At 36.8% G+C, this 72,089-nt stretch overlaps 2 protein-coding genes across 10 annotated transcripts in view; one reads left to right on the top strand and one right to left on the bottom strand.

The window, feature by feature from the left end:
- LOC117406992 (Fanconi anemia group B protein-like) overlaps positions 1-5,406 on the top strand; it is a 10,628-nt gene extending 5,222 nt beyond the window's left edge. For all 3 annotated transcript variants that reach the window (XM_034011507.3, XM_034011506.3, XM_059029008.1), the window contains exons 6-9: positions 1,031-1,194; positions 2,477-2,937; positions 3,463-3,703; positions 4,793-5,406. In XM_034011507.3, the coding sequence (XP_033867398.3) occupies positions 1,031-1,194; positions 2,477-2,937; positions 3,463-3,703; positions 4,793-5,231 (1,305 nt within the window). In that variant the 3' untranslated portion in view covers positions 5,232-5,406. The remainder of the gene's footprint in view (positions 1-1,030; positions 1,195-2,476; positions 2,938-3,462; positions 3,704-4,792) is intronic.
- A 15,285-nt stretch (positions 5,407-20,691) lies between these two features.
- On the bottom strand, positions 20,692-60,134 carry LOC117407340 (glycine receptor subunit alpha-2). Of its 7 annotated transcripts, XM_059029005.1 has the most exons (11): positions 59,618-60,134; positions 55,239-55,375; positions 46,384-46,411; positions 46,229-46,296; positions 43,196-43,419; positions 36,817-36,899; positions 33,435-33,572; positions 32,946-33,160; positions 26,959-27,108; positions 26,133-26,246; positions 20,692-22,328 (listed from the first exon to the last, which is right to left on the bottom strand). In XM_059029005.1, the coding sequence occupies exons 2-11, from the start codon at positions 55,266-55,268 to the stop codon at positions 22,050-22,052; spliced, it is 1,329 nt and encodes a 442-aa protein (XP_058884988.1). In that variant the 5' UTR covers positions 55,269-55,375; positions 59,618-60,134; the 3' UTR covers positions 20,692-22,049. The 7 variants fall into 7 exon arrangements, with proteins under 7 accessions (XP_058884988.1, XP_058884986.1, XP_058884985.1 ...); XM_059029003.1 differs by lacking the exon at positions 46,229-46,296 and having other exon boundaries at positions 46,384-46,451; XM_059029002.1 differs by lacking the exon at positions 46,384-46,411.
- Positions 60,135-72,089: the final 11,955 nt, after the last annotated feature.

Here is a 72,089-nt window from a genome sequence, read left to right as displayed (position 1 = left end):
TAATTTATATGTTGCTTTGAGATCCTATAGAACAGGGGTCACCAACCATTTAGTGCAAAAGAGCCAAAGTGAAATTTAGAGCAAGTTGTTACAGCAAATGAAACCCTATAAGTGGTAAAACAGACTCCAGCAAAAGAAACGCCAACCTTTTTTGTTTGTATGAACTAGACTAAGAGCCGTATTTGGTCATTCGAAAAGCCCTGAACCATAGCTTGGCAACCCCTGTGATACACATTAGTTTGTTTCATTGGTAAAATGGTTATTGGTATTCTTGAATGGTATGGCTTCACAAAAATAATTAATAAAAAGGGGGGGGGTTGGGGTTTTGGGGGAGTTGCTGGGCTTTTGGCTGAACTGCAAGACCAGAGAACATGTTGCACTATTACCCAGTAACATGGTAACTGGGATTTTTATTTTGAAACTGACTTGTAATAGAGAGATGCAGCTTTTATATATATCAGAATACACGTCAGGATAACAAATGTCAATCATGAGATGAGTGTATAATATTTTATACAAAAGTGTGTGTAACAGATGGCAGGTGTTTTTCAATGTGTTTATCCAACCCCCGGAAATACATTCAGGCAAAGCAGTCGCAAACTGAATATCATTGCTTAGTTATGGTAGCTAACAAAAATCAGTTAGTATTGCTCTTGCTTGGTCATGTCCCCACCTCTAACAGCTTATTTCCTGTCATTAACCAACCAGTTATCCCCCATTTACTGACATGCTTTGACAAGACACTGAAGTGAAATGATGAAGGAAGTATACCTGTAACATTTCCTGAGAGAACGGTTTGGAACAGAAAACTCTTTAACCTAGTTTAATATGGGTATCATATTTTAAAATTAACATACATGTTTTTTTTCAAAACTGCACATTCCAGATTTATATTGCTAATGGTAGTTGAGACAGATGATATTCATGGTGTTTTGATAGCTACCATTACGTTAAGTGGGTTTATTTACACTATTTTAATTGGAAATGTATCATGGGAGGAAGTGACTCATTAACTCAATCTCTGTTTCAGGAAGGTTTGGTCTCTCTGTGGGAAGAGGAGACCTGCGCTGAGATCTCCAATGGCGAGGTTCTTTCTGTGGCCAAAGATCTCCCAGAGTTCGTGGAGAAGGTCTGGCAGCGAGTGGTGGATGACAGCTGGGTCGTAGGAGTGAAGCTGACAGAATCTGCTTGCTTGTAAGTACCCAGTTTGAGAATAGTATTGATAATTGGATGACACATATAATGTTAAAAGTAAAAAGACCAACTTTTGTATTAGTGTGGTGTGTGTGTGTTTTTTTGTTTTTTTTGTTTTTTTTTAATACAAAATTCTATTACTAAGCCCCTGCTGGAAATCAATTTTGTAACCTGCCAGTTTATTTTGGATTGTTCGAGATGCTACATCAAGGCAATCTTTTTATCAGGCTTACACAGGTGCACAGAAACATGCTCTACTGATTTGTTCAGGCTTTCTATATGGAGGACCAGTGCTATGCATCTGGACAATCATGCCAATAATAAACAAGCAACTGCAGCATACTAGACACAGAATCCTCTTCCATGGCACCTTATATGATTACAGAGTTAGGCTGTGGCATAGCATCACAGCAGCAACTGTTTTTGTAGTACGGAATACCAAAAATAATCTAAATATGTGTTTTGGCTTTAAACAACCATGTTTAAATAAAACTAAGCATAATCCACACTCTGAAACTGTTACGATTTCCCTATAATTATTATTTATTTCTTAGCAGAAATAAATTTTTGCAGAGGTAGATGCATCTAAATTCTCTAGCGACAGGGCAATTTCTGGGACCAATTAACCTGTTTAACATATTAAGATGCGTTTCTTTCCCAAGTCATTTCTAGCCTGTTCTTATTAAGAAGCTCAGTAATGAATCGCCAGTTGCAAAAATTTAAAACAAAGAAGAGTATCGGGCCAGGTTTAATAAGCTTTTACTCCAGTGCAAACTTTGCACAGCTATGTTCTATAAATTCAATAAAGCCTGTGTCTCAGCACTAGATATTAAAACTAGATTACACAGTGCTGCATCTTGGCATTACAATTATGGAAACATTTTAAGAGATTCCAAAACAGCAATTCAACTATAGGCCACAATAACTCCTCCGTAACGTCTGCCTGGTTCCTATGGTAACGGGCATTGTCATGGCCCTTGGGGATCCATTAAGGGCACTGGTAACTCATTGGCGCTCTGGTGATATTCTTGTAAAACTGCTTGGCAGATGTTGGCTGAGGAAGCCAAGAAGTATTGTCATAGAGCCGCTGATATAATAAATGAATTGAAAAATAGACAGAATGGCAAATTTATGCTGAATAAATTGGAAACAAAAAAAGAGAACGACTGAGGTGTTGTCTCTTCGCTGTTGCAACATTTTAATAAGGACATTATATCATCAACCTAAAGTAAAACTTTTGCTTACAAGTGGCCTGTCCATAAAGCATTTTTTTGTTTTACAGATCACTTGATGATGTGAGTTTATCGTTATTGATGGATCAAGACATCTGCACAGCCCCTGCAGTCATTCAGTCACAGAGTAATGTGCTCCAATTCAGCAAGTCCCCTTTCTCCGGGTCATTTCCCCAGTGTCAGACAGAACCGCTAGCTAAAAAGACGAGACTGGCATCAGAGAAGAGTGGGGGAGATTCAGGCACCAGCTATATTGAAGAGTCATTTTCAGAATTTCACAGGAGTCGGACACAAACTGTTACCACTGTGACAGACCTGTCACCACTGCTAGCTTTCAGTAACCTTAATTGCTCTGTGATGCTGCATGCCACAATAAACACATTTCACAAAGGCAGCCTGAGAGCAGGCTTGCCAGTAGTTTTCCAGTGCAGCAGAGTTTCTTTAAATCTGGAGGACATTTCTCTTGGGAAATACTACCCCAAACTCTTGAACAACAGCAAACTTGCTACAGGTAAAGTTAACATTTACATGGCACAACTCGGTGCATTTTAATTTCATCAAAAAAAAAAAAAAAAAAAAACACTTGCGGCAGCAAAGCGCAGATCAACACAATTCACAATGTTTGAAAGCTAACTTTCAAATGCAGACTCTGAAGCCATCCTGTTGTAATGTAATTGAAAACGGCTGTTTTTCTTGAGGAACTGTAGGGTTTTGATGAAGCATTTACTACAGTATGTCAATAACATTTGACTATTACAATACTTATTTTAAGTGTGTTTGATCAAATTTACACTACAGAATATTCTTAGTCCTTCAAAATAAATTTGGTTCCTTCATTCCTAATAAAGCATTTCTTCCCTGTGTTAAAGTTTAACCAGTGACCATCAAAGCCCCTAGACTCATTTTCAGCCACATTAGACTCTGCTGAAGGCTTTGGGCCAACGTTGACATAAAACCCTGCATTTGTATATTTTGAGCTCAAGACTATATTGTTTTATGATTCATTAATTTATTTATTTACATTTAAATCCTGCAGAAGATGCTTCTGAAGATGTATTCGCCCTGATAGCAGTGTCAAGAAAGTGGTCATTCCAAATACACTCTCACAACCATACACTGGGGGATCTTAATGAATGGCTGTTGGGGCAGATGCAGTGTCAAAGAGTTGGCGTGAACCCGGACTACTTATTGCTTAACAACCAAGGAGCTTCTGGTGTGATTCTGTTTAACTGGAAAATAAAATCAGCATTTGAGGGTACTTTACACATCCAATGCAGGTAATTTAAAAAATGTACTCTAAAAGAACAAAACACATTTAGGCACTAGTATTTGTTCTGTTACCCTGTTGGCATTTCTGTGTGTGTTTGATACTAAAGAGGTCAAATATTTGTAGTTTTATGGTGCAAGCTTTTAGCCTTCAAATCTATTTGAAAAACTAACACACTGCTTGCTTTGTTTGATAGTAGCACAATATGTCCTATTACTTGACAAGTGGAACCCACTGCTGCATTGTATTGCTTTGGGATTCCAAATCCTGTTCTCCTGCAATTTAACAAGAGTATCTATAAAATAAATCTGTGTTGCAAAGGCACACTGCACAGTGCCATTGGCACAGTTTGTATCTGGGTGTACTTGTGGTTTTTCGAAAAATGCAGAATTAAAAATAAAGTACAGAAATTAACTTGCATCCTACTCCTTATAGTGAAACAGTCGAAATTGGCTAACATTTCAATCATTAGTTAATCATATTACCATTTAGGGCATTTCCAGTCATTTAAGCATGTCGTAATGATGATTGCCTCAAGTACAGTGCAACTGTTTGTATTAAAAAAAAAACAACATAGTTTGTCTAGCCCCCAAAACTTTTTTTTATAATTGGTACATAAGGAGACTAAACTTCATGAAGCCACACCATAAATAGAAAGTGCACACATTAAAAAGCTTACGACCCTGGAGGTTTCAGTGTTGTTTGTTCTATTTATGCTGTTCGAGTCACTGGAGCTTTATCTTTTATGGTTCATTAATTCCTTCATGTATCTTCTCTGCTTTTCTGGGTTTCACATGTGAGGGTTAACTGTTGGTTAAAAGGCTTTTATTGGGCTGGTTTGATACATTACATTGGATTTGTAGCGTAATTACATTAATCACTCGTTCCTTGTCAATGCCTAGTCTGCTGCTAATTAATTAAGACGGTGTGCTTGTGTTTTTAATGTGTTTATTGTTAATTACTGTAGTGTATTCTTATGTTTGCACTTGTGTACTTAGGACAATGCTGGTAACATTATAATATATATTTTTTATATTTAAGGCTGCAAGTGGAGACGTAACAAGAAATAAAATACCTTAACTTTGTATTTATTTTTTAGCAACCAGGCCATTTTACTGAAGTGTTTGCACTCTCTGTCTGGGATTCTTCCTCCATCTTGTGAGATAAAATACCTGAAACTGGGGAGAAAAAAGGACCTGGCAGACAGCCTGGCAAGTGCTTTAGAAAAAGAGCTTCTGATGCTGAGAGACTCCATCTCCTCGTTGGTAAACAAAACCGACACAGATTTTACCATGCGGGTCCGGACAGAGAACTTGCGACCCACCTCTACAGCCTCCTCCTTGGACGCCAAGGCCCAGCTGCAGTATTACAGAGAGGAATTTGCGCTGGACCAGGAACTAAGCAGTCTGGGGATGAGTTCAGAAGTAGATGGAGGCGTCTGTAAACAGCTCATTAAAAACCTGTCTGCGGTTCAAATAGATGTGGACAGGGTGGCCTGGGAGCTCTGTAAATCATACTCCCTCTTCATGGACCCCTAAAACAATGATACAACAAAGTTATATCCACCTTTTTTTTTTTTTTTTTTTTTTTATATAGATCACGGACAAATGGATTAATGCAAGTACGTGATGGGAATATGGAAATATTTTTCACCTGTATGTGAATCTCCAATGCCAAACATGAAAAATAATATTAAAGATGGTATTTGTTTTACACAGTCTTTATCATGGACTGGTTTTTCCTATCCCCTATTTTGGTTCTCAGTAGAAGCACGCTTTCCTTGGAGTTTTGACTGGTAATCTGATGTATTTGGTTGTGATGTAGATATGCTGAATATCGACTTGGTTATCTACATAACAACCATCTGAATTTAGTCTGGGTCTATTAACTGGAACCACAAGATTTGGAAACTATCATTATTGGTGTTCAAATTGACCACAAATGCAGGACTAAAAACGTTTAGAAAATGAACACATTTTGAACAGATTTTCTTGTTTATCATATATAATGTTTCAGTTCAACCCACACATACAAAATACTAGTGCTGGGACAAATATACGAATATTTGAATAAATATTTTTTGACATGTATTCGGATAAAAAAATCGATATTCATATTTGCTACAAATAACAAAAATACCTTGCACTTGTTTACTGTTTCACCAGATTTGCGCGACAGCATCAGAAAATGGCAAATGAAAAAACTCCATGTAATTTGTGAGAAACACAGGATCAACACAGTTAAGCCTCTATTTAAAAGTTTTAGACAGTAAAAAGTAAACAAACCAGATTATGCACCCAGGCATAGTGATCTTTATGGAAAGCCACCTGGGACAAAAAAGCGTGCTGCTTAGAGCGAGTCAGAATCTCATGGGGACAGAAAAAGGCAAGCACGCCATTCTGAAATGCCTCTCTTAAACAGTACCTAGCTTCCTGAAAGTGTGTGTATATATATTATATATATATATATGTGTGTGTGTGTATATGTGTATATATATATATATATACACACACACAGTGCCTTGCATAAGTATTCACCCCCCTTGGACTTTTCCACATTTTGTAGTGTTACAACCTGGAATTAAAATGGATTTAATTAGGATTTTTGTCACTGATCTACACAAAATAGTCCATAATGTCGAAGTGGGGAAAAAAATCTACATATTTTTCAAAATTATTTACAAATAAAAAACTGAAAAGTCTTGATTGCATAAGTATTCAACCCCTTTCCTGTGACACCCCTAAATAAGCTCTGGTGCAACCAAATGCCTTCAGAGGTCACATAATTAATTGAATGGAGTCCACCTGTGTGCAATTAAAGTGTCACATGATCTCAGATTAAATGCACCTATTTCTGGAAGGCCCCAGAGTTTGTCAGAGAGCATATCTAAACAAACAGCATCATGAAGACCAAGGAGCTATCAAAACAAGTCCAGGATAAAGTTCTGGAGAAGCACCAATCAGGGTTGGGTTATAAAAAAATATCCCCAACTTTGAACATCCCCCGGAGCACTGTTAAAGCCATTATTAAAAAATGGAAAGAATATGGCACAACCGCGACTCTGCCTAGAGAAGGCCGTCCACCAAAACTCAGTGAGCAGGTAAGGATGGCATTAGTCAGAGAAGCAACCAAGAGGCCAATGGTACCTGAAGGAGTTGGAGAGATCCACAGCTGAGATGGGAGAAACCATCCATGGGACAACTATAACCCAGACGCTCCACAAAGCTGGGCTTTATGGAAGAGTGGCGAGAAGAAAGCCATTGCTGAAAAAAAACCCATATCAAATCCTGTTTGGATTTTGCCAGAAGACATGTGGGAGACACAGCAAACATGTGAAAAAAGGTTCTCTGGTCTGATGAGACCAAAAGTGAACTTTTTGGCCTTAGTGCAAAACGCTATGTGTGGCGCAAAGCCAACACTGCTCATCACCCTGAGAACACCATCCCCACGGTGAAGCATGCTGGTGGCAGCATCATGTTATGGGGATGCTTTTTATCGGCAGGGACTGGGAAACTGGTCAGGATTGAGGGCAAGATGGATGGAGCCAAATACAGGGAAATTCTAGAGGAAAACCTGTTTCAGTCTGCAAGAGACCTGGGACTGGGGCGGAGGTTCATCTTCCAGCAGGACAATGACCCTAAACAGACAGCCAAAGCTACACTGGAGTGGTTTAAAAACAAGAACCTGAATGTCTTAGAATGGCCCAGTCAAAGCCAAGACCTCAATCCGATTGAGAATCTGTGGCAAAACTTGAAAATTGCTGTTCACCAACGGTCCCCATCCAACTTGACAGAGCTTGAGCAAAGAAGAATGTGGAATGTATAAACGACAACCAAGTTTTTTGTCCCCTTCACTTTACGACACCATTTCCACGTTTGTTTTATTTGAAGTGTTTAAAGTTAAATTTTAGTTTTTGTTTGCTTGTTTAGCTTCAAAAAGGCACAAGTAAACCTCATGTTATGAAAACGTGTCTATGGGCACTGTTTACTGCAAAGAAATGGCAATGCGTTGTCAATTTGATGTACTATTTTTTTTTATTTGTTTGTTTTGTTTTTTATGGGTAAATATCTGGACTTTCTTCCTCTGCATCGGGATGCAGGACATTTGCTAAGAAATCGTGACTGTGTTGGCATGTATGGGTAATTTTCTATTTTAAAGTGTTGCATATCGTAAAGTCTAGCTGTAAAATAATATTAAAGGCACACATGGGCCATGTTCATTAACGATGTGCAGTTCGTGAACAATTGGCTTTGACAGAATCATTATGGTGAATCATGGAAATCGGATCAGAGTCTCCATTGAACTGGTTCTTTCTGATTCAGCCTATCAAACTCATGAAATGATTCAGTCCTTCCGATTCACTGTAACGAAGAAACCAGGCTATTTTAACTGTCATGATGGATCTACGTTCTCTAATTTAATGCATTATGCAGACTCTGTGAACCAAAATGGCGTCAGTTACATACTACAAGCCGTAGCGATCCTGTCATTGGCAGGGTGCTGCTTTACGTTGTCAATTAAATTATTATTATTATTATTATTATTATTATTATTATTATTATTATTATTATTAATAATAATAATAATTTCCTAGCAGATGCCCTTATCCAGGGCGACTTACAATTGTTACAAGATATGTAACAATTGTAAGACAAGGTTCTTATTATAAGATAAGAACCTTGCTCTAATTTAGTTTTATTTAGTCCAGTTTTATTGCTTACTGCTTGTATACCATAACTTTTGTTTTTACATTTTTTTCTTTTTATTGTAATCTAGTATGTCTGCCAAATAAATAATGAAATAAATCACTACTGAAGTTTGTTTTCTATGCGTTGTATAGCCTATAGTATCGCATACGAAAAACATTCATATCTGTAACAGTTAACGAATTATGATTGTATCTCTCTTTTAATAAAGGGTTCAATAACTAAATAATATTTTTAAAAAATGTGAAATACACAAATTTCACCTTTTTGAGCGAGGTATGTTTTTTATACATGACAATATGCAATACGATTACATATTTCACATTTGAGGGATTATATATATAATCACTGACAATTTGCAACCACGATTAATAATTTTATAATGACTGCAATTTACTGCCATAGCTGTAGCTAGGAATATTATAACAGGTGATTGCATAGTTGTTCCTAATAATTGTGTATTAATAGTTTACATGTTTCTCTTATGCCTGTGCTTCAATAGGTGATGATTATCACATGATTAGTTCCAAAGATTTTATTGGTTTGAAAAGTTGTGCGTGCAAAGAGTTAGTAGCTACTAGATTTGGTTAATTGTATGTTTACCAGATAGTTTTATATGGCTTACTAAAGCCTATAACAAATGAGTGAGACCATTTCAAGCTGCAAACAAAGTTCAATTTGGTGTCATTTCACTCCAGTCACATCCAGCAAAGCTAAATTGACATATGTCGTAATGAGCTATCATACAGAGGTGGGTCAACTACAAACCTACACTGTCACCTCAAAACAAAGCACCCAACAGTGTGGCCCACACCTGCAAGAACTGTGGAAGCTGGACCTAGCTCAGAGGTAACTGGAAATCCAGCTTCTTAACACATACAGAAAGTGCCAGAGGAGAGAATCAACCAGTGAGACCAACAAGCAGTGGTAGAACACTGCAAACAAGCCTTGTTCTGCCATGCGACCTACAGCTCCTACAAGGAAGAAGAAGCTTGACGAAGCCCTTGCAAAAATGATAGTAATGGACTATCAACCATTTTCAATTGTTGAAGACAAGGGCTTCAGAGCCTTTGAACAATTGCTAAATCAATCTCATGAATTACCTAACAAAAAGACTTTGAAAACATACGCTGAAATGCAAGACGGCTGGACATCGATGACAATGTCCAGCTACATATCAGTAACTTGCCATTACATTTCAGCAGATTTTCAAATGACTTCATGCATTTTGGATTGTTTTTCATTCACTTAAAGACACACAGCTGAAAACCTGAAGGATGAACTTCTCCGGGTTGCGACAGAATGGGATCTTCAGAGAAAGTAATCGCAGTTGTCAGTGACAATGTTGCTAATGTTACTGCAGCAAAAGGCTCACAGGATGGAAGCACCTGCCTTGCTTTGCCCACACTTTAAATCTTGTGGTGAGAGAAGCACTTAAGGAAATAAAGCCCACTGTGGATAAGGTAAAAGGCACAGTGGAATACATCCACTGAAGCACTGTAGCGTCTGAAAAACGAAGGTCTAACTAAGGTGGAATTCAACCTACCACATGCTGGCTAGGTTCCAATAACTTAAAGAGCTGATTATATTGACACTTGCACTGGTCAATGCCACCCTGCCAACCTTTAGTCCAGAAGAATGGGATGTTGTGACTGAGTCATGTGATGTTCTGAAACCATTTGACAAAGTCACAGTTGAAATTAGTTCAGAGAAGTCTATGTCGGCTTCAAAAGTAATTATTATAGCAAAAGGGCTTCAGAAGATCACCACTACAATGCGAAGAAATGCTACTTTTCACAAACCAGTAATAAGGATGCTAAGTGTCATGCAGACAAGTATGTCTCGAAGATTCCACAACATCGAGTTTCAGACATTACTTGCAGAAGCATGAGTTCTGGATCTTCGCTTTAAAACGCGTGCTTTTCCTAATGACAGGGCAGCAGAAGAGGCAGTGAAAAATATTGCTGCAGCCGCTGGAACACTGAAACAGAAACTACAAAAAGTCGGACAGCAATGTTTTGGAAGGATTTTGATGACCGTGTTTCAGATCTTGTTTCATCAAGTAATGCCACATCAAAATTGATTATGGAAGTCAGACGCTTCATAGATGAGCCTGTACTCCACAGAATAGCTGACCAATTGAAGTGGTGGCAAGATCGTCATATGGTTTACCAGAGGCTGTCACAGGTCATGAAGACAAAGCTCTGCATAGTGGCCACATCTGTACCAAGTGAACGAATTTTCTCAGACAGATCAGATTATCACTGAAAGGAGAAATCGCATTAGTCCTGACAAAGTAAGGAATATTGTTTTTCTAAATGCAAACCTTGCTTAAATCACAGTGGGGACATAATTATTCTTAAGTATCACAGGCTGTTAGTTTCTAGGATCTCAAACTCCTACTCAGCCTGTCAGCTGTCAGCTTTAATAGCTTGCCCTCACCCTGCATAACTGTACAGTGTGCATAGCTAAATGACAAATTTACAGTTACATTTTTATATAGTACATAAACATGAATGCCCTTTTATGTTTAATTGTTCATTTAAATACGGCGTTTCGGCTGTGCAGATGTTTGATATGATGTACTTGAATAAAACTTTTGAGTTCTATCGGATAGTTGTCTTTCATTTTAATATTAATGGTGTTTAAAATGTACCGTCATAATGACTGCCAGCGGCGGTTTTAGGTATGAGCATAACCGAGGCGTGTTAACGCGGTAATTTTTGTGGTGCATATGTAGAATAATATTGTCTGGCATTAGGTTCAAGTACTCAAACACTAAATTACTCTAAATTCCCACATCTACTTTAAATAAACAGTACTAACATACGTTCTTAACTACTTAATAAGTAGTTAAGAATGTCTTTATCGATCTTCCTAACTCAATAACTCTTGTTGCATTTCTTAATGTCTTTTTGAGTTTCATACTGTAGCGCTGGCCAATAATACATCTTGAACTCTTGACAGACAATCACAGTATGCACTGTAAATTGTTTTTCAGCACATTGGGGCACTTCATGCTTTACACTTGCAGAGCTGCCTAATAAAAATGTGTCTTTTGATCCATCTTCTGAATAATTTATGAAGCCTGCTGTGTCCTCTGAAATGTAGTCCTTAGAATGGCCTCGTTGTGTTTGATGACTGTGTGGTTGTTCAATGTGTGACCCTGTGGGAGCCCTCACAGTAAGTAAGTGTGTTCGGAAAGCTCTTGTATTGGGTACCCTCTGTATTGCTTGTTAATAGACATTTGCAAAGGCTTTGTCCTAGCAGATTACAGGCTTGCACTAAAAAATGCATTTTGTTGAGAAAGAACATTGAAATAATTCTGTGTCGCTTGCTTTTTCCTCTTTCCTTTCCGTAAGTATCTGCTGTTAAAGTGATACCTTGCCAGCTGCTATGGTGTCTCTCGTCTGTTACTTGTACTCCTTTCTCGTCTGATTTAAGTTTTAGGAACTTAAATCAGACTTAAAGGCAGCAGGATTTCAATTTTAATTAAATGATCCATTATTTATTGCAATACAGCTGTAAGTTATGAAGCAATTAAATTAACTGCTCTGCAGAAGTATTTTGTTTAATGCTAAATGTTAAATGTATATATTGATGCACAATGAAAATGCAACAGTCTAAGTTTTACATCAATAGCTCATTGGGCACATACATAATGTTATTTACATTTTAAATAGTGAGTAGATAGGTTTGTTGATTGTTTGAGTAGTATTGTTCCTTGGGATAACAAAATACTGAGCTCAAGTTATGTGATTTCATAAAAACACCAGGTGCTCAGTGTTTGGTATTTGAGTTGTGTTAGAATTGCCAAAGTCAGTTGATTAAGAATCTGTATAAATAGCCATTCGAAAAGACATGATTTTAATTAACTCAAGAACAGCGAATGATACAACCATGCCCCGCTTGAGTAATGAAGATCGCCTGGTTGCTATCGGCATGATTGAAGACGGTCTGTCTGTGAGAGAAATTTCATGGAGAATGAGATGTTCTGCTTCAACAATCAGCAGACTAGTCCAGAGAAACCAGGAAACCGGCTCTGTGAGGGACAGGCCACGTCCTGGAAGGCAGAGGGTAACCACACCAGCCCAGGACCGTCACATCCGACTGATCCATCTGCATAATCGTTTTCAGACTGCAGTGGCTACAGCACAAGAAATTCCAGGAAGAAATAAGCTGCGCATCAGCAGAATGACTGTAGCTTGCCGTCTGCATGAAAATGATTTGCATGCTCGGAGGCCATTCAGGGGTAACATATTGACAGCTGAGACAAAATGTCAGTCTTCTGTGGCCAGAGAACATCTGAGGTGATGGCAGAGAGAGTGGTGGAGTGTTTTATGTCATGGTGAGCGTTATGCTGACTGTTGCATTGTTCAAGCCAACCGGTGGAGCGGTGGAAGTGTGATAATGTGGGGAGGAATCTCCTTTAACACAAGAACGCCTTTGGTGCAGATTGAGGGCAACCTTACCGCTCAGCGATACATTGACAAAGTTCTTGAGGTAACAGTTTTTCTGTTCCTGCAAGCCAATCCGGAAGTGTCGATTTTCCAGCAGGACAATGCAAGACCACACAGTGCTAGGATTACAATTGTACAAGTTCAAGAAAACAATGTCGAGGTCTTGCCGTGGCCAGAGTGCAATAGAACATCTGTGGGACCAAATCGCCAGTACCATCCACAGGAGACAACTGCGACCAGCCAACCTTCACCAGCTGGCTGCAGCTGCACAGGAAGAGTGGCAGAACATCCCACAGCAGGCTAGAGTCCAGAGGCTGATCAGGTCTATGCGTCAACGCTGCCAGGATTGTGTTCATGCTCAGGGAGGTCATACCTGATACTAAATTTATAATGTTTTCATTTTGACAGTGTGTCACATTTCATACTGAAAATGTATCATGATTTTTTTAACTGTATTTTAGTTCACATTTTCTGTGATTTTGTTTGATATCTGTTTAAAATATTAAATTAAATCCATTAGACCTGAGTGTTGCATTTTGTTTGTGCATCAGTGTGTGTGTATATATATATTATATATATTTTCATATGTTCCTGATGAAAAGCTGATACAAAGCTGACTATTTGGAAATGGTCCAAAACCATTTGGACAACTATAAAATGACATACAATTTAGAAATATGATTTTTCAAGCCAGGCCTTATTGACACTCAATTTATCAAATTAATATAGCAAGTGTCACTGTTCTTATGTTTAAAGGATGCTAAATCAAAATCATTGTACCCATCAAAAAAAAGAAAAATTGAACTAAAAGATACATTTAACTTAAATTATTCTAACTGATGTTGTCCAATAATAACACCATTAACAGTATGGTTTTGGTACTGTAATGCTCTGGTGAATCACTTACTGTAAATGCTGCAAAATGATTGTTTGAAAATGTTCTCACAAAAGAAATATATTTTATTGCTTTAATTGCTTTAAGTCCATTAAATAAAAATATTTCTGTATGAAACAGCAGTAAAGTTAAAACTGCTTTGCCCTTGAATAACACTATGTAACACAATTTTTGTTCCTGGGTAGTAAGTGTTATTTCCTAATTGCTTATGCCTCAAAAGTATAGAAAATGGCTATTATTCCCCACAAACTTTGCTTTTGTGACCAGGACAGTGATATTTTGAAATTGAGAAAACGGGCGAATTTGTGTCTTTTTGTTCACATAAAGTAAAAAAAACAACAACATATGAATCCAAATTAACATGTATTTATACTAAAGTAATACAAAAATGACTACAAAAGATTTAGAAGTGAGTAGTTTTTCGAGATTTACGATTATACTGTAAATCACTGTCACGAATCAGCCCCCAAATGTAGTCTCCCATCATGTTCTCGTTATACTGTCCTTGGTAGTGGCGTTCAAAGTCCAGTATATCCTGGTGGAAGCGCTCGCCTTGCTCCTCCGAGTACGCTCCCATGTTCTCCTTGAATTTATCAAGATGAGCATCAAGGATATGGACTTTGAGGGACATCCTACAGCCCATTGTGCCGTAGTTCTTCACCAGAGTCTCAACCAACTCCACATAGTTTTCAGCCTTGTGATTGCCCAGGAGGCCCCGAACCACTGCGACAAAGCTTTTCAAAGGAATTCATTGCACTCCAGGATCTTTGGCTTTGACCTTTGCCTCAGACAGCTTAGGGAAGAAGTCTTGAAGGTACTTGAAGGCTGCCGACTCCTTATCTAGAGCTCTAACAAATTATTATTATTATTATTATTATTATTATTATTATTATTATTATTATTATTATTATTATTATTATTTATTTCTTAGCAGACGCCCTTATCCAGGGCGACTTACAATGGTTACAAGATATCACATTATTTTTACATACAATTACCCATTTATACAGTTGGGTTTTTACTGGAGCAATCTAGGTAAAGTACCTTGCTCAAGGGTACAGCAGCAGTGTCCCCACCGGGGACTGAACCCACGACCCTCCGGTCAAGAGTCCAGAGCCCTAACCACTACTCCACACTGCTGCCCAAATTGTTTCATAAGGCCCAATTTGATGTGCAGTGGTGGCATCAGCGCCTTCTGGGGTTCCACCAGTGGCTCCCACTTGACTTTGTTCCTCCCCACAGAGAACTCGGTCCACTGTGGCCAGTCCCGCCTGTGGTAGTGCGCCTTGGTGTCCCTGCTGTCCCAAAGCAAAGATAGCAGGGAAACTTGGTAAAACCGCCTTGGAGTCCCATTAGGAATGCCACCATTTTGAAGTCTCCTATGACCTTGATGCCATCTCAGAAAAATGCAGATATGTATCCACTTAGGCAACTGGAACTAAACTGAACTGGTGGGCTTAAGGCCCCTGTATTTATACTACTATTTATATTACTGGAAAGTTCTAGAAAGTTCTAGAAGTTACCCCAAGTTTACTCAGCACTGAATCTATCTGGAATGTTCTGGAAAATAGGTAAATTTCAAAATATCACTGTCCTGGTCACAAATGCCTACTTTTGAGGCATAAGCAATTAGGAAATAACACTTACTACCCAGGAACCAAAAAAAAAAAAAATGTGTTACACGGTGATTAGTGACTGTAATATGGATCTGTAATGTGAAGGGTGTTTAATGTGATGTTGTTTTGCAGAAAATGAACTATCTGCTGGACTATTAATAATGAAAGCAGCACATTAATAGTAAATGAAAAGCTGTCACTAATCCTAAATCAGCTAATTAACATTTAATGATGGTCTTTCACAGCTCTGTACTTTAGCTTTGTTTGGTTTTGTTCTGCCCATTATTGTATACAAACTTTTGCTTAATGTGCAGTTGGACTCTTACCTTGAGAGGAAGTACCATCCTTTGGGTTGGTACTTCCTAATGCAATACAGTAATCACAGTTGGTGTTCCTCAGAGCACTGTACTCATTGCTCTTCTGTTTCAGGTATTTCATTAACTACATGCCACAAGCACTCTCTCACAGAGTATGACGATTTAATTAGATACCCAGGAGACTACAGGGATCCCTTTGAACGTAGTTTGCTTAATTTAACTACGGTCTTGCTATACTCATCCAGGCAAACAAGCGTTCTTTAATCACTTCATCATCGTCTTCTATAAACCTAGACGTCTCGTTCAGATCGATTTTTAATTAACAGCTCCACCTCCACAAGTTATTCATTTACCTATTTAATAATTATTCTGCTTTGTTCCTGATTTCTGCTTTGGTCCTGATTTTGCATGATAGGTAGCCTTTAGCTGCTAAAAAACAAAACAAATCACTGCATTTGGATGCAGGGAAAGAAAATTCAATACAAGTTGCAAATCTTATTTTCCCCATTTGTGCTGTCTGTTTTGCAACCACGTCGGAGACGAACCCACTTGTTAATATCAATTGATCCAATCCACTTTAAGTAACAAGTTATCTTCATGTCTCAGAAAAAGAGTTTTAAGATGCAACTGCATTATGTAAAATCACAACTTGCAATATCTATGTTAATTATGGGATATCTCTTGGCAATACAGCGAGCAAACACTCTGAAATGGAGATTAAGATCCAAGCTTCACATGGCCCCAAGGGTCCCAGATCAAAACTACTATTACTTTGTAAGAGTGCCTGAGGCCCAGGCCATGTATATCATATTGCTGATTATTTCCCAGGATAGTTACACTCACAGCACTTCTATTTTAAATTCTGTATCTTTTTAGATTTAGATTGTGAAGCTGGTCCTTTTTGTGAGATCTATTTTTACTCTGGGTAAAACCTTTCGTGGCTGAAAATGCCACCACTTACACACGTTTTCCCATTCACAGTAAGAAATAATTTGAGAAAAATGCATCAATAAGTTAAATAAACATTACGTTCACTGAACTATTATTTGATAGCACCGCAAATATTTATAACTGTTCAGTTCTATTGTACGGTATACAATAGAACTGAAACATTTCTATTTAGTATACCACTATATCAAAAGACATACCTGTAGAAGGAGGCAATAACTGAAACTTTTAAATAGTAAGCAGCTTCAAATGTTCTTAGTTTAACAAAAATTCCATTTAGAGAAATAACAGTTTTTTAGTATCTGTTTTCCTTCCTGAGCTATAGAGTAAGTAGCTTTATTTTATTTTATTGTGTCCTTACCTTTGTATAATGTTTGCAATCGTTCTGAGGGGTCCCGCAGCCTTTCTGAGTGGACAAAACGATAACCTGCGTGTGACAGACTGTATTAGCTCTAGTCTGGATCCCACACCATACAGCCTACAAGAGAAGAGTAGGGAACTTGGTGCTGTCTCAGTTTACTGGTAATACAAGTACCAGGGGTGAGGTGTTTTGGGCTGGACTGGCAGTCATGCGTCAGAGACTTCTCCTATTCTATTCTAACAACGGAAAAGGTACAATACCTTTAAATATTGTGTCATATATTTTTTTTAATTTTCTATTTGCATGTAATAGTGGATTACATCAGCAGCAACGCTTCAGATATATCCAGGAGGCTAAATAATTAAATGACCTGAACAACTTTTTTGAGCATAGTTTGTCAGAAAAGTCCAAAATTATTTTGATAGCATCTCCTAGGGGGAAGAAAACACATGAAATATCTTGTGTGGGATGTGACTCATCTCTTCTTCATGTATTTCTGGAAAAGATAGAGCTGATTTTGAACAGATCCCTCTACGCTTACATTAGCATCCCCAAGCTTACTCCGGCTGTCGGGAAGTTAGACTGCAAAGCTTCTGTTGTCATTGTCAGTCAGCACAGAGAAAGCATAGGAACAACTTCTGCTATGTGAACAGAAAAAATAAATCCTGTTTGACAGCAGTTTCTGTTTTGAAGAGCAATGTGCAAGCACTGTTTTTTTTTTTTTTACTGCTTCGGAGGTTTCTTTTCAAATATTTTGCAGGTATATTCTAATAAAAAGCAATTGTTCCTATTAAATTGTGAGCAATATTGGTTTCCCCCTTAAATTAGCTATATTTAAGTCTTTACCTCACATTTGGACTACCTTATTATATATAATATATACAGACATGCTCAAATTTGTTGGTACCCCTCCACAAAAAATGAAGAATGCACAATTTTCTCTGAAATAACTTGCAACTGACAAAAGTAATTGGCATCCACCATTGTTTATTCCATATTTAATAGAAATCAGACTTTGCTTTTGATTTTTTATTCAACATAATATTGTAAATAATAAAACAAATGAAAATGGCATGGACAAAAATGATGGGACCGCTAACCTAATATTTTGTTGCACAACCTTTAGAGGCAATCACTGCAATCAAACGTTTTCTGTAGCTCTAAGTGAGACTTCTGCACCTGTTAACAGGTAGTTTGGCCCACTCTTCCTGAGCAAACTGCTCCAGCTGTCTCAGGTTTGATGGGTGCCTTCCCCAGACTGCAAGTTTCAGCTCTTTCCATAGATGTTCGATAGGATTCAGATCAGGACTCATAGAAGGCCACTTCAGAATAGTCCAATGTTTTGTTCTTATCCATTCTTGGGTGCTTTTAGCTGTGTGTTTTGGGTCATTATCCTGTTGGAGGACCCATGACCTGCGACTGAGGCAGAGCTTTCTGACACTGGGCAGTATGTTTCGCTCCAGAATGCCTTGATAGTCTTGAGATTTCATTGTGCCCTGCACAGATTCAAGGCACCCTGTGCCAGGCGCAGCAAAGCAGCCCCAAAACATAACCAAGCCTCCTCCATGTTTCACTGTAGGTATGGTGTTCTTTTCTTTGAAAGCTTCATTTTTTCATTTGTGAACATAGAGCTGATGTGACTTGCCAAAAAGCTCCAGTTTTGACTCATCTGTCCAAAGGACATTCTCCCAGAAGGATTGTGGCTTGTCAATATGCATTTTAGCAAATTCCAGTCTGGCTTTTTTATGTTTTTCTTTCAAAAGTGGAGTCCTCCTGGGTCTTCTTCCATGGAGCCCACTTTCGCTCAAAAAGCGATGGATGGTGCGATCAGAAACTGACGTACCTTCACCTTAGAGTTCAGCTTGTATCTCTTTGGCAGTTATCCTTGGTTCTTTATCTACCATTTGCACTATCCTTCTGTTCAATCTGGGGTCGATTTTCCTCTTGCGGCCGCGCCCAGGGAGGTTGGCTACAGTTCCATGGACCTTAAACTTCTTAATATTTGCAACTGTTGTCACAGGAACATCAAGTTGCTTGGAGATGGTCTTGTAGCCTTTACGTTTACCATGCTTGTCTGTTATTTTCTTTCTGATCTCCTCAGACAACTCTCTCCTTTGCTTTCTCTGGTCCATGTTCAGTGTGGTGCACACAATGATACCAAACAGCACAGTGACTACTTTTCTCCATTTAAATAGGCTGAATGACTGATTACAAGATTGGAGACATGTGTGATACTAATTAAAGAAACGAATTAGTTTGAAATATCACTATAATCCAGTTATTTATTATCTTTTCTAAGGGGTAACAACAAATGTGTCCAGGCCATTTTAGAATATCTTTGTAGAATAAGCAATAATTCATCTCTTTTTACAGCTTCTTTGCTTTATTCTATGACATACCAAAGGCATGCAAGTATACATGATAAAATAGCTTTCAATTTCATCACTTTTCAGGAGGAATGAAGCATTATTTCAATGAGCTGTAAGGGTACCAACAAATTTGAGCACGTCTGTATATTTCCATTCCTATTTTATTCTGTTTGCTATGATTGGCCATATTTACAATGAAAATAGAGTGCTAACTAAGGTTTTTAATTATTAGCTCAAGCAATGGTATTATCGGTACCCCTTCTGTTCTGTTGAAGATCTTTGATTCTTTGCTTGTATTTTATACTTCAGTTTGTCATATGCAGATATTTGAATTTATTTTTTAGTAAAAATGCTAAACTATAAACATGGCATTAAGTTGGTTGTGCTACAGTAACTAAATATTTCACATAGAGTTTTTCAACTTGAGAATTAATACATACAAATCACAAGCTTGCGAAACGAATCTTAACCATCAGGGAGCAACACAAGTTCACATTTCCTATTTTTTTTCCCTGGAGACAGAAACTACTCTTACACAAAATATTAACGGGTCACTCCAAGAAGTCAACAACACGCCATGGTCACACAAAGAATGAAGCAAATTCTGTCTTCTTAATCATGACAGCTATTTATTTTGGCTTTTCTGCTTGTGTCATCCCCAGCCTGCAGCATCCAAACAACAACCTTCCCTCCAGCATGCTCCCAGGTTTCTGTCTGACAGGGTCACTGTGAAAGCATTTCTTAGCTGCTGGCAAGCTAAAGTAGTGGAACTGTTTCAGCTTTCCTCCCTGCAAAAGGAGAGAATTGCTGCATGGAGCTAGCTGTGTACATTCTGCAAAACTTGATTGGAAGGTGAGTTGGATTGGACAAAATGTTCATTGAAAGTGAGACTGTAGGAGCTAGACTGTAGGAGCTACCGCGCAACATTTTAAATACTACAATCTAAGGATTTTGATCAGTATAATCAGGAGACTTCTTGATGGGTGTCATTGTAAAATCAATGGACAGAGTGGAGAGTAATCCGATTTTGTCAATCTACTGTAGAACCAGTAAAAAAAAATCTTCTAAATTTGATTATTATAGCATTTTGTAATTTTTTTCAAATGTTCCAAAAACATCCTGGTATCGCCCAATGGATTGTTAACTAACGCTTTAAAATAAATTTCTTACCTCATTTTACCTGTATTGATATTATTCTTTTCATCCTTTTTTACCATACCAGTGACAATATTGATACAGGTAATAAAACCCTGATTAACATGCCTTTAAAGGAAAATGAACACTCTTATGGTTTTGTAAACCTCAGAAATAATGTTGACACTGATGTACTAAAAGATTTATGTTTATTACAATGTAGTCAGTCATTGCTTAGTAAATATGACCTCCTCCTTCCAGTAAATGAAAAAGAAAACTGAAACATGAAATTACTGGGTAGCGCACATAGCTTTATTGAACTATAACAAAGATGAATTGTTCAATTGTTCAAAATAAATACTTTAGAGATATAATTATTATAACACTGTGAGTTGCTTCAATGCACAATCTGTGTCTTTTAATACTGTGTAAAGAACATCCTCCATAAAAATACTGTATGCAGTACAATCATTGTAACACATATTGCTGGCACTGAATGGGAATAATGAGATATGGAATCACAAAACAGTTTTCAAATCTCAGATTGATAGAGGATCTCTTTAAAATGATATCCACTGAAGAAGATATAAAACCATAGGTTTGTAAACATTTTGGACACCAGACCAACCTACAAAACCAATTGCAACTACACCAATGAAAAAGATATACACCATTAATGTTTTGTTTTTAATGTTCGTCTTAAACTATTTAAACCATTAAAAAAAACATTTTTTTTTTTTTTTTTTTTAGTAAATACTATGGTGCAGGAAAGCACAACAGGTAATGTACTATTTGGCACCTGGAGATACATATACAAGTACTGTTAGAACAAAGCAAAATAAATTAGAAAAAAGCAAGTGCATTGGTGTTTTAGATTTCTCAACAAAACCTCCATCACAATTTCACCAAATAAAAAAAAAAATCCACCAAAATAGTATACATTTATTTTTTGTTTCTTGTTATCATAAGAAAGAATTTCTGCACACAAAAAGACCCCCTCTGCCACCCCATATAACTACTTCTGGCAATGGAATGCTCAGTGAATTCGGAATACAAATTTAGCAAAGGCTGTATTAACTTGTAAAATTTGGTCCATTCTCAACTGTACTATACTGTACTGTAATCACTAAAAACGTTTTACTATGTTGTGTCACCACAACTCTTCTGCCGCATTCAAAACAACAACAAAAATAGATTTTTTTTTTAAACTTTTACTTTTTTTGTTTACTTTATTCTAAAAAATGGACTCAACAATATCAGTCTTTTACCTTTGTTGGAGTAAATGTTAGTAGTTTGTAAGAAATGTATTTTTTTTTTTTCTTGTTAGTTCTACAAACCCACTGGAAAATAACTGGTGGGGGTTACTGAACTCTCCCACTTTATGTTTTACTGTTACTTCCAATCCAAGTGGAATCTGTCTTACTGAAGGCGCTGTCACTCAAGAAACAGTAAGACATAACAGATATCAGTTAGTCATATGAAACGTTTTTTTTTTTTGGCAATACAAGACATCCACAAGTCCAGGGAGGCAGGCAGGTAGGCCGGCCGGCCTACTCCCTGTGGATATCCTCCTTCCGGATTATTTTGTAGGTAATCCAGTAAAAGATGTTAAAAATTAAGAAGGCTAGAGGAAAGGCAGCCCTGGATACTGTGTCGATCCTCTTGGCTCTGTCGACAAACTTCCTTTTAATTGTATCCGAGTCATCAGGGGGTGGGGGTGGGGGGTTTGGAGGTGCTGCTTTTAACGCAGTGCCATCCTTGACTTGCAGGCAGTGGCCCATTCCATACCCACTGAAGTTAAAACGACTCTCCCGGATGGCATCTTCATCCTAGCAAAAGGGAAAAGAATGAAAAAGAAACTCAAGCTTTTTTAAAGCTCAGTAAAAGTCATGCATTACAGTTGAAATGCATGAAGCATGTTACTCCCAAAGTCTCTTAAGTTTCATTAGTTTCTATAAGGGTAAACATGCCTGTTAACGTTACAAACTTAACAATACGCAAGCATTACTTGTGTTGAATGGTTTATTTTAGGTTTTGTAACCTTCTTTAATACAAATACATATACAATCTCCTTTAATACCAAGTGGTGCTATTGACACTTCGGAGTAAATGCCTTCGTGTGTGTCTTATTTCATATAATAACTTTGTAATGACTCAGGAATTACGCAGTTGGCTGTGTAATTACAATACAACCCCATGTTTAATTACAAAATTAACATTTTATGGAGTTAACATCTTGTGTAGTTGCACTGTTTTTACACACATAGTTGTGTGTTTACATTGTAAATAGTTTGTAACCACATATGTACTAACGGTGTCATTACGCTGTAATTACAAATGTTAGCAAAAAGAGAATGCATTTTAAAGCTGCAGTTTCAGTAAATCATGTTAAGTTTTACTCAAAAAACACGCTGGGTTTGTTTTATTAAACAATGACATTAGTTAGCTATGTGTGTAAGGTATAGAATGCATTTTAAAGCTGTAGTTTCCTTAAATCATGTTCAGTTTTACTCAAAAAATAAATAAATAAATAAATAAATAAATCACGGCATCCTTCCAAAGTTTCCATCAAGAAAGTTAGTGTTATTTTTTTGTAGAGACACATTCTCCCCACACTGAAACCTGCTAACCATTCCATCGCTTACCATTTTCCTATTCTGGCCATTTTATAAACACTGCTCCCTGTCTATACTTGATCTAGCACTGTGTGTTTGCTTTCGTGGTCATCTGTTATACCCTTCTCCCTCTACCCTCGGCAAGGTCCAACACAGGTAGCAATGTGATCAGAATACTGACATTTGTAGCATTACTATCATATACAGTACTTATTGTATTATTTACTAATGTGGATAAAGTACAAAAGTCTGAGCTATAGTTGCTTGATATACATATAAACACAGACACACTTTTTTCTTTGTTATATATACTAACAGTAGACTGTTCCCATGACAACGAGACAAGATTCTAAGCACTGTTTGTTGCATTTATCTACGTGTGTTTTAATTTTTTTCGCCATTCCAATAACAGCAACACATGGAAGCCCATTTTCTAAACCAGAAAAAAACAAACAAAAAAAAAAAAACAACGTTATTTCGACTTATGTTCGGTAAGAAACTTCAATGGAGCGTCCCGACTGGCTACTTCAATAAAAAGACACGTTCATACTCCCTAACAACGCTTCTTTGATTAATCTGCATTCAAAACAAAACAATAAACAAAGTGAATAGTAGAGAAATCATTTTAATACCCACATATCCACATTTTGGACAGAGATTGATTTATTTTATTTTACTTTATTTATTTATTTGCGCTTTGTGTTGCTTCAGAGCATTTCTGAAAATAGTACTGTATTCAATAAAATGCAAGTAGTCAAGCAACAAGTAGAACTGGATAAGTACTGGCAAAAACTGGCACCTTGGTATTTTGGGCCTCAGACTTACACATTATAATACTGTCTAATGTAAATGTGCTGGAGTGATCATAATTGTAGGGCAATGAGCAAGACCAGAGATGCTGGATTCCTCTTACTACTTCCTCACCAATAAAAAAAAATAAAACAGTTAATAGCACATTTTCATTGACCGAAAGCAACACAATACACTCACAAACTTCAATACAAGAAATATAATTCTGACTCAATCGATTTTCCAGACATTTCTAAAATGTCACCAGTAATGCAAATACACATAGTAAAATGATATACTGGCCGCCTATTGATTCCCATGTTTTTCGTTTTATAAATATTGTTTGTACTTTGTGACACTATCGTCATAAGCATCAAATGAGATATTGACTGCTTTTAGACATGCACTGTTTAACAAAAAACAAATTACTAAGTCATATAGACTGAGAAGGACTTGGATCAGCAGAACAATGGTATCAATGCTGGAAGAATCTTATTTAAAGTGGAGCCTAGTATTTGATACCGCATAGTTTGTAAACGTGGTTGCTTTTCTGCGAAGAAGAATCTGGACCTAACCAATACGTCATCAGCAAGCGCATAAAAGCTCTGTGTGTTATTCTTTCATGTCGCTTCTTTTTGTTTCGGCTGCTCAGTCAAGCGCTGGGTGGCCGAAATGGGAGTTGACTGCTTAGAGCCTGAAGGAAGGGCTGCCCTCAACCACGGATTCCCTGAGGTTTCACCCTAAAAAATTAAAACTATGTGAGTGGGGGTTTTTCCTTACCCGAGTGCTGAGCGGTTCGTATTTAGTTCTGCGGGGTGAGTGGTCGGGTTGGAGAGGCTGGGCTCTCTCCCCAGCACAGTCATGCTCTGGGGGACGGGCCGTGTCTCAGCTGCTGATTTTCATTAAATTCAACATTTGGGGGATAGGTGGCAGGAGCCACTGTGGAGTGTGTTAATTATTTATTATTATTCATTCATGGTTTGGCAGCCTCGTCTTTTCGGGGGGAGATGGTCACAGCCACTTCCTATCTGCAGCACTGGGATGCATGTAACTGTTCATGTTTTTCCAGCCGGCCTCACACAGGTAGTCGTCAGGTACCCACGAACCGGACGAGGCCTCCGGCCAAATTTATCTTTCGCTCGGACCCTGAGTGCCCACCACAGACATCGGGCCTGACTGCCCTTCACAGTTCATAAATCATCTGCAATTGCAATCTTCATCATTCATTCATTCATTGCCATTCATAGCAGACTCTCCTTGCTGGAATAGTGGTTCAGTATTATTTTTTTTCCAATATTATAAATTATAATATTTTTTTCTCTAAATCTACCTGTATTTGAGCTTTGAGGTGTTATGATGTGATATGAATAAAATTTGGAAGGTTATTCAGTTGTATCCGAGTCCTATTATCTAGACAAGCCAGATAAAGGCAGATTTAGAGAAAAATGAAAATAACTCTTGCTGGACCCAGAACCCCTTAGAATGATGGCAAACCACATACAATAATAAGGGAAATATAGAAAAGCAATTCAATTAAGCGTGAAGCTAATTACTCTTTAATACCTAGCTTTTTTGGTTAACTAATCTTAATCTAATTTTATTCTGGTTCAAATTGAGACGATGCACAAAGCACTTTTCATCAGCATTAAGTTCTGTATTCATAAGACCACATTTGAAATTAGTAAGAAACGCTTCTGATCAAAAATAAACAAAATAAATATATTTATGCAACACATGTGGCAATACATTTTGTGTAATAAATCACATTATTACATGCAATGGAGATGTGGGATAACATGTTGCCGTTGGCTACCATTGTGATTTCATAACCAATAACCTTTACCACACATGTGAGGAGGGCCTGAAATTATAAGGCCTCACTTGTATGATAAAAGTTGTTATCACATGCTGAAACATGCAATATAAGTATAACAGTTAACTACAGTTTAAAATGTATACTTATATCTGATTGTATTTGGTACTTTTTTTTTAAAAGCACTACAAGTGTTAAATGAAAGCACTAAGGAAATGGTTGGAATAATCCAATAGTGATGAGTGTACACAATGGAATAAAAAAACAATCTGCAGCTTCCATGATTGGGGACAGCATATTCTGTGTGACATGCATCCACAAGACACAGATCTATCCAATATCATAACCAGCAAGAAGCTGCTGTATGACATCAAAGTGGACCCAGAAACTGGCCTCTGTGCATTTCAGTGCTTTACCCTGGAGCTTGTTCTGTTGGTTTGATTCAAAGTCCCATAGGTCGATGATGCTTTGCTCTGCAATCCGTTCATGCAGCGTACTGATTCAATGCTTTCATTCCCAATACCCAATGCCTGTCCCCAGAATAGCAGAACAAAGAGCAGCGGAGAGAATGAGAACAGCGAAATGATAAAAAAAAAATCATGATGTAGTTAGAGTAAAACGACAGAGCATGCAAAATCAAACAGACACAGTTAAAAAGCAAAACAGATAATGGGAAATATATGGATAATAAATGGTTACGCTGTACTGTACATCACTTTACATCTGTGTACTGCTGAGTTTAAAGGACCAATGTGAAGAACAGTGATAATAATTTGGGGCTGTATTCATAAATTATGTGTTCTGGTAAGTACCTTTTTAAACTGATTTCAGAACCAGCTAAGCCATAATGTCACCCTGTTGCTTGCACCTTTCCGCAAAAAACGGTAACTACACCCAGCTTTCCTAGGAGGCTCGGGTGCTGTTTACACCTGTCAAAAAGTTATCTGAGCTAAAGTGACATTGACGGAAGTGGCATTGTGACCCGATTGTTCAGAACCCCTAATACTTGTAGTATATTACCAATAACTGGCAATTTAATTTCACTACATTTTGATATATTATGTTTGTAAAAAACAACCGCATAATAATAGAAATAATAAAGCTACTGTTTGATAATGTTTAGTCCAAAATGCACTATTTTACCTGAGAGATATCTAAGATATCTTGAACTATATCTATGTTGCGGAAATACACTAAGAAATCCCCTGACGTAGTTTAAACAGTAAAAGCCAATACACTTACCTTGTTCTGTCTTCTCTGCCTTTTTCTTAGACGGAGAAACTCTTTGTGCTGCCTAGAGACAAAGTTGACCCCTGCGTATTCCAGCAATGCAGCAAACACAAACAGAAGACACACTGCCATCCAAATATCAATTGCCTTCACATAGGAAACCTGGAAAATAAACACACATCTTTAGGTACTGATTCATCATGGGGTCTCCCCCCAGAGTTCGACTTTTAAATAGACAGGGAGACATTTACAAAGCCTTTTACTCCAAAGTGTCATTAGCACCATTTGAAGTTACAAAACTTGAATTAAACAACCTAGGTATTTAATTGAACACTTAGACATTCTTCAGTTGTTTAGAATTACTCATACAGGGGGGGTCCCAGAGTGGCTCATCCAGTTAAAGCGCTGCTGGTGGGAGTGCAGGATGAGTCACACAGCTTGGATGGCGCCAGTTCACATCCGGGCTGTGCAAAGAGGCCGAACTTTGCTGGGGACTCCAAAGGGGGTGTCACATTGGCTCTGACGGTCCTGGGATGGGGGATGGGAGTTAATTTCTGTCCTTGCCAGATAAATGTGTGTGGGTGTGGCTGTGCTCGCACAGACACAGGTGTAATTAGTTTATTTAATTTGATGACCTGTTTAATTGTTTTATGATTTAATTTGTGTCACCTGCCTGTAATTAGCAGGCAGGTATATAACAGGGCAGAAATGTTTGTTTCCGGGCAGTCTCCAGTCTGTGTGAAGAGAGGCTGTCATGGAGAAGAACCCGGTGTGGTTTAGAAAAAGGTAGCGTGCGTCCGTCAACCTTTTTGTTTGTGTTTGTAAAAACTGTGTGTTTTGCAACCGGTAAATGGCTTAGCTGTCTGGTTTTATGGTTTAGGGTTGTTTCTTTAAAAAGTTTAGTTAGCACTCCAGGTGGGAGTTAGGCTTTTGTTGGTTTTGTTTTGGTTTGTCTTATTTCTGTAATAATAAAATCGCACAAAAGTGCTTAAAACACCTCAATCTTGTATCTGGGTCTTCTACAAAAGGGATACCGAACCTTTCAAGAAGTGAAATCTTTCGCATAATTTCGATACTTACTAAATAGAGTATTGGTATACAGTATGAGCAACAATAGCAATACTACACTTTTTTCAGATGGGAGTGGTGCTTGTTCTTAAGCATGGCTTTCTTTTACTGATTGAAAATGTGGAAATACACTTTACACTATTAGCAGTACAAACTGTTATAACACTCTGGCTCATTTAATAAAGTGTTAGTTTAATGGTGTAAATTGACCCTCCAGGGGCTGGTGATGTGCCATTATCATATAAAGATGCTGAATCTCTTTCCATTTAGTTTTACACAAACCTGTTTGTTAAATAAAGCCACAAACATATTTAACCTAACCAAACATGTGGTCCAGTGGTTAAAGAAACGGGCTTGTGACCAGAAGGTCCCCGGTTCAAATCCCACCTCAACCACTGACTCATTGTGTAACCTCCTTGTGCTCCGTCTTTCAGGTGAGATGTAATTGTAAGTGACTCTGCAGCTGATGCATAGTCCACACACCCTAGTCTCTGTAAGTCGCCTTGGATAAAGGCGTCTGCTAAATAAACAAATAATAATATACTTAAAGGAGTGCCAACAAAGGTTTTTTTTATTCCTTTTATTGCCTCTTGCTAGCTCTTTTATTGTTATCAAATAATCCAGAGCAAATTTGTTTTCAGTTTGAATTAAAATAGTGACTATCTCTGCACTTTGGAGAATAATGGGTATATCAGTATGGGAGTCATGAGGTTATAACGACAAAAAGCACTGACACTGGCAAGACTATTGCCCAAATGTTGGAACTGCTAACAGACTAGCATCAGCCAATGTAAATGCAAAGTATGGCCGGTGGGCCAGGAACATAAGTATGCAATTTCCTATTGATGTTTTGACAGTGCATTTGTGCCTACAGTGGTATCTGTGACAACGCTGATTATCTTACTGCTGGATTAACTCCTTCATCAGCAACCAGTTTGACATATGTACCTATCCAGAACTAATTAACAATAATAGAATAAAGTCATAAGCACACCTTTTTAAAAATAAATAAATAAATAAAATACAAGAAAGTTTCTGGTGGGTACTCTGACTTGAGACTTAATTTAAGCCACTCTCTGTGCTGTAATGTTTCATTAACTTAAGAAGACACAGACACTGATGGATATTGTCTTGTAGTTTGTACACATTAATGTGGTCAAACCTTTGGGCGTTAAAAAGCTGTAACACTGCCAAATTCTTCACTGAGCTAGGTGACTTAGCTTTGCACTGAGTAAGATGTCAAGAGTGTCTGAAACATCTGTTATGCACAGATGTACTTAATCCTGTTCATTGTCTATCTGTCAGTTTATGATTGAAACCTTGTTTCACAGACCACGATTTGCACTACTCTTAGACTACCTTACATTCTATAAGGTAGTTCAAGATTCATGATACTCTGAACCTCTGAAACCAGTCGGGAGGGTTTTTAGTTCTGTAAGAACAGATTAATGATGGTATGCGGTGGAAGCAATGTCCATTTGAGGAAAGTTATAAAGAGACCATTGTGGTGCGTCAGAGGATGTGGATCCACATAATTCAACACAACGAGGAGCCTTCTTTCTGAACACAAAGATTACATTGACTGAAATCTGCATCATAAAAAAAGAAGTGCAACTAAACAAAAGCAGCAGGCAAGATAGAGAACAGTGCAGCTTATCGGAATCTCCTGCCTGTATCTCTTTAAAAGCAAACACATCACACGCTTGCACAGTTGCGTTATTCCCATTCATAGGTTGTCATGGCAGCCTTTCAGTAAGATAAAAGGCACTTCTGCTACTTTGAAAAATAAGTCAGCAGTGGAAACCATTGAAGCATTGCTTTATAAACATTCTTCAGTGCTAGCCAGGATATAAAAAAGGTGGGTTTAGTCAGCTTTTTACTCTAACAGTCAAGTAGAAGATATCGGGTCTTGACATTACGTAAGATATACAGTGTGAAACTGTAATGCACTCTGGTAATTCACTGTGTGTATTCATGGACAAATCACTAAACCTGATCCTAGATATCTGAGATAATGAAATAAGAGGGCCCATAGAAACTGCACCTGCACACCAAATTGAATGCAGATCCATACATTTGTATACCTCTATTTGAAACGTTACCAAGTTTAATTTAGTAATATTACATATACTTTTATTGACTGTTTTATTGTTATAGATGAGTTCTATACATTTTAATGCAAACAAATGAAATTCAGCACAGCATACATTTCTAAAAGATACATGTCTTTATAAGGTATATAGCAATTCTATTTTTCAGCATTGGGTGCTAAATAAAATTTATATTTCACTGTATTTGTTTTTGAATAAATAACATATTGAGGCATGTGAGATGAGTATAGATTCTTTTAGAATCTTTTATTTTACATGTCTACTGTTCGCATTTCAGTTTCTAGGTTTTATTCAAATTTTGCATATAAAAAATGCTCACTCATATAACACATTGGTATACTGAATGTACATTTTTTCAATATGTAATGGTCACATGCATATGAAGCATGTAGGGAAATGATTTAGGCCAATTAAGTAACCGTGTGTGTGTGTGGATTGTACGCGTGCCTGTGAATTGAGGACATGCTGGTAGATTGTAGGACGAGAGCACTGACCCATGTTAGTAAGCAAATCAAAAATGTGTGTGGCAGAGGCCCTGCTGGTGTAAATGGTGTATGGGAGAATGTAAGGTTGGCAGGGATGGGGTTAAATCTGTCCCTGCCAGCAATCACAGGTGTGGCCATTCTCCAATTAGGTTCAAAATCTTGTGTTTGTTGTTGAGTTTGTGCTGTGATTTTTGTATTGTTTAGCAATGTGGTAGTGAAGGCTAAGGCCCTGTCTACACATAGTTATTTTGTTTACATCTTTTATTTTGGCCCTTGTGCCGTGTTTATTTTGTTCCTGTGGTTTGTGTTATGTTGTTAAATAAACATGCGCATACGTCTTGTTCTAATTCCTGCCATCAGCCAGCCTGGGCTGTGATGCTACCCTGTCACAGTGCTATTAAAGGATTTATCCTGTCTCAGAATTTTTTAGATGTAATATATTGATGTCTTTTTTTGGCAGAGAATGAAACAACAGGGCACCCAATACCAAAAAAAAAACATACATTAGTAAACACAGCACAATATCATCAGCCAACATCCTTCAGAAAGAGCTCTTTGTTTACTTTAGAAAAAAATAAACCTCTGAATCTGCTTTCTCCTGCGTATTCATTGCCAGTCCTGCAACTATTCTGCTGTAAGCTTTATTTATTTTTTGTATCTGCTTAATTTGCATTTCACTGAATAGATTTCTGTGTGGTGGTGATAGCTATCACCCAAGTGTTTCCTCATCGGTGACCATGACACAATGCAGATTTGTTGAACTAGCACGGTTATCTGGAAACCTTTCCCCCACAGGCACATAATGTACTCTTATATAACAGTGCCAACACAACCAGGGTTCACAGAAAACTAGAGGAAAGTCAACAGCAGAAGGTCTTAGCCAAAGCTACATTTTTTCTATATTATTTAGACCATACAGTACGTTTTGAGTATAAAAAAATCAAACATGCATTTCTGCTGTATTGCCACAATATGTAATATGTTGTTATGTTGTATTGCTATTTTACATTTCTATGATTAGCATAATTTAGAAGGTTATTTATTAGAATACATGTAAGAAACAAGTAGAATTTCCATTTATAGTACCGTTTTAAAGAGTAAGAACCATAACAATATTATTGTATTACTGTGTTGTATTCCCACACTTCTGCTGTTCTTAGCATAGCTATGAAAAGAAGCAGATCTCTCTCACTACAGTATACAGTATGTCCAAATACAACCGCAGGGTTGTTACGTGGCTATTATATTGTATTAAGTTTAATTATTGTCGGTACGCACCCAGACTTTAAAGAGTTAAGATAAAATGTTCTACCAGCTTTTATCTCAGTAATGTGTTTTTTTATTTATTTTAGTAAATGACAGTACATTTAACTTGTTTTTTATTTTTAGTTATGTTTTGTTGTCTCATACATAAGTATACATGCTCAATAAAGAGCATCTAAACAACTTTCTCAGTTGGATCATAAATGCTGATGATATATCTCGCTCTATATGCATTGAAATGCATTGAAAAGTATTTGTCTGCACAACAGAAAAAAAATCATAGACACTACAATTATTTTTTTAAATATATAGTTGACATTAGAATAACTACTCATAGGACATTTATTTATGTATTTACCAGTAATATTATCACAGAAAAAATTAGTGTATTATATCATCAAGATCTGGTAAAAATGTTAATCTGATCAGTTGCTAAATCACCCAAATCGTATTTGTATTGTCAATTGGATTTTTCCAAGCTTTGTAAATTTTACCTGTAAAATTAAAATGTCATGATGTTGGGTTTTTTTTTTTGTTTCTTTCTTTTAAGTTGAAAACAAACTTTACACTTTGAAATAATAACCTGTAAAGCAGCACCAAACCACAGGGTTCTGATAGCATAAAAAAATTTATCATGATTTTACTCTAAATTAATCGATAGCTAGTCTCACTAGATAATATCGTTTGTGTATCAGATATAATAAGCAGAGGAGAACAAAAGGCTGTGGACCCAGGCTGTCAAATTTATGGTCCCTAAGGATGTTGCTGCCAATGCTGTTTGATGCTTGAAGCCACTCTAATGAAAACTCTCTGCAGAGACATCACATTATAAGGAGCCTTTTGCCATGGCAACCCCTTTTTTTAAAGAATTCATCCACCCACACTTTATATTTAACAAGAGCCATTAAAAGAAGATATTTGAAGTCCTAAATATAATATCTGTCCTGACAGCCATTTGAAAACATGATCACTAATTGCTGCAAACATATGGACTATGCATACATCACTGCAATTCATTCCCAGATAAATCACAAAACTAGGAGAATAGTGCAATTTGCAACAGTTGACTGACCTTTGGAAGAGAAGCTCTGGAGCCTGAACTTTGAGTAGTCATGGTTAGCACTGTTGTGATGCCCAGGGCAACTCTGGCGGGGGCGGCATCCATGTTAATCCAAAAGGATACCCAAGACAAAATGACAATCAGCAAGCTTGGAATGTACATCTGGATTAAATAATATCCCATCTGCCGCTCAAGGTGAAACTTAACTTCAATGCAAGTGAACTTTCCTAACAAAAAGAAAGAAAAAAAAGCATTGACCATTTTCTCCTGACATTTAATTCTCCTGAAATTCTGTTTGAGTTGGGGGGGAGGGGGTTGGGCTGTTTATGTTTTCACAATGTAAAAGGGTCTTCCATGCGAACAAAGACAATATTTCCATGAACCTTACCTGGAGGATTCTGCCATTTGGTCATTTACATGAGTAGAAGGTTGTTTTATATCAGAGAGGCTTTAGTTGGAAGAGAGGCGAGTTGTGAAGAACTTAAGAACTACAAAACATACCTGTGTTATAGTGCTTTGTGCAGTAACCAAGCTCCTTCTCATCTTTCAGGATAAACTGTGGCAGGGTTAAACCATCAGCTACTTGCACAGGACTTTCATCCAGCCATTCAAAGATCAAATCATTCATTGTATAACCAACTAAAGAAAACAAAACATTTGTTATTTGGTATTATGTTGCTGTATGTCATGGTGATAAGTCCCCTGTACAATCATAAATCCTATATGGGATTTTTCCTTGTTTCCCACCCTTCTGACCATGCGAGAAAGTGGCTAGATGGTAGATACTGGGACCATGCTAATCACAAAATGAAAGGGGCTGATCGGCTCAGCTTTTCCGCAGTGGTTGTACGTCATCATCTAAGGCAGTTTTTAAACAGAATCTTTGGAAACAATACAGAATATTGACAGATATATATATATATATATATATATATATAGAGAGAGAGAGAGAGAGAGAGAGAGAGAGAGAGAGAGAGAGAGAGAGAGAGAGAGAGAGAGAGAGAGAGAGAGAGAGAGAGAGAGAGTGAGTAAATGGACACCACTTATAAAGGTTTACCACAGTAAAGGCATAGCCAAGTGTAATAAAGCATAGTGGAAGCATGGTAAAGCATAGGTAAGATTTGTAAAGAATAATCAGGTATGGAAAAGCTTATTAAAAAGCATGGGAAACCAGGGTAAACTATGTTAAATGCATAGTATAACAACAGGAAAAGTATGACAAAACTACAAAAATAACTTGAAAAAATAATGTGATAAACATTTATAAGGGTCCGTAATCAGACCTGGAATCAGGCAAAGAGCAATTCTCCAAAGTAAACCATTGACAGTTTAAATGTTATGCATTTAGAGAAATAACTGTTAACAAAGCCTGTTTCATATTTGATTAATTTACCCTTATCCATCTGAGTGCAGCTTTCGTCATCAGGTTCATTGAGAAAAGGCACGCAGCAAGCTCTAATTACCATGTCTGACCTATTATTTTATTTAAACACTATAACATTTAAGCATCTTTGCACATCACTACAAATACCTGCTGAAGCTTTGCAATCTACATTCGGAAATTGCGTGATGTGATTCTGCAGTTTTGCATCTTAATAATTCTGATTACACCGGTCTTTTTGTTAGAAGAGCACACGTTTTGACAGTTTAGCACGATCCTGCACAAAGTTATTTACTATTGTCAAGAGTATCAGCAGTAAATGTGATTTTTTTCTAACATTTTTTTCTGGAATGAGTTAAGAATCAGATCATTTATAATTTAAATGCAGTTTTTTGTATCCCTTTTCATAAAACTAAAGAACCCTGGTTTAATACAGCGTAGGGTTTTAGTCATAAAAGCTTATTGTTTTGTGTTTGTGTATTTCATTGGTTTTGTTTTTCATTGTTCATTACAGGATGCACTGGTTAGTTGTACCTCAAGGCATGGGTTTACTTCATTAACAGTTAGAAGTGTATTAGTTCAATCAAGGATTTTTAGACCTACAATATGTTTTTAAACACAGTGAACTTTCTCAAGATATTGTCTTGCTTTGTTAACATTCAAGGACATTGTACGTGACAAGGCAAATCATGATCAGGTTGTTCCTAATAAAATATTGTGTCGACCTCGTTCGCATACCATATTTGTCCACTTGTACACACTACTTAGGCTGTTATATTATACCTTAATTAAATTTGCTTCTCAAAGTTACTGGGAGCAAAGCCTGTTATAGCTTTTTTTTTTTTAATTAAAAATGATTACTCATTCACTGCAGGACTGATAGACTTCCTTAACTTTTTTAATCGATCTGGAGTAAATGTTTTTACAGACGACCTTCAGGAAGTCTGTGTTTATATGATGTGTGCTGCACACCAGTGCCTGTGACACTTAAGCGCTGTTGCTGGTGTGCTAATCAAATGAATTTGCATGATATGAACAGATAAACAAAATGTATTATGGAGTGGCACGACTTGTTCACAAAATGTACTTGTGGTAGAATACTTATTAACAGCCATATAACCAGGTCTTATCAGTTGTAATGCAGCTGTTTAGAACTAATTAACCATGACTGCTTATGAATGTACTTGTGGCTACATTTTCTTTTATAAATCAATCATTTTAAATATCTGAGGAGGGCAAGAAGTTTGATGTTCAAGTGTCTCTCATGAAGTATCACACACTCCAATGAAATACATTCTGCAATTAAAACAAAGAAATACAGTGATGTACATAACAACAATTTAACATCAATGAGCCAAGTCCAAAGACATGTTTTAAAAAAGCTTAACTGGAGCCTACTAAGTAATGTTAAGTAACAGCTTTTGCCAATAACCCTGGTGCACATGAACACGGAACCTGGGATTACTCAGTGCAGGAGTCAGCAGCATCCCTGACACACGAGTCAGTAGCCTGTGTTATCTGTATTCGTGGGCTGGAGAGTGATTGATGATAAAGTTGGTATTCAAAAAGCATCTCATAAAACTAAGCCTTTCTGAAGATCACATGTAGAACCTTTTTGAATATAGATGAAGGTTATTCAATAGCCATTTACTATGAAATACATACTGCCTTTACCAATATAGTACCTTCAATGAATGACAAACAAGACAAATCCTTAGAAGACTAAAACCAAATAAATAACAACATAAAAATGAAAATGTGGAAACACAAGAAGTGTACCTGCTGCAGCACATACCTATGAGAAGCCTAAGAGGTATGTGATACATTTTAAAATTGGCACAGCCTGCTGGCACTGAATACAACAATGTGTTCTATTTCTAACAAGAAAGTAGGAAGCAGCAAGCGAACAAATTGGCAAAATTATATATATATATATATATATATATATATATATATATATATATATATATATATATATATATATATATATATACACACACATACATATATATATATATATATATATATATATATATATATATATATATATATATATATATATATATATAGCGTCATTTACTCCTGATTTTGTATTATCAGTAGGTTATTTAGGCATTCATAGGATTAAAAAATGCTCCATCTATCACTAATGAAATGTGGGTATTTGGTATTTGAACTACTTAATGAATAGACCAAAATCATCTTATTAAGTGCTCATGAACATGATTATCATAACATACCTGTAATATCAAGCAATGGTAATGTCCAGCTATGAACATGGACAAACACATAGACACTAAGGAATGGGAGGATTTGTAGATACTCCCTCCATTTGGGTATGCAAATCATCCATTATTATATGGTAACATATTGCAGCAGTATTAAATCATTAAAAAAATACCCTGGTGTCATTTACATATTTGCCTGTCTTTCACTGGTGTTTTCTAGTTTAGTACATCCTTGAAACTTATTTTAAAGTTATACTAATATGTAATAACTTACAGCTCTCCAGTTGCATTGCACAGGTCTGTACGTCCATTGGGAAGTTTTTCAAGTCCATTGGACAGGACAAGATGAGTGTCAGTCTAAAACACAAAGGTCAAAGATTAGGTTCTATTTAAATACAGTGTGTGTTCACAGTCACAACAATCCTAGTCCAAATAATCGAAACACAACACATACACTTTTTATCGGAGTTCACAATGATAGTAAAAAATATCATTTATTTATACAGGTGAAGTCCATTTAGATATCATATTTTATTTGCAATGGAGATTCTGGCTGTGAGTAGCAACATAGTGTACATGCAGAATATAAATCACTGTAGCACGAACTTGAAACAAATATTGTTTTCATTGCAATTATAAGCTTGTATGGAATTCATTTCACAGCTCTGGTGACCAGTTCTTCCACTGAATAATTTTCTATTTCTATTTATTTACCATAATTTTACAGGGTGCTACCTCTAAGTGAAAAGCAAACAGTGACAATTAACCATACAGTTACTGAATTAGTCAGACACATAAAGAACGAGAACCCTTATAAATGTTTACCACAGTATTTTTCATGGTCATTTTGCATGTTTCCGCATGTTTTTCCCATGGTTATACTTCCCATTTACCATAGTTTACTATGATTTTCATTTTTTTTTTTTAATATGTTGTCTAATACCTCTCTGGGCATTACAATGCTTACCTATGCTTTACCATGTTTTTACTATGCTTTATTGCACTTTGCTATGCTTTACTATGGGAAACTTTTATAAGGGAATGTGCAAGAAGGTGCTGGGGAGCTGGAGACCAGTTAAGAATTTGGAATTGGAATAAATATTTATTGGTAACCCAGCAGATATCTAAAATCCCAGACAAGGTTGACTGTAAATACAGTAGATTAATTTAGGAGTATAGACAACAAACCTGTGACTTTAGAAATGCACTGTATAGGATAGGCTTAATGGACCTATTTTTTATCTGACCATCTTAACTACCTCCTCAACCAGCACCAAGTCTCCTAAACCAGCACAACAAGCTTAAAACCAGAAAACAACCAATTCTGACCAGTATACACCAGTGCTGGTCATTCCTGGTATTTTCCTTATGGAGGTACTGCACTTTAAGGACTACTGTGTGGAGATCTTATTTGGCAATTTGAGTGTTTAAGTTTGTAAGATACTTAGGTAATTCCCCAAGTACGCCATAAAAAAATAAATTGACTAAAATGCATTTTGCATTTAGATTTTTCAGAAGCCCACAGTGATGTACAATAGCATAACACAACATTTTGATCTCTGTTAACTCCAGGGGTATATTTAGTCACATGTTACATGTTCTCAAAAGAATCCTATATGCCAGAAGCACAGTGATAAATATTCTGCAACGCACAAATTTCCAATTGCTCAACATACAATCCAGACATTACAATTCAACAGGATAATGAACACCCACACAGCTTGAATCACATAGGGCCTTAAGCAGAACATTGTCAATCGTTTACTGTGGTTTTCTCACACAAGAATTGAAAATGTTTGGGGAGCTTTCCAGGTCTGCTTCATTCCTGAAATGAAAATGTTCTAAATGGCAAGGCCCTGTGCATATGAATTTACCATTTTAACCATACATTGATTTCCACTGATGTTGCAACTTTCTTAAAACTCAGAGAGATAATATGTGTGAGGGGAGGTTCCTGTTTTTCTTCCTACAATGAGTATACCCACATCTTTATAAAAGTAGGGTGTATGTTATTGTTGTTTTACATAGTAATCTGACAACCCACATTATAACAAATGAACTAGGAATTGAGGAACAGTAATAACCAGCACAATATGGAGGAATATAGGGGAGATTTACATTTCTTTACAATACCTTTATGTAACATGATTGCATGTGCCATGACTTTTCAATTACTTGGAAACTACACAATTAATTAAAGAGAAATTGGAGCACTGTTAGGTAAATGCAAAATTGAGAATTCAAATCAAAATATGGAATATCAACAGAGAAAATGAGGTACTGTGCAGTAGTAAGGCAGTATTATTATACTTACAAGGGCAGCTCCAAAAAACGAAATATGACATTTGCAATGCTTTGTTTTTAGAATTATTAAATGAATTCTGCAAAATCTAAAATACATGTTTTAACTTTCTTTAAGGCATCTATAATTTACTAATTATCAATTTTCAAATTTAACAGTGCTTTAAAATTCTACCCCCCTCCACTGAAGATATTTTTAATCTCTATTTTTAAGAACTTAATATTTGAGTACTTCAGCAGAAGAAACAAATGTACGTGCTGCATACTGTGTGGCTGGTGCTCTGTATAATCATGACCTAAACGCTTTGCTCCAGAAAATAATGATAATAGGAATGGATTTCCATGACATGATGATTTTCCCGTTTTCCTCTGAGATTTAATAAATCTTCTTCTTTTCTTTTCTTTTTTTTTTGTTAACAGAGACAATCATATATTTTACAGAAATGTTATTTGCTTGGAATACAAGGAGATACCAGTAGCGAAGGATAGGAAGAAACCATCATAAGAAAGCAATTATCATTAATATTACCAATTTCATTAAACTAGATATTTAGCTTTCAAAAAAAAATAAAGGTGGATTATGGCATTCTAATTATTTTCGGTAACACTGTAGTTTAGGGATCCGATATAAGTGATTATAAACAATCTATAAAAATGTGATGAATGATGCTATTAACAATTATAGAATATGAATAGAATTAATAAGAGTATTATTACACACTTTTGTCATTGTTTTTTGCTATTGTTTATAATCGCTTATAACGGGTATAGTCTTTTCAGTCTGTCTGTTTGTCTTTCTATACCTGTGGGTCTGTCTGTCTGTCTTTATATGTCTGTCTCACCAATTGTATGGGGTTGTTTTGTTTTTGCAATACAGCTATTATACACTTTTGCCATTGTTTTGTTTTTGCTATTGTTTATAACCACTTATAACGGATCCTTAAACTAAAGTGTTACCCTATTTTATTATTATTATTATTATTTGTTTATTTAGCAGACGCCTTTATCCAAGGCGACTTATAGAGACTAGGGTGAGTGAACTATGCATCAGCTGCAGAGTCACTTACAATTACGTCTCACCCGAAAGACGGAGCACAAGGAGGTTAAGTGACTTGCTCAGGGTCACACAGTGAGTCAGTGGCTGAGGTGGGATTTGAACCGGGGACCTCCTGGTTACAAGCCCTTTTCTTTAACCACTGGACCCACACAGCCTCCTCATTCTGCCCTGAATAACCCTTTTCTGAAAGTAAGCCTTGGTTTACAGCTAGATGTGTATTTGGCAAAAAGTCTGAAAACCACTTGAAAATAAACTGAAATGAATATCCATAAACTGAGGGGTCATAGCAAATTAAATCATTCTTCAAATATTTCCTGCTGTGCATTTCCATTTGCTACATAGATGTGCAGCTTTCAAAGAAAGCAGACATGTACTTGAATGCCCTACTTTCAGGTAGTCTGTAATAGCTGGCAAAACTTGTAGGGTTTCTGGTACAACACAGCAAGAAGTAACAGCACTGTTCTAGCGGACATAGAAGCTTTAATTCAACCCCTTTTCCTTGACGTCCGGTATACATTGCTCTCAGACTTCAGCAAATACTGCAGCAGGATAACCCTAACACGCTTTTTATATTGTTAATGTCTATACATTTGTTAGTATACTATTGTCTAACATCTCACAGGTTGCACAGGTTATGTCTGTAACCAAGTAGTAATATAGCTTACCGAGGCAGTTCTAGCAGTCATATGGAAAATTAGGGACTATTGTAAACATATCACCCTACCAATTTGTCATAGCAATATTATAACCCTATAATTTATAATTTTAATACATTTAAAAAAATTCCATTAAAAAAAAAAAAAATAAATAAATAAATTTTGCAATTGCACTGCATTTCCTAAGTGTACTGAATATAGTAAAATTCCTTGTTCTATTTCTCCTTCACAAGTCATCAATAGCATGAGAATGAGTTGGCTCTATGATAAACTCTGTATTGGGTAATCTATAAGAATCTCTGCCACACACTACAACTTCCGATTAAAATTTGTAAACCATGACAGCTAAATTGGTGGTTTTATGCTGGGTTTTATAAGTGCTATAAAGAGGTTACATGACTAACAAGCAATCAATAGCTTGCAATCCAACGGCCGATGAACAAACAAATATAAACAGATGTGTAGCTTGGTCTGAGTCCAGTCACTGTACATCTCCATAAATAGCCAGTTAGCAAGCACTATTATAAATAAGTGCTTGTCAGTTTTTATGACCATCAGATATTATGTTATGAAACAAATTAATGCAAATTACAGATGCTATCAGACAGTTGGATATCCTTTCTTTCTTACCAGAAAAAGTCTGTTAGCTTATAAATGTAAAATGATTTGTTGCCAGAAGAACTTGTACTAATGTATACAGTAATAGTAATTATAAAGAATACAATGCCTACTGAGCATTGTCACCATGGATAAAGTGCATTACAATTAGAGGTCGGCATGGATACCTGAAAAAACAAATTAACAGCATCCTGTTGGGTTTATGTCAGTGATAACTCTTAATTATTCATTAGTAATAATAACCGTGTGGCTTCTAATATGGAATGCTTTATCTACAGTTATTGCGTAGATATAGTTTCTTACCAAAAAGATAATTATTTTAATGAAGTACTAAGAAAAAGCTAAGAAAAAGCATACGCACGTCAAAATGTGTAGGAGCGAAGTACGAAATTAAATCAGTATGAGAAAAACATTACTGACACACTTACGAAACATGTACCTATTTTGTTTTGGGTTAAATAAAAATATTTGTGGAGCACATTAAAGTGTGCTAGTGTATCCTCCTTTGAATGTAATATTGCAAATAATTATATTTGCAAATCCCGTTTTCTCCTGCTTGATATTCCACACAATGCTTTCCTTGGATGCCATGTTAATGTAAGACTAAAATATTTATATTTATTTATCAGTTTAGATTTGGAGGACTGCACCTTTAAGTTTTGTTTTGGACTATTGTGTTTGCCATAGAGAGACCTGTGAACAATAAAGTTAGAATAAACCGGATGTGACAAAAAGAGACACACAGGAAGAGCAAGAGAAAGAGAAGCAGCAGTAAGATATACTCCTTGCCTACACTTCTGTTTTGTGTAAATTACGCTGTGATCCGATTGAGAAAATAAATAAAACCTCCATTATTTAACAACAACAACAACAACAACAACAGTGGAATATGGCCAATAGATGTTGCAAAGAATCCCACAGCATGAAACACATTTAACATAACTGTATTCAAACTGCGATTATTATTATTATTATTATTATTATTATTATTATTATTATTATTATTATTATTATTATTATTATTATTATTATTTAGATGTTTCCAGTTCTGAAAAAGGTTACACAAGTCTACAGATCTGAAGGGACTAAATGTATGTGTACTATATAGTATTTAAATATGTATCATGCACTTAAAACATTAATATATGGTATTTTTTTTTTTTTAATCATTACCTGAAAAAGACCTGAATATCCGGGTATTTTTCACTGAGGGTACCCGTGGCAACCTCTAATGACTTTCAAACCAGAGATGCAGGTTTAATATAAATCACAATGATGAAGACATTCTTTTGTCTGATTATCTCAAATGTATTATTGAGTGACAGTATTATCTAAACAGTTGACCAATATTGAGGAAGATAAATACAGACAATAATGAAATACAATGTTCACATGGCTTTTACAAACTAGACATCATCACAAATGATAATGATTACTAAAAATGATTCTGACAGTTTAGATGGCACACCTAAACGGCTGTTAAAGTGCATGTTGCTAATTAAACCAATTAGTGTGTGAGTATTAGCAGTGGTTATTTTCTAATCATGCAATTTCAAATAGGGCTTCTCCCTCGCTCGACCAAGTAGACACAAACCGTATGTCAGGTTGCTAATGAAAAGAGGTCATAAACAGAACTCACAGTTTGGCTTGAGGATGTATGTATCAATTTGAATATCCAATCGATGTTTTTACAGTATGAGCTTACAATGACCGTAAATAAATTGCATTTGAATTAAAGACACTGTTTTGTGTGATGAACACATGTATATTGTGTATGTGGACAGTGCAGTGCAATGCTCTGCTGTTAGGGATTCTGTGCCCTGTGGGTGAGTTGAGATGAAGTTAAAAGCTCTCACAGCTCTCTTGCGGTGTGGTCGCCGGTATGCGTCCAGTCCGCTCTCTTTTATATGTATTTATTGTCATCACAAAAGCATTTTTACCTTGACATTTTCAGACACAATTTGAAACTGCTTGTTTCCCAGTAACCCTTTGTGTATATCAACGGAACCATATTAACTTACCTTATGCTGTACAAAACATTTCCATCTTTAAAAATCCTCAGTAGCTTGTTGTCTGTTGTGACGTCATGAAAGTTTGCACCTTTCTCGTTGGCAAAGAACAAGTCAGGCTTCCAAATAGAATCCAGCATAGAGGGGTCCAAATCCAAGGAATCGTCCGGGTATTCACTGTAGGCCAGTCGGGGGTCATTCCATTGCTGTCTCAAGAATATATTCAGTCGGTAGTCCTAAGAAAATATCATGTGTTACTGAAGAAGTTACTGAAGCTTCAAATGTGACATTCAATTATTTCTATATTTAAATCTGAGTTAACATTAGCAAATATAATTTTAATAATCATGAAGCTGTCAATCAAGACTAAATGTCATGTAGCCTAAATGTGATATTATAATCTTGAGACAGATTTATACCCTTTTTTTATAAAACTAAATGTACTTACTGTGAGAAAACAAAGTAACTACCTTGAAAACAAAAATGTTGCTATGAATTATTTCTAAGAGGGAAGACGGCCTAGTGCAATTTCCCAGGGAAAGGACGTTTTCTGTTGTTGTGTAAAATGCACTCCATCATTAAATCACAGCAATTTTCTGTGTAATATTACGATCACGATCAGAATGGTAATGTTATTAGAATTGAATTCAGTAAACAGTCAAGGTATTTAGCTAGATTACTTTATAATGGGTTACAGTGCATTTAAGTTGTGTGTGAGGAATAATGTACAGTACACTAATCTGGTTATGGTGTGAGGGGGCACGTTATAATTCATAACCAATAAAGGATTTTTGTAAAATGATTTTTAAAACCTAGGATTGCTATACCTTAACAATCCAACTGCATTCACTAACATCAGAGATGTTTGATCTTTGACATATACACAGTGTTCTCTTAAATTGTTTCCCGATTGTTCTGGGTTACAATTAGGGCTTCTGATTTTCAGTTTTAACTGATGAAACACCCCCCAAAAAATGAAATCAATGTATAGCCAATAAACAGCGGTACACACCGGAAAAACAGTGAAAATGGTTGCTCAATTCACTTTGACCACCCCTTTGCCATTAAAAAAAAAAAAAAAAAAAAAACCTCCTACTACTACGACTACAAAAAAACGACCTTTCCCAGTGCAGCTGGGCAATGTCCCTTCTTCCTGACTTGTAGCTATCATTGAGTCGTTCTGAATACTTTAAACCCACCCCAACTACTGAGTGGCACCACATTCCTACATTTCTATTGGAGACTTGCGAGATTTAAAACGAGATTACAATTAGGAATGGAGGCTTGTTCACGGGATTTAAAGCTATATTGCAGTTAATATATGGAGGATTTAAAACAGAATTGCAAATTCTGGCGAAATGTAAAAAAAATGCCTACCCCCAGAAGAACGTGCCCGTGACCATAAGGATTTAATTGTAGAAGACAGCAAAGGAAAGAAGGTACAACTTAAGTGTGCAAGTACTGTCGGGTTACTACTATACATATTTTGACAGAAAAAAACTCCCAAGCATTTTGGAAAGTAACCGAAAACAATAATTTCATACAGTATATAAAAAGCGAAAGCCCTGAAAAAAACTGATTTACATGAAACTCGAAAATAGCTAAAAATAAGCACCGAAAAATACAATTAATAAAAACTGAAAAACAGAAGCCCTAGTAATAATCTACCTTATTTTACGTATAAATAATTGTGTAACCCACTGTTCAGACTACAAATCACTGAAGAATACCCTGTTGTAAAGACCAAAATAGGACTTGCACATATTTCACTTGGTTAATCCTCTTTTGGAGATTTGACACAATAAACATAAGCACTGCAATATAAATATAATATACGCAATTATTCTATGGAATTTGTCCCACGAAAGGGAATCCAAACTAGAAATCCTTATTACCTGTTTTTTAAAGGCAAGTTGTATGGGATAAATATTCCCTTTAGATTTGTAAGGTGTTGGTATGCAGTTAAGAGTCATGTCATTCTGAAATGTAATTAGTAGATCCGTGCAGAGATTGTCATTGATTGCCATCATGTAAAGTCTGTTTCCCAGATACCAGCATCATTTACTTTCAAACATAATGTACACAGCACAATGCTATCAGAATAACATGTTGCTGACTCCCTCGTGTTATATTTCAAATAGTATAATTTAGTATTGCAGTATGTTTATTTATTTTTTTAATGTTCCATGCAGTATGCATGTGTGGTCATTTGAATAGCAATAAGGGAGTACGGACCTTAAGTAAGGAACACTAACAATATCGGAAAAAAATGGTATTTTTTCAGTTCTGATAGTACTGTACCCCATTTAATAATAAAGCCAGACTTGACTTTAATTGTCTTGGTTTATTACACTGTAATAACATGGTAACTACACACATGATAGTGTAGTTACAGTACAATGCAACAGCATGGTATGAGAAATGTTTGCAGTTGCTAGCGTATTTTATTATTACATTGTATTTACAATGTAACCACATGTGCAAATACAGTGCAATTCCAATGTAGTTAGAGATACTTACATCTGGTTTCACAGACCCCAATTAGCACCAATTTTTACGTTACCTAAGGTAACATTAGGTAGTCCAAGATTAGTACTTACAGCTGTTAATGTAAAGTGTTACAGCAACTACTGTATGCAGTGTATAATGCACCATAATAAATGCTGACAGTTATAATGTATTGTCTATAAAAAGTATACGCCTTTGTGACACTGGGTTTATCACAGAATAGTAGGACTCAGAGGATTCAGTAGGACATATTGAACCCTATTGAATTAAGTAGGGCAGTCATATCCACTGTTATATAATGATTCGGCAATGCAACATACACAATTGATGACTAATTTAAATTAAATAGAAATATACGCATTGCATGAAGATACTGTATATATCAGGGGAGGGAGGAGGGGCAATGTTGCATTTAGCTTGGTTTGATGTTTTTTCTTTGTGCAATAATTGCTACAGTATATATAAAGGAGGGACTCTGGTAAGCTGACAAGCAGCACAATGCCGTACATGATGACCTCAATGATAAGTCCAACTCACCATTGTAGTCTCTGCTATTGAACCAAAGCTGTTGATAAATATGTTGCAGGTAACATTTACAGGGGGACCTGCAAGTTGAACAATAAATAACACATTGACATTTTTTTTTGTAAAAGCATCAAAAAAAACTTTGCCAGCAGCATTCTAACACTTACCATTGTGGTCTCTGTGACAGATCCAAAACTGTTGATAAAAACATTGCACGTAACGTTTACTGGAGGACCTGTGAAATGCAATGAAAATGTTGCAATACATATTGAAGCAAAGAGGAGGTTTGCATCACATCTGTACAATATGTATTGAGGCGGTTTTAAAATAATGCTTATGTAATGTCAGAGATGTCTCAGAATGGTGTTTAGTTCAAACCTATCATAATGTACACTGGTAATTTACAACAACCGAAATATGTTCAAATTGTTATTTTACTTTATTGTCTGACATACAGCACTGGGGGTCTATTTTAAAGACCTAAAAAAAAGCCCAGCTTACCTGGATTGAGCAGGGTGATTTATTTAAATGTTTCCAAAATGTCATTACAAATCATAGAAGTATGTTACTTCAAATGACACATGCTACACAACTACAAGAGCTAGACAAAAACACCTAATAAGCTAGACATTGAAATAATGAAAATAGAATATGATTGATTGAACAAATAGGGGTGAAAGTTTTTAAAATATTAGAACGTTTAGGTATGTTAAAAAAAAAAAAACATTGAGAATGACATGACATAAAACTGATTCTGCTAGCAAAGGTCTCTTCAGGAAATTCTTCTGAACCTATTGATATGCATGATTGTTTCGATCATATAAAGAGACCCCACTGTGTATATACTTGAGGAAAAACATGATATTTAAGCTGAGACATTTTGACCAATATTTTCAGTGTATGATTAGTACTTTTCCACATCTCTATACTGCACAAGTATACTTGTGTATTTCTAAGGGTTAATGCTAAACTAGCTCTTTATTAACTTCTGTAGTGCCCTGGGTTGATTAAATAAATCCATTACCAGTTCAATATCATATTAGCGCTAGAAAAACTACAGCCAATAGAGATATTATGATTTGATTGCATGCAGTATTAGCCTTGTCATTCTTTAAAGTCAATCCATGGGTACTCTACAATAGCTCTTAGTTCTCTTTGATTTAAAAGAATAAAACAACATTAATATTATACTGTACGGATATGGCCTGATTTCTTGTATTAGCCTTATTTTATACTGAGAAATATGAAATGTTTTTCATGACACGTTTTATTTTGAAGTACCCTGTCTGGTCAAACCAATCTATTTTCTCATAACATCCTTTGGAGTGAATAGCTGTGGTTGACTTTCAGGAAAACATCCATCTACTTATGTTCAATCGGTTCAAACTGTTTCACTAAAGTGAACATGTTTCATCTCAAGAGAATCAAAGGCAGTAATTTCATAGTCAACAACACAATTAGAAGATAAAGCTATTTACCGGGTTGCACAACCAGCCTTCAAGTTATAACATTAAAGGGTTTACAACATACCTTTTAAAAGATTTAGCTAATTTTAATGGTTTCATTTATGAATTGGAAAGTTTTTTTGTTTTTTTTAAACAAACAGGATATAATATCAAATGAAAGTTCAGTACCAGGATACAATCTTTTTCTTTATTATTAATAAGAAATGATATACCAAAGACAGGTCTTTTGAAAGTGGAGGTTTGTATCAAGTCCATCAAAATGATGCAGACAGGCCCTTTGAAACAGGTCGGTGTTAGTTTCATTTAGTCCCACTAAAGGTTTCAATTCATATCAGATGGTATAAAAACGACAGTTCTCAAGCCGACTCATCACTAAGGCAAAGACCCAGTAGGAGAGACCCCAGGAATTCAGGTTTTGACCCAGTCTCACGCCTCTGGCACTGGGATACTGTAATAGTTATGGTATAGCACAGATGCATAGCCAGACCCTCATAAAGGTTCAGCATACTAGAAGCATAGCAAAGTGTAATAAAGCATAATGAAAGCATGCTAAATCATAAGTAAGCATTGTAAACAATTGCAAGGTATGGTAAATAATATTAATAAACATGGCAAACCAGGGTAATGCATTAGAAATGCATAGTATAATTATTTCCATATATAACCGTGCACTTAATTTGAGCCTCTTCTCAAGTACTACAAAGCAGGTGCATGGATCTCACAGTAATCAATGAACAATATTGTTTCAAATGTCTGCACTCATAAACAAAAACGCAGAGATGATGTCAAAATGTGTTGCTCTTTGTTCTTTATTCATTGAATATGGAGGTTGAAAGTAAAAACAAACATGTTTTGATCTCAAGCGGCGGTGAGGTGGTGGTGGGAACAACAGATACAGTAAATGTGTGGTACATGGAAAAGGGGCATTTCTTATGACTTAAGAGAGTGCAAATAAGTTGCCTTGCTCTCAGCAGATTGGCTTTTCAGTTGTTTATAGCTTGCCACCTTTGCTTCAATAATCTTCAATGCTTACACATCATTAATTTATCTCTTTTCTCAAAAAGGAGATATTCTCTAGGAGCTGAATCCTGATATAATACGGTCCCACACAAGGAAGTTTCTGGTCTCATTGTGTGTTTTGAACACTGCAAGTATAGACACCTCTCTGTGTGTTTGGTGCTAGTGTGAAAGCAGGAAAGACTCAGTGGTTGATCAGCAGCATGCAATGAGTGAGGAAAAATGCCATTACACAACAGGTTAATGGAATATCAACCCTGATGGGTTGAAACATAGATAATTGGAAAATTGGAAAATCCTCTTGTTTGCAATGCATACATATACATGTAGTCATGTGATCCACTAGACCTGTATAAACTTTGTGTGCAACAATTCTGCAGCAATCATGGGAAAGCAGAAGGGTCTCAATGACTTTCCTCAACACAATGGTTGCATAGACAAACGGGTCCAGAAAACCACCAATGGAAAGCATGGGTCGAACCCACAGCAGTGTGCAACCTATTGTGACATTACAGATGAGCTACAACTTCAATACTGCACAAGAGACTTTTCACTTGAACAATGCACCAGGAGATAATTATTCCTACCAATTATTAAAGTTATTCTGTATAAATATTTGAATAAATGTATACAATCATAATAGTAGTCTGTAAACTTCTCATTTGGTTAATCACTGTGATTTGAATGTCAGTGAAAGAAGGGATGAAAAACAATAGAATAATTTGGTTCTGCTGCTTAATTTCATTCTCATCAGCAGCACATATTGCCTAAACTCTGCCAAAGAAGAAGGTCATTTTTCTCCATATTCATTATAGTGGATCCATTATCCACTGAAAGGAGGTGACAACAGGTCCTAAGTAATAGTATACAAGCCTGGTTTATTTCTCATCCAAAAGATGGGGATGTCAAGATGCATTACATTATATATATATATATAAACACCATGGGGGGCAGTGTTTGGTATTTGAGTTGAGTTAAAATTGCCAAAATTAGTTGATTAAGAATCTGTATGAATAGCCATTTGAAAAGACATGATTTTAATAAATGCAAGAACAGCGAAAGATTCGACCATGAAGATAGCCTGGTTGCTATCGGCATGATTGAAGGCGGTCTGTCACAGGGTGGCTTTGTGACTGACGTCAGACCAGAAAGGAATACACAGAGACAGTAGTGGAGTGTGTTGAAACTGAGTCGCGGCAGCGCTCAGTGTTTTAATTGAACAAAATAAAAAGGTTTAAACAAAACAGAAGACAGGACACGGCACTTGCGGCAAAATAAATAGACAAACAAAACAGATTAACACTACACAGACAATGGACGGACAGACACACAAACACGGTGAGTAAGAATAAATAAACAAGCATCGTGCCTCTTGCACGCAATAGCAATTGTTGTTGTTGTTGTTATTATTATTATTATTATTATTATTATTATTATTATTATTATTATTATTATTATTATTTCACTTTATCTTTCTCCTTCTCTCTCCCGTTCACTACTCACCGAACACCCAACCCCGAGTGAGTAAAACGTGCATCTATATATACTGTTGTGCCGGGATTCAATTACCAATTAATTATTCACTTGAATCCCAGCACGTGAATTAATTATGTGCAACCTCGTGCTCACATATTAAATACTTTAAATGCACGTGAAGTGATGTGCCATCCTCGTGCCTAAATACAATTCTACTTCTTAAATAACTCATGCTGCACACATCCATATATATCCCATGCAGCCATCTCTATACACCAACAATAACACACGCAACATACAACATATAACACACAAATGCACACAGTTGCGGGGCACATTGCCACACTCGCCATCTGCATGAAAATGATTTGCATGCTTGGAGGCCATTCAGGAGTAACCTATTGACGGCTGAGTGACGAAATCACCGTCTTCTGTGGGCCAGAGAACATCTGAGGTGACGGCAGAGAGAGTGGTGGAGTGTTTTATTCACAGATGAATGCCGTTTTGCCCTTGACAGACCTGACGGAAGACGTATTGTGGTGAATGTTATGCTAACTATGGCGTTGTTCAAGCCAACCTGTGGGGGAGTGGAAGTGTGATAATGTGGGGAGGAATCTCCTTTAACACAAGAATGCCTTTGGTGCAGATTGAGGGCAACCTTACTGCTCAGCGATACATTGACAAAGTCCTTGAGGCAACAGTTTTTCTGTTCCTGCAAGCCAATCCAGATGTGTCGATATTCTAGCAGGACTATGCAAGACCACACAGTGCTAGGATTACAATTGCACAAGGTCTTGCCGTGGCCAGCTTTTTCTCCCGACCTGAGTCCAATAGAACATCTGTGGGACCAAATCGCCAGTGCCATCCACAGGAGACAACCCCGACCAAGCCAACCTTCACCAGCTGGCTGCAGCTGCACAGGAAGAGTGACGGAACATCCCACAGCAGTCTATCCAGAGGTTGATCAGGTCTATGTGTCGACGCTGCCAGGATTGTGTTAATGCTCAGGGAGGTCATACCGGATACTAACTTTATAATGTTTTCATTTTGACCGTGTGTCACGTTTCATACTGAAAACTTATCATGATTCTTTGATCTGTATTTTTGTTCACATTTTCTGTGATTTTGTTTGATAACTATATTCAAAATATTTGATTAAATGCATTAGACCTGAGTGTTGTGTTTCTTTTGTGCATCATTATATATATACAAAATAGCAGTGGTCATGTTTGGTTAAAAGGATGTGTTAAGAGTGAGGGCAATTGTGTCTTGGACTTCGACTGGTAAACTACAAGGTCAGTGTGCCTAATTCAGAAGTGTTGGTAATTCCATACAGACTTTTTGCCTTATATTGGTCAGCACCTCACCAAGATTAAGCATTGAAGTGCACGAATATATATCTATATATATATATATATATATATATATATATATATATATATATATATATATATATATATATATCTCTTCTATTGATCAATTAATCATCCAATCAATCAAGTAATTGATTAATCACACATGTTTGCTAGTGATATGAAACTGTATTGAAAGACATTTACAAGTAATCACTTTTAGTGACGTAATCTGACATTTTCTTTTGAGCTGTACTGCCCATTTGAGCTTCCTTCAGCCAAACATGTCTAAAATAAAAAGATAAAGCATATATTACAGTAAATTACGAGTTGCACCACAACCTAGAATACTGTATTTAACATATCCATTTTTGTTATACTGGGAGCTTTCAAGTTTCAGACTAACAAAGATAACTTACTGAGTGCAACTGTATTTAGGTTAGCTGAAGAGAAATGTAATTTATTGAGTGATATTTTAGCTGAAGAAAAGGTACAATTAGTTGTTAATTGTCTGATGCCATTTGAAAGAAATACTTTGAATAAGTAGAACAATCTACTTACTTGCGACTAAGATAATACAATAAACTTGTAGTACTGTCGTGGAAGGAAAGCACCGATGAGCAAATGTTGTAGGTGGCAGTCTTTTTCTCTTCATTCTAAGCCTTAAATTCATACAGAGTAGTTTCAATTAAGTCAGTGTTATATACTATTGTTGCTATTTTTTCAACTTTATGTTTTACTAATATCTAAATGATAATTATTTTTTGAAAACATCTAAAGTATTTCTATTAAAATATTTTTTTTATCAAAAGTCTCTTGCTCTATTTTTAAATACAATAAAATACAATGCCAGTTCAAAATTTCAAAACCTATATAACAAAATAGCCAGCATCCAAATAAATCTCATCTATAGTTATTTCTCTATAAAGCCCTGGAACTATCAAATGTTTCCTTATCTAAAATGCCAGTAAAACAACAGTAATCGATGTTATTGTACCTTTTTAGTCTTCTTTACCGTATTCCATACATTACTTAACTGTAATCATTATGCCTTTCCATTGCTGTTTATGTAAATGGTGCTGTAGCTCTTGAACATAGCCTAGCCCGAAGCACTATGCTGATTTTCCATGACTGCACACATACCCAGGTGTTTCTTTGGACTTGTGAGGTGGTGTGAGGTGAAGCATAGGTAGTGAGAGGTATGAGGGGGAAATAATAGCTATAATGAGCACATGGAAATTAACATCTGATGAATGGGGGGTGAGAGGGGAGTAAAATGCAAATACAAATCTTACTAACAGTTTCCATTATAACAAGTACATGACTCAAACTCTTAAAGGGATTTTTGGTTAGCTATATTACATTTTTATGATATTTTCAGTCACTCTGAGAGCTTAAGTGAGCTGTCACTAAATATATTTGCTGCACGGGTGACTATTGTTATATAGCCATTTCCTGTGCTTTTGTAATGCAAAAATAAGCATGTGACACAGACCTTTTAAAGTGATCTAAAGTGGTTAAATAAAGCAATACAGGTACTGTCACTGTTGTTGACTGAAGTGGCTTGACGAAGAATCAAGGTAAACCAACTCAAGGTTACCAGTTTACATTACATTGTTACATTTGAATAAGGTCTTTGTGCATGAGACAGCAGGTTTAAGAGATGTAGCAGTTTAGTTGTACTGATAGGATCCAATGGGGACATCACTTATAATACTGTATGTATTAAGTAGCAGTGTGGAGTAGTGGATAGGGCTCTGGACTCTTGACCGGAGGGTTGTGGGTTCAATCCCCAGTTGGGGGACACTGCTGTTGTACCCTTGAGCAAGGTACTTTACCTAGATTGCTCCAGTAAAAACCCAACTGTATAAATGGGTAATTGTATGTAAAAATAATGTGATATTTGTATAATTTGATATCTTGTAACAATTGTAAGTCGCCCTGGATAAGGGCATCTGCTAAGAAATAAATAATAATAATAATAATTAAAACAAACTGATTAAACATTCTCTGTATACAATATGTTTTGTGAATGGAGACAGGACAACATCAGTTTCAATAAAAGTATTCATCATTTGAAAAAAATATATATTTTATTTTACGTTATTACATTTATTTTAAAGCAAATGTAACCTAATCAATGAAAAACTATTTTATATGAAGTTAATTTATGTGATCAATCTATTAAAACTCCATATTGATTTATACCCCTTCTCCACTGGCACATCCGACCTGTGAGGGCTCGGTACAGTACGGGTACGGGTGGTTCTCCACTTGCTATTTGTCGAGCCGAGTGAGAACCAAACCGTGAAACTACAGCCTCACAAGACATCTGAATCGGGCTGTGAGCCGAGCCGAGCCAGGGGCGGGGTTAAAGATTTTCGTCATTACGTTGCATCAGTCAGTACACGCCACAAAGAAAACAACAAACATGGCATGCAGCGAGTGTGATGAGTAAGTGCAGGCTCTAGTCTCTCTGTGGGCAGAGAAGTGTTCAGGAAGATCTGGAGTCGAGCGTCAGAAATGAGAAAGTTTATGCCCGAATTTCTGATGATTTGAAGCAAATGGACATAAACCGTGGTTACGGTACACTTAACACACATGCAAAAACACAAAATTCTACCAAATTTATCATCCTTGACCTTTATTATAGTAATCTAAAGGGATGAAAATGTGAAAATAAAACAATTCTAAACTTATTTACAAAAATGTAGTCAAACAAAATACTGTACAGCTGTATCATACATACAACTACAGCTGTCATTGCACTCACGCAGCTTCTTTTTATTAAGCACCCAAACAAAAAACAACTACTATCCTTAAATGGAATATCTTTGGCAAATCATATCTTTAAAACCTTCTTTTTTCCCCTTCAACAGAACTAATTGAACTTTAGTAAGTTGATATAATCAATAAAATGAGTGAATTATAAAGACATTCCTAAATATATTTACAAAATATAGCAATACAAGATACAGCTGTTCTATTAAGTTACTGAACACCATTTGTTTGTGCATCTTTTGGCAAACTGAGTTACTTAATAACAATAATTAGTAACAACTGTCTTTTGATGTGTGTGACGTCAGTAGCATGGCTCGGCTCTGCAGTGGAAAAACAACCCAGGCTCCCCTTAACCGTACGGTGAGTGTTCGGTACATCCCTGGCGCGGCTCGGGTGTACAGTGGAAAAGAGGCATTAGAGGGAAAATTACACCCAAGTAGCCACCCTCCCCCACTTTAGTATTGTTGGTCCTCCATATACAAATGATTGTTTCCTGGGGGCTAGTGAGCTGTGTTGATCAGGCTGTCTTACAGACAGGCTCCTGGCTTTGTTAACGTCACAAAGGTCATTAAGGTGGAACACAGCCCTCGCTATTCCTTTAACTCATCAGGCCTGCTGTCTGATTGCATTAGCTGTCTGGGAATGGTTAACTGCTTTGTATTCAATGCACCTTGCTTACTACGGATGTCCCACTCTAAATAACACACACAGGAGGAGAGGGCAAGAGTGAGACTTCTTATCTTCTTAGATATGTAAAAACGATTTAAATAATATACAAACTCAGAGGAAACTGTAATTATACCTACATGGTCCTACTGTATATAAAACTCCTGGGAAGCTTCTTTAGTATGATAAGTATTCAGAAACAGTAAACCACACGCTGTCTTGTTCTAATAAGTACATAACAAATAAGAAACATATTGTGTATACCTTTAAAATTAGGACGTATTCTTGCATCATACCCAGATGTTCTGCCCATTAATTTATCCAGAAAATCGGAGGGAGACATAGTCAATGAGAAGCTTTTGGCTGACGATCTTGAATCATGCTCCTTGGCAACTGCCATCCTGAAAAAATAAATTAATAAAAGTCAGCATTTTCCATTATATTAACACCAATATACAAGCTGTGGTTCTTTTTTTTAATAAATCTTTGAATGTCATAAAAAATAAGTTTCAATGAATGAACCCTACCAAAGAGCACAAGTGATTCCTGTTGTGTACAAAGGTGTTTAAATGTACTTCCTTTGGCTCTCACTAGATGACAGCATCAATTGGAAAGATGAGTTTGCAAGAGTTTTCAGGACCTAATTGTGTGACAGCTAACATACATGTATTTCATTGACATGCTTCTGGAAACCAAAAAGCCAATAGTTTTCAAATATGATCAAAACACCTCAGGAGTGAATTTGACCAAAATGGTCATAAAGTGATTTCTATTTATGGTTTGCTGGAACAAGAAAACATACAGTAAATAAATATAACAATCAATTTGTATATTGTGTATCTTTTTTTTTTATAATCAGCAGATTTCAATGTTTTTTTTGTATTATAAAGAATTGCCCTGGCCCTTTCTGATGACAGGTAGTCACTAACTTATGCACACTCACTGAGAAATTTCAAAGCAAGCTGGCAATTACCTGTACGATTTGCAGTGTATGGTTTGGATGGCTGCCACAGTTATATTTCAAAGCTATGCTGTTACTAAGAATAAGTGAGAGGAGTGATTTGTTAAAAAGCAATAGCACTGGTATGGGATTTTTTTTCTAGATACTTATGAAAGCAGACCCATGCATTTTTTTTTCATTTTTTTTTAATAAATTTAGTCGTTGGTAATTATTTTTATTATTTTATCCCAATTTAGAATGGCCAATTATTTTTTTAAGCTTAGCTCACCGCTACCACCCCAGCGCTGACTCAGGAGGGTGAAGACGAACACACACTGTCCTCCGAAGCATGTGCCGTCAGCCGACCGCTTTTTTTCACACTGCGGACTCACCATGCAACCACCCAAGAGCTACAGCGTCGGAGGACAACTCTCGGGCAGCTTACAGGCAAGCCTGCAAGACTACAGGGGTCGATGGTGCGCGGTGAGCCGAGGACACCCTGGCCAACCTAACCCTCCCTCCCCCCGGGCGACGCTCAGCCAATTGTGTGCCGCCCCCTGGGAGCTCCCATCCACGGTCAGCTGTGGAATAGCCTGGACTCGAACTCGCGATGTCCAGACTATAGAGCGCATCCTGCACTCCACATGGAGCGCCTTTACTGGATGCGCCACTCGGGAGCCCCCCAGACCCATGCATTTTAACTATTTAAAGGTCAGTTTTAAAATGTCAGTATACGTATGTACATTATTATTATTATTATTATTATTATTATTATTATTATTATTATTATTATTATTATTATTCAATCAATCAATCTTCATTTTATATAGCGCCTTTCTTAGTGGACCACCATCACAAAGCGCTTTACACAATGCAGTAACAACAAGAAAATCCATAATACTTTAAATACAGAGAAATGCATAATACATGCTATACAGTAAAAAAAAACAATGCATAATACATTCAATACAGTGAAAAATGCATAATACATGATAATAGCATAATACATGAAATAGTAGCAACAACACAGCAGCTAATAGCAGATATCAGGTTTAAGAGCATGGAAAGCAAGAGAGAACAAGTGGGTCTTGAGAGTTGATTTAAAGCGAGTGATGGTGGGAGCATCACGCACCAAAGCTGGGAGAAAGTTCAGATGAGTCGGAGCCTTGACGCTAAACAAGCGTTCCCCAAGTGGGGTGCACTTTTGCTTGGGGATAACAAGTAGGCCAGAGTCGGAGGACCTCAGTTTGCGGGCAGGGACATAGCGGATCAGCAAGTTGAGGAGGTACTCAGGACCTGTGTGATGAAGGGCATGAACTTGAACTTTACAGATAGCCAGTGCAGCTGGGCAAGACGGGGGGGTGATGTGTTCACGTTTTTTACATCAGGTAAGAATCCTGGCAGAGGCATTCTGAACTAGCTGCAGTCAGTTTATGGTGCGTGCCGGGAGACCACCATATAGAGAGTTGCAGTAGTCGATTTGAGAGGAGACAAATGTATGACAAAGTATCTCCACATCCCGCAGGAAAAGGTAGGGATGGACTTTGGAGATGTTTCCAAGATGTTAGAAGGAAGATTTCACAACGAAGGAGATGTGGGCATCAAAGGAGAGGTTGCTGTCAAGAAGTACACCAAGGCTTCGTAATGTGGAGGAAGGCAGCAGCAGGCAGTTAGCGAGGTTCAGGGAAGCTATATTGAGATTCTTAAGTTGGATTTTTGATCCTACTAGAAAGAGGATAGGAGAAAGTCAGCATAGGAGTGAAACATGAGGCTGTGTTGGAGGATGAGGTGACGATATTGAAAAGGGGCCCAAGAACAGATTCTTGGAGGACACCACAAGTGACTGGGTTTGCGACACCACTGCATCCAGAATAGAAAACAGACTGCATGCATCTGGATAGGTAAGAGGACATCCAGGAGAGACAGGTTCCAGAGATCCCAGCATACTTCTGAAGGCAGTCAAGAAGAATGCCATGATCTATGGTGTCAAAAGCGGCTGTTAGGTCAAGGAGGAGAAGCACAGAGGGAGTACCAGCATCAGCATTAAGCAGGAGATCATTCACAGTCATGGACAGAGCAATTTCAGTACTGTGATGCAGCCGGAAGCCAGACTGTAGAGATTCAAGCAGATTGTTATCTGTGAGATGTTCCTGGCTAAAGCCCTTTCGAGAGTTTTGGAGAGAAAAGGGAGATGGAGCGGAAATTAAATAAGACAGCTAGGTCGAAGGAGGGTTTTTTGAGTACCTGAGTAACTCGGGCAAGCTTAAGGGCAGCAGGAACCAAGCCAGATTGAGAGTGTGCACAATGGAAGTAGTAAGATCAGAAGCACAGAGATGGACAAGGTCAGTCGGCCAGGGGTCCAGGGGGCACATGGCAGTAGTTGATTTCAACAGTAGGCCGGAGACATCAGCAATGGAGAGAGGAGAGAAAGAGGAAAGAGCAGGAGGGGCAACCGGGGAGAATGGATCTGTTGGTGGCTGGATGTAGGATTTGGCAACTACTGGTGTACTGTTATGTTAGCACAGTTAACTTATAACATATATTACGCTATACACCATTACCTACAGCATTTAATAAACACCTGTATAAATGTGTTTACATGTACGACTGCTTTTATTGCATGCGTATTCGATCACATACCAATACAAGTCGATATAGCCCAGGTGTGTCAAATAAATACAATATATAAAATACTATTATTAAAAAGAATAACATGTTTACAACTAAATTCTAGAAAAAACATTAACTACACACGTGACGAGTTGCATAAACAGCAACAATAAAGTACTGCGTGGCAAAATATCAAAATTATGTAGATTGACCAAAAAAAATCATCACTGAACATCATTGTGAAGCATATGCCTTTTAGATTTCAATAATGTCAACGTAATTTCTTCTGTATTAAAAAGAGGAAACATACACTTTCTTTGTTTCTAAAAGCCTATTTACCATTTCCACCTGCCAATGTCTGTTTGTTGTTCTATAATCACATCCATCAACTCGCTTGGAATTGCAATAACATACGGTACAATACTGTGTGGAGTCCTAATAGCTCTTCAGGAATCGTCTAGACTAGTGTTAGGGGTTTTCTTTGTAGATTAATAAACATAGATCACTCGCGGATACTATTAACACGAATCCTGCGTTTTTACAAACGCCATATCATGTTCTTGAAGGGATTTTAAGCTGGACAACCCTAAATAAAGCATTTCTGAACCATCGCACAAAAGGAAAACCATTGTGCCAGCAGTAAACCGGTTTACAGCTCACCAGTGCTCAGATAATGTTCTTGCACTTTTACATTTTATTTAAAAAAAAAAATCTTCATGGTATTAAACAGAAGGTTTTTTGTCTTCTTGTAAAAAATGTGGTTTAAATAGCAAGTGTTACCTGTTTAAAATTTTTATTTCCTACCGCCTTACCTTGGTATTTAAAATACACATACCTGGTACCTAGTTCTTTGTGATATTGTAAGTTTCTCCAAACCCAATGAAAATAGAAAAGAAAACCCGTAATAACGTAGGGGGTGAGTACCTGGTTCTGCGATCTGAAGCAATCTCCACAGGTGTGCACAACCAGTATCATGAAGCAATACACAACAAACAAATGGAGAGGAGCCTTCATCATTTGCAGCAGTCTATTCATAAGACCAAACACAATAAATTCACTTTATAACAAAAAAAATCGTTTAAAATCAACATACCTGATGTTGTTTGACTCTAAGAAGCATGCAAACAAGGCTGTCAGGATTTGAACAAGCGGTGGATGCATTCCTCTTGATTTCGGTGGTTATTAACACACTTCTTTGAATTATTCCATGTGAGAATGTTGGTCAATCGTTAGATCCACGAGTCAACATTGCTTTCCTTACAACCAATAAACTGTAGGTTGTTTTTGTGAGAAGTGGAGAAGGAGCAGAAAAGAATGCCATTCCTCAGGATCATAGTTTAGTAGAAGACTGATACCCAAGTTACAGTATAACGTACACATTTATTTATATGTTTTCAAAATAGCGTGGTTTTCCCCAAAAGCAGCATCTAATACAAGGTGTATCTAACGTTTTCACATATAAGTGATTAGCCATCGGCTTTCTTCCACTTGAGTGACATTTTTAATTGTTAGGTCTTTACAAATGCGCTGTGTAAAGCAATAGAATATTTGTTTCGAAAGATGAACAGCTACTGTTGGAATGAGGGACGTGTCTCTCAGCTCTGCTGATTAAATTCAGCACTTGGACAGCACTTGCTCGTTTGCACTGCGCACGCGCATTGGCAGCTGAGGACGTGCCAAGATTTTCAATGTGACAAAATTAAAATTGGCACACGCACTTAACCGCCCTACAAAGGCTCTTCGTAATTTATTTATGTATTTATACCAATTATTTTCATTCCCAGTTTAAAACCAAATAGTAGCCGACCAAGATAACGATGTCAAATTGTGTACAAAAGTTTTGTTGTGTGTGTGTGTGTGTGTGTGTGTGTGTGTGTGTGTGTGTGTGTGCGTGTGTGTGTGTGCGTGTGTGTGTGTGTGTGTAAAAAGCTCAATAAAATAGCACAAAAGAAAAAAATGATAAATTATAAACTCCCTTTAGCAGGAAAGCGTTGTCCGTCTAGAAAGATTTATTTTTATTTTTATTTCAAATACACCATATATTGTAGATGTCTAAACCGAACTGGGGATATATCCTATTAAAGCAGACGCACAACGACTTTGTTGCGGTATATTTCATTTTAATAAGACAAACACCACAGACAGGGTAGGCAGTCGGTCCTCTAAAACAGTGCTTCACTTGTCTTTCTAGAGAATCCCTCGGCATTTCTAATAATACGATTTAGTTTGATACAATGCCTTCTGCTGCTTTATGTTTAGTCTCTGCTGTTGGGCATGAGATAAATGTACAATTGTTTATACAGTGCACCCAGAAGGGATGGATATACTACATTTAGTAAAAGTAATAATTTAAATATGAACAAAACAAACAGAAGTCAGTATTACTTTTTAATGATTCAGTTGCACATCAGGTATATATTCAAGCTACTATAATTATATAAGCACAGTATACTGCATTAATTTGGTATTAAAATGTATTACAGTAGCTTTATTTTAAACTGAAAACTAAACATGACCAATTAGATACAATAATACCATTTTGATATTAACCTATATTAACAGAAACATTCTTATAACATTCTTATTATAAAGTATGTGAAGGTTTATGTTGAGAAATGTGAGATTACTGGGAGTGTACATAAACACAGACATACAGTGGTCCATATCAATGGGGTAGAAGACATGCAGTATGAGAGATGATCTATTGCTTTAAAATGACTTTTTGGCTTTTCAATACTCCATAGATTCACTACTTTCAAGACCACAATGCATCCATCCACCGTGCAAATGGTATGAAGAACAGAGACTTTAGGCAATCTCCATGGCCATGGATCACAGTCCATTTAAGTATGTTCGGGATGAACTTGAACAACCTAACAATCCTTTTGCACCAATTGAGCGAAATATTAATGACTGGGTGGATTATCTCTCAAGAAACCTCCTAGTACCTTGTGGAGGCTGTGTCACGCTGTGACAGTGCTGTAACCTGTCAAAAATGGTACACAATGTAATGAAATTATTCAAGGCACTAGCAGGGTGGTTCCAAAATAAAACCAAATGAATGTTATGATAACCAAGGGTCAGTGGAGTGTTAAATATAGTGCATGACCCATTGTTAGTACTGTAACACAGGTTCCAGAGATAAAAAAATAGCCCTTGGCTTTCACATTCACATTTCAGGAGAACTGACACAAATAACATTTTATCATATTTATTTATTTTTGATTATGTTCTATACAGTGAGAGGAGGATCTTATAAACAAAGAAAATAATACAAAAATACAGATCTTATAAACAAAGAAAAGAATGAAAAATACAGCTTTCCTGGTTGCCCTGGAAACGAGCATACTAACCACATCATAGACCGTGCCTAATACGAGTGCACTAAAGTGCAGGGCTTGAAATAACTTGTGTGTTTGACAGCCCAAGACTAGCTAAATTAAGCAGGGCTACCGCTTGACTTCATTTGGTTGTCTGGTAAATAACTTGTTTGGTTTAAACAGAAAGAAACCTACCAGCTGACACTTCCTGAGAAACAGTGCTATGATCAAAATATTGTCCTCTTTTTTTTTTTACTAAACAGAGATGCATCTAAAAAATTATAAGTAAATAAGTTCTGTCTCAATGTATTTATTCATTAAAAATAAATCAATGAAATACGTAGTGTACAAAACTTATGTACAAGATTTCTTTTTTTTAATTTAAACATTAAATCATAGCACAATGATGTCTGTCAATAGAAACAAATACAGACCTTCTGCAAATAACCTGCAATTGTACAAAACACCCTTAAATGTATGTTGGGCAGTGTATGCTTTTTGATAAAAAAAAAAAATATGATATTAACATGTCTTCCTGCAAAGACATGTAGCCACCAGAGATGTACATTTCGTCACAGTTCATGGTATTTTACTTTCAGTTGAGAAAAAGGATCCTCTTAATGTTAGCACACATTTCCTTTCCAGTTGACTAGACTAGAGAAAGTAATGTATAATGTTTAATGTATAATGTTTCAAAATGTTTTGGGCCTGTCAGTTTCCTTTCTGATTAAATGTGTTTAGCAATATCAGTGGATAGCATGGGAGATCATTTATATGCCGAATGGTACAGAAAAACAGTACCACACAATTCAATGGAAATGCTATTTTTGTTTTCTTTTTACTGTATTTCCCCTGTATATAAATATGTACACAATTCATTCAAATACATACAATAATAATAATATGTCTAAAATCTGTTTTTGTGCGCCGCCCCCCTGGGAGATCCCGTCCACGGTCGGCTGTGGAATAGCCTGGACTCAAACTCGTGACGTCCAGGCTATAGAGCGCATCCTGCACTCTAGCGAGTGCTTTTACTGGATGCGCCACTCGGGATCCCCCGAAAACTCAGTTGAGAAAGGTGCATGTAGATGATGTCAGTCGTCGTGCAAGAACAAACTGGATCACTGACAAAAAACATTTCAATATTCTCACCCGTATTTTAAAATTAAATGAGTCATTTGAATTTTGAAGGAGAATTTATCCCTCTAAAAGAAAACTACATGTAAACCCAAATTGCTAAAAAGGTACTGACAAAATATCATGGGAAAAAGGTGGGACATATTTTTTATTTTTGCATACAAATCAAGCCAATGCTCCCCAATGTACTGCATAGAGGGTACGTCAAAAGTGGTGCATTTTTTGAATATTATGCCAGATATTTCATGGAATGCCCATACCCAATGATATTAGTGGATTTACATGCACTAAGAACTTAGCCTGCATTCATCCAGTATGTAACCTAAATCAGCACAGCGAGTTCAGATGTGCATTTCAGTGTGTCAAACATGGGTTATATTGTGACACAATGTTATAAAAATGACCAATGAGTCATGAATCCATTAGCGAGGCAATCTGTAAAACTATCCATGTATACAATGCACAGCAATATAAATGCATCATTCTTCAATAATGAATACAATGGGCCTGTATTTTCTGGGTCGTTTCTGATTTTACATATACAAATATATTCATGTTGCTGAGGAACCATATAGGCATTCTGTTCCTGCTAGTGTTTAATATGCAGGAACAGCTATCCAGTTAAAAATGTTAATCCGTCATATACTGTGAAATACATTTACATTATTACAGTTTTCACGTTTCAACAGAAAAAAAGATATTATTATTAACTAGATGGTAACTTTACAAGTAAAGTTGTGGGGCTTGCTTTATTGGGAACGTGGTCAAAGTAGCTGATTTGTGTCAAAAGTCGCATTGTTTTGTAATTGTCTCATGCTTAGAATGTGCTATCATTTGAAATTTCTCAAAGTTCTATGACAGTTAATTCAACAGTGGGAAGTAGCCTACTGAAAGAAGTTGATACAAAACAGCCTGGTTATTTTTAACAAGCAGTTATAGGTATTTGAAACTCGTCCCACTTACAGAATGTAAAACATGATTAAAACGACTAACTCGGTGTGCACCACTGTATAACACTATAGAACACAATACTTTGACATATTAGTCTTTTTCATTCTTCATAGTGTGTAACAAAACAACTTTAAGCTTGTCAGATTTAATAGTCATCTTCAGTAAAGTAAAGGGATAATTGAGCTTATTCCCATTGTTTTAACTGCTCAAATTGCATGTGTCATATGTCATTTCTGAACTCGCAGAAGCATGCTGATTGTTTATCACTGTATTTGAGAGAAGTCATGGAGCTGTTGTCCTACGCATTGCAATTCCCCAGCTAAATCATACATAATGGTGTTGAAATTAGATTCCTCGTGGTATCCCAGCAGATTATTAAACACAATCAAGTATGCATCTACAGCAGTTCTTGGTTTGCAATACCCCCATGGAAAGCTATTTGATACAATACTACCATACTAAAGCATTTGATTATGTACTACACTTTCTATAGTGCTTTTTTTTGTTTTGTACAGTCATTACATTTAAAAAAAAGGCACATTTTACCATGGGGACCTGGTTTTCCAAAATGGTAATAAAAAAAATCAATCCGTGCATGTACAGATCATCTTGCAAGTGTTTTATGCAGTGGACATAGAAGACCAATGGGATTACCCTAGTGGGAGTACAAATTTAAAGGGAGGCATTATTTAGATCCGATTCTGTTTTATTCATTAACATTATTTCTTAGCAGACGCCCTTATCCAGGGCAACTTACAATTGCTACAAGATATCGCATTATTTTTACATACAATTACCCATTAATACAGCTGGGTTTTTACTGAAGCAATCTAGGTAAAGTACCTTGCTCAAGGGTACAGCAGCAGTGTCCCCCACCTGGGATTGAACCCACAACCCTCTGGTTAAAAGTCCAGAGCCCTAACCACTACTCAACACTAGTGTTTATTATCCTAGTGTTTCATGGTAGTTGATTTGGGATCAATCAGCTACTAGGAATGTGACACACAGTGATGGGCCAAATGGTCTTCTCTCGTTCTGAGAGTTTGATAAGATCGTAATTTTGCCTAAAAATAACGTCCACAAAATAAATATTCCTATGTTCAAATTACCGAAATGGAAAAAACTAAGAACGTGGCAATACACAAGTTATTTTCTGCATATATAGCCTCCATTAAAGGTAACAACTTCCACAGTAAATATTATATTTTTGGTTGTCATTTTTAGGGTCTATTTATTTTTCTGTAAGTTTTCAGTTCCACCTTGCCTGTGTGACCTCATCTTGGGTAACTCACTTCACTTCCTTTCTCAGTCCACTAAACAGAACAACTGCATGCTCACAGGTTCAGATATACTGTAGTGGTATGTGTAATTGGGGTGTAAGGTTGGTGCCTTTTATGATGAGGTGACCGATTAACAGAAGGCTTAAAGAAAGGGGTTTGTGTATCAGGAGGTTTCAGGTTCAATCACTGTGTGTGACCCTGAACAAGTCACTTAACTTCCTTATGCTCCGTCCTTCGGATTAGACGTAAAACCGAGGTCCTATTGTAAGATTGTGATGCATAGTTCACTCCCCTCTGTAAGTCACTTTGGAAAAAACGTCTGCTGAATAATAACTATATTGTAGGAATCTTCTAGTCAATATTTTTGTCAGTGATCCAATTTGTTCTTGCACGATGATATCATCGACGTGCACCTTTCTTAAACTGGGTTTACAAGAAGATTTCACATTGTGTTGAACAACCGCAAGTGCAGTCTGCCTGTCTGCCTAATTTGGCCACCAAAAAAAGGGAGTAAAAAAAAAAATCTACAGAGATGGTGTACGCAATCGGAACAAGTCAGAGAAATACAGTCGGGAGCAATGTTGTACAGCTTGCATATCATCTCTACTCTTTGAGCCAGCTGCCTCTGCCTGATCAGATAACAATCAAAAAGAAGGTTTGGAAAATGTAGGAGAAAATGCCTCAAAGCTAGCTGCTGCCAGACATGAAGAGGGACCAAAGCCATGTCTGTTTCTCGTCAGTTTCAAGACAATTAAGGAAGGAAACACCCTCAGTGACCTTGTTTGAAATCCCTTGGTGCTAAAGCTACAGTAAGCCGCCATGTCGATTCATCAAGTAGACAAAGCCAATTGTGTGGCAGGGGCCTTGGCAACTCTCCAGTGAATCCACAACCGGCCCCCCCCACACATTAGCTAATAGTGGCAGTGTCTGTATTGTTACCCATGCATACAACCTGTGCCTGAATCAAAGAAGGGAATGAGGTCAGTGATGCTGAAACTATTTTTTCAGTGGGGGTGCGGAAAGCCATTGAACAAAACTGTAACCCCTGTACATGCTGTCAAAGGGAAGAACACAGTCACAGTGCTTGTTACAATGTTTACAACATGCTTACCATAAAATGTTTAGAGCAAACAAATCGAAACGTAGTGTATAGTGTTATGATCCACTTAAATACTGCAATTTAGAAATGTTTACTTGTAAAAACAGGTAGAACAGTTGTGTTTTATTTGCAGTAGTCATTGACAAAGACAGTCAGAAGGCTCTAAAGGTTGGCTCCAGTGTCATTCTGATTATTACTGCCACAATATTATAAAACATACTTTTAGGCTTGATATTTTAATAATTAAAATGTAACATAAAAAAATAATGGTTGAATAAATAGCGGTAATGTCAGAATGACAGTTTGGAATGACTTCTGGTTAGGAACAAGGCAGGAGATGACAAACGAACACTTGTTCTGACCTCAGCTCACAACCAGATCGATCTTGGTATTTAATTTACTGAATACAGTTACCCTTGTGGTAGGCATTTTATGAAAACAACATTTTATGATAATTAAATACAAAAATAAAACATGTATACAAATAATAGGCCATTGAGATCACTCATGACACTCCTGCATGGGACGCCAGACAGACGGTATCCTAGCAACCTGAGGAACTATCTGTGAAAGTTAGCTCAGGGTAACTCTAGTCAGAATATTCGGTGCATCAACTGACTTATCGTGGTGCACTGTGCTACTTACTACCTGATCAGCAAGAATGAAGACACTCATTTCAGGACTGCTGACACAACTTGGTTTAATTGATTATTTTATCGGTTACGATACACTTAGCTCACACACTCAAATAGTGGCTACTACATTCGACGCTCACTGCCCTGAACTGAAAGGTAGTACGCAGCAATGTTTTCACCTATATTTCATAAATAAATTAATATTTTTTGTATTTTCCTCACTTTATTGTTCTTAAAATGACCCATTAAAGGTTAACGACAGATTTTGGCAGAATTCTCTTTTTTTTTTTTTTAGTGTGTGAGTTAAGTGTACTGTACCCCTTTTATCAAATTTGATGGCATAGTAATTTGATTTTTAACATGTTGTGAATATATTTCAGATGCCAACTAATGTTTTTATATTATTGCATTTATAAGTTAGAATTCATAAACGTAATACAATTTAAAAAAATGCTGCGAACGGTTGGTGATACGGTTCAAAAGCATTCTTAAAAAGCAAAACAGGGTTCTGTATAAATTTAATTTAAGTTAATAGATCTTGTGTAGGGTGTCTTACTGTATTAAGAGATGCTATCTCGTGAAGTTTTTGTTGTAAGAAGATCATTTGTAATAATTCACATTTTATTAATATTAGAAATCCTTAACAGTGATTGCTTGGTATAATATAATAATTAAACTGTTTTCATTTTAGGCAAACACCTTTTTTTTCTAACCTGCTTCAAAATAGGAACAGTTGGGTGGAACAATAAAAAGAAAAAAATCAAGGGATTAACCACATGCTCAAAGTCCATTACTCCCTATATCTATATACATATGTATGTATGTTTATAAAAAAGTTCACCATGAGCAAACAACATGTCTTTCCAGTGTCTATGATCAGGTCTCATCATGTTGTCTCTGCATATTGCCAATGACAACAGTTCTTAAGACGAAGGTTAAACATAAAGGTTGTAACAATGGCAGCATTTGCGGCATTTTGCAGGAAATGTGTTGCTATGCAGTTCTGATTTAGGAAAAAGAATTGTCCGTACCAATGCAGATTACTCAATTCATAGTCATTTAGGGGAGGGGATATTTAAATGTCCGTGTCTGTTTACTAAGTAGGAAAAGAACGTGAGGAGAGCTTCATTAACAAGAGAAATTAATTCACGTGTTTTCGCGCACATTCTTAATTATATGTGGTAAGTTAGAAAATAAATTTTATGTTTAATTGTTCATTTAAATACAGTGTTTTGGCTGTGCATATGTTTGATATGATGTGCTTGAACTTTTTAGTTGAATCTGATATTGATGATGTTTAAAATGAACTGTGATAATGACTGCCGTCGGTGGTTGCAGGTATGAGTATAACCACGGCAGTTCAGCTGTTAAAGTAGTCCATAAATGTACATAACCTCCAAAAAAGTAAATGTCATTTAAAAACACACTGCTTTTACATGGCAACATTTGTCTTGTTTAGAATGTTGAAATCTCATACAGATGCACAACTGGCTCAACTGAGGATTTATTTCCAGCGATACCTAAAACAGTAAGTGTAACTTGATTTACAATATATAAAACACACATTAGAAATGATCTTTCTTGCAATGTAACTTATGAGAATGTGTAAGGCATCAGGATTTGACAGCACTGTTTTTAAAATTGACAATTTCATAAATTCCTCAGTTGCTACATATTTCTTATTTCCTTTCTCTCTTAGGTTTGTCCATACTTGGACACAGCTGTAGCAGAATCCTTAATCCATGCTTTTGTTACATCATGGTTGGATTACTGCAATGCTCTTTTTGGCAGGCTTCTAAAAACTACTAGAGCCAAGTTTCAAGTGATTAAAAACTCTGCGGCTAGAATCTTGACATGCTAGGATGCGACATCACACAATCCCCATTCTGTTAGGACATTGGCTCCCTGTAACTCAAATATTAGAGTACAAGGTAATTCTGCTTAATTATAAGGCTTTGCATGGCCTGGCACCTTCCTATTTGTCTGAACTTATACAGTGTTATGTCCCAAATCGAGCACTGCGATTTTCTTTTCAGACAGTTACTTTCGGTGCACACTCCTTTCGATGTCTCGCTCTTCCCAGACATCAGAAGTGTTCCCACAATCAATTATACTGAAGACTTTTTTGTTCGACCAGGCTTATAATTAGATTTTTTTTGTTTTGTTTTTAAGTAGATTTTGTGAAACGCCTTGAGACATTTTATTATGTTTATGAGGCGCTATAGAAAAAAATATATGATTGAATGACTGATGTTCTGTGCTTGTGAGATATTAACTGATTGAGTACAAGTGCCATTTGTACCATAGCACAGAAGGAATACAAATGTTATGTTTTTTCACAGCGCCAAGTGACTTTGTAATCACTAGGCATACGCATACATGTTTATATGTATGTCTGTACTGTATGTAGCAAGTGAGACCTTTTTGCTATTTACTTTTAATTAAGTAATAATTGAATTAACGCTGCGCCATTCTTGACAATCTGTGCACCTGTATCTAAAGAGCTGCAGTTTCACTTAGTGAATCAAGATTGTTTGCTGTGGTTGCTTCATTTGGGTCTCCCTGCTACTATTTGATGGTAAGATTTAAAAAGAGAATATATCTCTCTTTCTTTTTTGGTTGTGTGCTGATCTCCCATCATTAAATGGTTTTATTCTTTTGGCATTTGTTAGGGTGAACAGTGAAACGAGAGACTATTGATTAGTCTGGTTCACCCAAGGTAATGTGTGGTTTGTGTTCTTTGATTTATTTATTTATTTAAATTATTTTAGACAGTTTACCTGGTTTTAATAAATAATAAAATGAATGTAGTTGGTGTTTTGTTTTAAGTAAACGGTCTGAATTGTGTTTTCTTTTTGTGGTTATGCATAATGGTTTGTTTCTTTCTATAGGAGACATGTTGGCCACTGTTTCTGTTGAACTGTTGTTTTAGTATTACATTTTTTTTTATTGGTTTGCTTTTGCTAACGTGTTTGCCTGTGCTTTCTGATTGGTTCTAAAACCCAGAAAACAGAATATACTTGCTAGTTATATAGGTTTAATAGAAGACTGTAAGCTAACACATCTGAGTGCAGCCTTTTGGGTTAGAAAGAAAATTGTAATGACGAATATTTATTGTGTTTGTATAGTACAGCGGATACATGAATGAGTTGTGCCTTTGGTGATACAAGCATGAAATTTGGCACACAGCTAGGGCGCGTCCCAAGGAAGAGTTTTAGCTATACGGCCACCGCAGATTTGTCCTGTGGCGGCACTGGCAGCCATTTTCCAAGATGTCCGGCATCCATTCCTGTTTTGCCCATAACCTGGAAGACCGGATCAAGTTGTGTCCCGAGCCGAAGGGCTCTATCGCTATTAGAAAATGATTTATTTATTTAATTAATTATTTTTCTTTTTAATACCTTCAATATGTAATATTTTGTCGGGTAACCTTCCGCTGAGGAAAATAGCACTATACATACAAAAATAGTGCTATACATACGTACTTACAATGGAAAAACAACATACATGTAGAGAAGAAAAAAATACAGTATATTTTAATAAATCAAATGTTATTTTAGGGTTTCATGCTTTCTTATTGTAATTGATCTGGACACTTCCAGAGAAAGTAGTGTTTCTTTAACAGTCAAGAACCAGTGCCCTGGCCATTTTGTGAGCTGCTAAGAACCGAAAGTTCTTTCCAGTTCCAAAGGCAACCCACAACTCAGGAATATTGAGGCGCTTGGCTGATGTCACTGCCAGAATTACCACATCCGTATCAACTGTGCGTACTGACACCTCTTGCTTTGTGTACCTGCTTTCAGACTCTCCAGGAAGTACTCATCCCACACAACATCTACCTGGCTTGCTTGCTGCAGCTGGGATTCGATGTACGGCAGGAACACTTGTGTTGCATAATCATTGAATGTCTTGGCAGGGCCAGGTTGTAACATGTTGACGATAGCAGCCCCATCAAGGATAATTCAGCAGTGGGAATGGGAGCACTGTCTTGTACAGGAAGCAGATCTTCCAACCAACCTACCAGGTCAGATTTTGTTCCAATTCTCAGCTTGCCCATTTGTGATAACGCGGGTGGATACGTCTGGTTTTCATGCTCAAAGAACTTGTCAAGGTCTCCATCTCGTATTTGTGATGCAATGTACAGCCTGGAGAAGAGGGATGACAGCTGTAGCTGTGATATTGACTTTTCTTGGACTGGAGGCCGACTGACGAGGGGGAGGGTTTTCCTCTTGATGGGATCAGCAATGGGCTTTGTTTGGTTGACAAGGCGCGCTTTGATATAGGTGTCATACTGCTCTTGTCCAAGCTTCGCAATCTGGCATACAGTGTCTATGACAGATGGATTGGCAAGTTCTCTGCTGTCCAGTACAAGGAGATCATTGCTGTCACCACTGAATGGATTCCCCATCTCTTCTATGACACCTGTTAGCGATTTGACATCTCACGCAAAAGCCATCTGTGCATGTCGCAACTGCTCATGATGCCAGAGTTCTGTCTTCTTTCTCTTCTCCATTGAGGCTTTGAACTCTCCAATCACTCAGGCTATCTTGGGACCAGATACTGCACCATTCAGTGCTGCAGGGTTCTCAGTCAGACCCACAGCTCCGCCATCGCCTTTGACTGTCACGTTGATGCTTCACGCAATGACACTCCAGCTGCAGGTCTGCCACAAAAGAAACATGTTGCAGTAGAAGGGGGTGCTTGTCCCACGCTCGCTTTGACGAGTGTACTTCTTGAGCACATCTGCATTCTCTTCAACAGGCGATTTCCTCTTCTCTGCCCGTTGAAATTTTGTTTTGTTGAGCTGCAGTCTGCACGATTTGTGACATTTGGCCTTGCAATGCTGGAACGTTGCTTCAATGCCCTCACCATCATCGTCGTGGCAACTGTATTGTTCTTGGCAAGCAACCAACCAGTCTTGTTAAAACCAATGAGATTATCAGCTAGGGTCTTGTAACCTCCTCCCTCTGTACCATATTTTGAATCAGCTGGACAGTGGAGTACCTCGGGTGTGTCCTCCTGACACAGAACACATTTGTCCCAGGCTGCTAAGGATCCAAAACTTTGTGTACCTTGGCCATTGTCACTCAAAGGCATGTTCTAAAGGAAATATATGACAGATAAGAGCAAGACAAAAACTCAA

The sequence above is a fragment of the Acipenser ruthenus genome, chromosome 8 (genome assembly GCF_902713425.1).
Source record: "Acipenser ruthenus chromosome 8, fAciRut3.2 maternal haplotype, whole genome shotgun sequence".
Taxonomy (NCBI): domain Eukaryota; kingdom Metazoa; phylum Chordata; class Actinopteri; order Acipenseriformes; family Acipenseridae; genus Acipenser; species Acipenser ruthenus.
This window is presented reverse-complemented; position numbering and strand designations above follow the sequence as displayed.

What these genes read in the sequence shown, in the direction of transcription:
- LOC117407340 (XM_059029003.1), bottom strand. Translation starts at nt 59,685, where the DNA reads ATGCATCCACCGCTTGTTCAAATCCTGACAGCCTTGTTTGCATGCTTC. An exon ending in AATACGTCCTAATTTTAAAG is followed by an intron (nt 46,452 to 55,238) that starts GTATACACAATA and finishes TGCATTTCACAG; the next exon opens with GTCCTCCAGTAAACGTTACG. An exon ending in CTGTCACAGAGACCACAATG is followed by an intron (nt 43,420 to 46,383) that starts GTAAGTGTTAGA and finishes ATATTTTCTTAG; the next exon opens with GACTACCGACTGAATATATT.